This window comes from Dermacentor andersoni, chromosome 9 (assembly GCF_023375885.2).
Source record: "Dermacentor andersoni chromosome 9, qqDerAnde1_hic_scaffold, whole genome shotgun sequence".
In the NCBI taxonomy this organism is placed as follows: Eukaryota; Metazoa; Arthropoda; class Arachnida; order Ixodida; family Ixodidae; genus Dermacentor; species Dermacentor andersoni.
This window is the reverse complement of record NC_092822.1, coordinates 21425220-21488815: the sequence shown is the minus strand read 5'-3', so window position 1 is coordinate 21488815 and position 63596 is coordinate 21425220. Positions and strand designations below refer to the sequence as shown.

Genomic DNA, 63596 nt, shown 5'->3' with positions numbered 1-63596 from the left:
ATTCAAATACATGTAAAACAAAAAAAAAGAACGTTTTTCTGAGATAACCCCTGGACCGGTTTTAATGAAATTTGCTGCATTTGCGAGAGAAAGGTGAATTCTAGTGACTGTTGGAAGCGGAATTTCGATTTAGCGCTTGAATTTTGTTAAAAAGGTTTTCAAAACTACGAAAGTTTGAAAATATAGAAGCACGAAGTTTACAAATTGATAGCTCTGCATCAAAAACATATCGCGGTTCTGTAAACGGCATCTATTAGAACATTCAAAGCAGACAAATTAGATATGTGAATTTATATCTTACGTGAATTTGTTACGTTGTGTACAAGGGTTCTGCAAAAGTTGTATTTCCATATTACTAAATGTTGTGAGATTTGTGAGAATTTTGTCAGCTTTAGATGTACTATTAGATAGAATTCACGGAATTGTGATATCATTTTTCATTGCTGAGTTTGGGAGTTGTAAACTAGATACTTTAGTTTTCTGAAAATGTTCGGTTTTTGCCAATTTTAATAAAATTTTGACGACCTAAATCAAAAATTCGAAACCAACAGTTACTAGATTTTAAGTTTTTCTTTTTAATGTAACAAACCTCGCTAAGTTGGGTGCAGTGGCTGCCGAGAAAAACGAATTCTCCTTTTACATGTATTTAGATAGGAGCACCCGAGCTAAAGCTTCCTCTTAAGAGGAAGCTTTAGCTCGGGCCCAACTCCGACGCGGCCTATTCAAATACATGTAAAATGCAAAAACGGTTTTTTGAGATAACCCCTGGACCGATTTTAATGAAATTTGTTGCAATTGAGAGAGAAAGCTAAATTATAGTGCCTGTTGGAAGCGGAATTCCAATTAGGGCCTGCATTCTGTTAAAGGAATTTTAAAATATTGACACGTTCGAAAAAAATAGACACACGAAGTTTATAAATTAGTAGCTATGCATCGAGAAGAGATATCACGGTTCTGTAAACGGCATCCATTAGATAATTCAAAGCGGACAAATTCTATATGTGAATTTATATTTTACGTGAATTAGTTACGTTGTATACAAGGGTTCTGCAAAGTTGTATTTCCATATTACTACATTTTTTTAGATTTATGCGTAACATATCAATTTTGTCCGCTGTAGATGTACTATTAAATGCAAATAACATAATTGTGATATCGTCTTTTATTGCTGAGTTAGAGTTGTAAACTTGATAGTTTCGTTTCTCGAACATTTGGAATTTTTGCCAATTTTTAATACCCAATTGACGACCTAAATAAAAAATTTGAAACCAAGAGTCACTAGATTTTAAGTTTCTCTTTTAAATGCAACAAACCTCGTCGTATTTGGTGCAGTGGTTACCGAGAAAAACTAATTCTCCTTTTACATCTATTTAGATAGGAGCACCCGAGCTAAAGCTTCCTCTTTGGGAAGTTTCCTTGTTCCTATCAAGGCTGTTGTATTTGAGCACGTTTTTCTGAATAAACCTTCAGTTGACAGATGCTGCGGGCGCTGTGTTCCTTCCCGTCGACCGTAGGCGCGCTTAAAAAAAAAAAAAAAACTGGACTTTATTCCTTAGCTTTGCTTGTGTCAGTTATTGTGTCAGTTGCGCTGCTCAGCATACTTTGCACCCCCCCCCCCTCACAGTAGAAAATGTGGGGTCAAAGTATGCTCCCCCCCCCTAGCTTGAAAATCCAACAAAACTTCCGCCGAGGCGAAATATTCGTTCTCTATAAAGCAGTCGAATAAGTACTGTTTACTACGTATTCGCGTCTACGTATTCGTTACTACGTATTCGGCAGCGAGGCTTGTGTTTTGTGTCTCCTCGGCATATATGCGCTGTAGCGGACGCCCTGCGGGATTCGCGGTACATACTCGATCGTAATTGCGGAGAACGCGTGGGGCTGGGCAGTTTCCGCTTTAACGAATTTCAGCTTGCGCTACTTGCGTCGTGCCTAGTCCTTCGGGAACGCCTGACCATATTTAAGAGTGCGCAATCAGCTTGCTACATTTCTTAACCAGCTGGCGAGGTGTAAGGGTTCGGATAAAGCATTATAATCGGTCGCGCCCAACGATTGGTGTGCCGCACGAAATTGTTGGTTTCTCCAAATGCTGGAACTACTGAATCTCTGCCCAGAGATAGACTAGCCAGCGTTGCAGTCTCAGTCTCGTATCACTACGGAAAACCTAACCGAACCTTTTACAAGTCTAACTGTCGAGTTTATTGTGTAATCACAACTTATCGTAGATATTTTTGTGAAAATGACCTTGGTCAAACGTACGACTTGAATTTTTGGAAAAGCGTGTGTCACTTATGACTTCGACGATTTCATTTTCAGGCTGTTTCTTTATAAGAGTTACACTAGCACTAATTTCCTGGCAGAAGCAAGAACAGCAGATATATCATATTTTAAAGAAATGGGGGCCATTTTTTTGGTGAGATATACCGAAAACTTGAACCATGTAGGTTGCTTAAAGGGCCCCTCACCAGGCCCCTTAGCAAATTTTGGTTATACGCTGGAAGTCGTTACGTGTCCTCTAGGGAGCGTTCTGCCGCAAAAAATTTTTAAATTGGCTCATTAATAGCCGAGACAGAAATATTTCAGTGCCGCGAACCCATGATTTCAGCAGGCGGGCTCCACTGCCAGACAAGACGCTCTCTCCACCCGCCCCGTCTAGCTCAACGCATAGATACTTTAAACGTTGGTCCAGCCTTCGCAAGCGGAATTCCTTCCCTGTGTTCTCCCACACCGGACCTCGAGGATCGCGTGACGCATACGTCACAGGCCCCGCTTAATTTTTTTCTCTTCGTTTTTTTTTTTTTTTCGGAGCTCCGCATTTTCGTTGACGGCATCGCGCGTGAGCTGTTGTCGCGTTCGCGCCGCGCACTATTGGGGGCGAGCTCCACCACTGGAAAAGCTGGCGCCACCGTCGGCGTGACGTGGCATGAGGGATCACGTGGACACAGCGACCGCGTCGGCTGCTTCGGAAGCGCCGAAGCGAGCTGAAAACGAAAGTTTAAAGTCCCACCTGCGCGGTGGTTCTGATTAAGTGGTGAGGCTTTACCGCCTTGGGTGTCTGCTTGACAACATTTGAAAGTACTATAATAGGTGGTGGCTTCGCGGGATCGAATCCCGGCCACGGCGGCCGCATTTCGGTGGGGGCGTGTACACACCCGTGTACACCCGTGTACTTAGATTTAGGTGCACGTTAAAGAACCCCAGGTGGTCAAAATTTCCGGAGTCCTCCACTACGGCGTGCCTCATAATCAGAAAGTGATTTTGGCACGTAAAACCCCATAATTTTTTTTTTTTTATTTAGGTAGTGGCTGCCTTTGGAAGCGTGTAGCACGGTAGGCTACTGCTTGGTGCCGCAGTGCCGGACGTACGCAACGGAGCCCGGTGTCAGCCTTAACACGTAGCCGCAGGGAAAGGAGATGCGTGAAGCTTGGCTGGCGAAACTTAGAACCGGCAGACAGCCATCGGCTACAACTCGGGTATGCAGCAAGCACAGACGCGAGGAAGGTTTCTGCTACGGCGCCGGGACTGCGCGATGTTCGGTGAGTATAGGAGAAAACGCGCACTGAGACGCTCGCTCGCGCCCGCTGCCTGGCTAATGTCATGACGGTTTGGTCTGTGAACTTGATGCAAGGTACCGGAAAGTTCACTGGAACGGTAACGGAGCGGTAAGACGCACATTGAAAAAAAGGCATGGCATATGGTCATGTTTGTGTTTTGAATTAATGCACTGGATTACGAAAAAGGAGCAGAGGGAAATCGCACACTGAGAAGACCGATAAACATACAGTGCGACGCAACTTGACAAATAATATTGAAATGTCCAAGAATTTAGAAGACAAAAAAAAAAAGAAGATTGAATCGTCGCGACGGCACATCACAGTCGCCGTAGGCGTCGAAGTCTCTATGACGAAATTATTTTGGAACAGTTCTGATAGCGTCCACGCAACAATGGTTGCTAGTGTACTGTCATATGCTCATATGCTGCAGCGTAAAGCTCACGGCATGGCGCGAAAACACGCTCACAGCGAAAGCAAAACATTGTGCGCGGACATGCATGCAGACGCGCAGTCGGTCACTGCATGCGAACCCGTCCGATCGCTGCATTGAGGCTTCATTCTGTTATGCCCCATTTGGTTATACAGACAGCCCACTATAAGAACATATTTCACATAGCTTACTCTCAGCGTTTGCCTACCTTTCACGCAAGAAGCCGGTTCGCGAGACTGCATCGCAGCGACCGCGCGCAGTGGCGTTCACTGCACGTATTCGGCAAAGAGATTGCGTCTGTAAATGATTCTTTGCTTTCAGTTTACCCAAGATTATTACATCGACACTCAAAAACTTCCCTCGTTTTGAGAGTACCTACATAAAATGTCCAGGAGGGCTGCCGCGTGGTGTTTTTATCGAGTGCGGTAAGCGAAACCCATATGAGGAGCACGCCGCGTGATCCCTCATACTGCGCAAGGGAGGCGCTTCCGACAGATGGCGACTCCGTAACTCCTCGCCGCCATGTGCGCTCTGCACAAGGAAACATGACTAGCGGTATAATTCAATGACACTCGATTGCTGAGGCAGAACAAGCGGATTGCAGAGCGTGATCACGCGCTGCAACACGGTGGAAAACGGCATAGTTTCGGCACTTGCGCACGATTGTGCGAACAAGAATACGAAGCGGAAGTACATCTCTCTTGCTACGGTGCGAAGTAAAAGAAAGAAAAATACACGCAGTTTGTGTGCTTTATTATTTCTCTAAGTTTCAATTCGTCAATTCAAGCAACAGATCGCACAGACAACGGATGTTGTCTTGACTAATTTTCGAAGTCACGTGTCACCACGGGTGACGTCACACTGCGGACACGAACACGTAGGCGCAGGGACGTTAGGGAAAATCTTGGGAAAACTAGGGACGCGGCATGGGTAATGTATAGGCAATGTTTCAAATGGGTGGGCTAAATGCGTCTTTTCCAAGAGAAAATGCATGTAAGTGGTCCATAGTGTTATTAGTGTGTTGGCGCAAAACGTATACTGTTGCGCTGGCATGATTACAACTACAACTGTGGTCAAATTTTGCGAACATAGGTGGAACCATACGCCAAGCTTATGTGCGACGTTAAATGCGTGTTGATCAAATACAGCCTTAAAAAATTCGTAAGCACGCATTCGAAAATATAACGCTGCTACTTATTACCTAGATTTTTTTATATACTTCGAACGAATACGCAGCATTCTAAATTTATAGTGTGGCGAGGTTCTAACGTTTATGGCCTATTTAGAAGCGTTACGAATAATTATTGAATCCTTTTTTTTTTCACGTTTTCATGTGTGATATACCAGGTTCGCCTGGTGTCCTCACTGAACTAAAAGAGACGGCTCCTTTATCTTCGGAGACTGTAAGGACCAGGTTATGGGTGATGTGTAGGTAAAAGTTAAAATGGGTGGATGATTCGGCATTTGCAATAAATTACGTGTACGTATGCAAGCGCTCTAGAACGTTATGAGCTTGTCTAAGGAATGGAACAGGATTGAACCCACTGCCCTATAGGCAGAACTATAAAAGCCACCAAGACCGCATCTCGCGATAGTCGGTGGTACGTCATGGAAACTCCCTGTGCGAAGTTTGATGCGGTTGAACCCAAACACAGTCTTTATAAAAAAAATGTCTTACTCAAGGGCGATATGGCAGCTATCATGCATGCAGCTATCCTTTCCAGTGTCCCGACATAGCTGTAGGTTACAACAGGTTTATATTTCTTGGAAAGAGAGGTCAAGGCAAGCGCAATGTATGACAAACTTTTTGCGTTCCTGGTGCAGTTAGAAGCGTTGAAAATAATTGCTGAGCCATCTCTCCCCCCCCCCCCCCCCTCCAGTTTTCATGCCGTATAACACGCACTGTAGTTGGTTTCTTCTATATATGACTTCGGTGAAGTGAACAAGGCGCTTTGTTTATATTTGGCGAATATAAAGGGCGCGTTGTGGCAATGTGTAGGCACACTTCAAAGTCAGGGAACTAAATATGACATTTCCAGTAAATCATGCACGCAAGTGATCAGGAACTTTATGAATATTTTACGAACAAAGCAGAATTTAAAGGGACATTAAAGCAAAACAATAAATCAGTTTAGACTAATGAAGCATTGTTTCAAAACCCTGCAGGCAGTCATTTAAAAAATTAGTTTGATTATTAAATGAGAAAATGAAGGTCCAAGTATCAGTATTTGAATTTCACGCCGAAACCCCAGCACCGGTACGTCAGCGTGACGTCAGGGATCCCAAAGTGTGTTTTCGCAGTTGGGCAGGTTCACTCTAACAACAGTTTACACCCTTTAGCATGCCCCTTCTGCCACACAACGATAATCGTCATCTGCCTTGATGCGTTTCCTTTCTTTAACGCTGCGAGCCCGGAACTTTCCAGTAACGAACGGCACGCGCGTTATCAGAAGAGGCACTCCAAAGGGGGTAAACTGTTCTATGTTGATAACGCGCGTGCCCTTCGTTACTGGAAAGTTCCGGGCTCGCAGCGTTAAAGAAAGGAAACGCATCAAGGCAGATGACGATTATCGTTGTGTGGCAGAAGGGGCACGCCAAAGGGTATAAACTGTTGTTAGAGTGTTGGCTGAGTAAAGGTTCCGGAAACTGGCCATGTTTAATATTTGGTCCCTTTAGAACACAATGTAGTCAATCTGTACCGCTATATATAATTAGTAGGCCCTAGAAGATGCCATAAAAATCCATGACGTCACAGCCCCCAGGTGCGAGAGCTTAAGTAGGCGTCGCCACTCGTATTTCGTTCTTGCTCTTTTTCTGGCTTACCAAACGTCTTATCGTTGTAAGAGTGGTGTTTTTGGTGTTGTGGAAAGGTAATTTACGGATGCAGAAGAAATCATTTTTCACTTTAGTGTCCCTTTAAACCGCCACCCTGGGATAACTGAGAACTGAACCGATATTAAATCTAGCGAAAATTAGATGCGGGGTTGGGGGTGGGGGGAGTGGAGGGAGGGAGGACACCATGGTAGGTACTCTGGCGAAGTAACATGTGTGCTGATAAATTACTGACTTCTTAAAAATTCCCATGAAGAAATGCTTCAAAGCATTGCATGCGGGCAAGGTTTTAAATGGAACACTCGTATAGAGGCCACTTTCAAAAGCGTGCATTATAATTATATACAGGAAACAAACTTTTATTGCAACTGCTCGAAAGAAACAGCTTCGCTGGAAGTAGGGTTGTAATTCCCCAAGGTCTCACACATACCTGCTGTCATTCTTGTGAACATGGTAAGTCACTTGTGTTCATTGTACTTTGTTGTGTGTAACCTCGGCAATGCTATTGCGTTAACTAGCGATGCAGTTGTGCTGCAGACTTGAACACCAAGTAAAACTCTTTGTTTAATTATGAAAATTTATTCTATTAAATGAATTTTTTTTTGCGCACTGTATTGGCGCCACCGGGCGGGATCAGGGACCTATGTGAGGCACTCATTGCCTTTGTTACTGCGTCATCTTGAGATTTTATGTAGTTTCAAGAAATAAATGCAAATGAATATTTCGCGCCCCCATGGTTCTGTATTGGTGATTAATAAACAGGTTTGTCTGTTCAACATATAATTAACTCAGACGCAGCTCCCGGCTCTTTCACGGAATATATATATATATATATATATATATATATATATATATATATATATATATATATATATATATATAGAGAGAGAGAGAGAGAGAGAGAGAGAGAGAGAGATAACTTTTCTAAGTTCTGCACGAGAGTTTCTTCTCTCGTCAATCTATAGGGCTGGTAACTCGAGTGGACAAAGCCGAAGCAAAAAAAAAAAAGGGGGGGGGGGCGGGGCGGGATTTGGCGACGACTTTTCTTGTAAGTAGCAGGAGCCTCCGATTTGTACGTGCAAAAAAACTGGAAGAAGAAAATAAACTATATTTACAAAAAAAAAATAAAAGTCGGAGTAGGAAAAGAATTGCGTGCAGATTTTTTGAGACTTACTCAAAAAAGCTGGACGCGATTGTTTTTGGGCTCCGACTATATCGCGATTAAGGCCCTCCAGAAAAAAATATGTCAGATAGGTCAATATACGCACCGGCCTCTTAGCATTGTGATGTAGAAAGTTTCATTCGAGTAAATTTTGTTTGAAGTGAAAAAAAAAATTTTAAGTCGGCAATCCATGTCATTAGTAGCCACTGCTGAGCTCGGTCTTCACTGCACGATGCATATGAACCACCAGAGAGTTTTTGGGCTCACATATGCACTCAGGCTCTTCGCCGAAAAAACGTTGACTGTGTCGACTATGTCGCTTAAAGTCAGTCTAAACACATCGTAAATGGCCTGTTTTTGTCAGTTCACCTCTTGTCATTTTTGTGGCTCGGGGCTGTCAGGTTGGCGAACACGGCATCGATGTGGGTGTATTGCAATAACAGTTAATGGCTAACTTTGCCTCCTGCAGAGCGGGAGGCAACATGGCCTCTTCTTTTCTGCTGTTCCGCCCCAGAATGAAGACGGCTGTTGACCGGGCCACAGACGCTCACAGCTAGAGATTAGAGCCTGATTCAACTTGTCAGTTGCCTTCCGTTTTTTTTGTTCACTCATGTTCAACTCTTCAACACATGAACCTTTACATGCAAATGAAAGACTCCATAGTATTCATGCCCGCTCCTTTACTTCAACTTCTTCGGTATTTGAGTATGAGGTGATAGCAACCCGAAGAGATGAAACCGTCACTGGTTTGAAATGGTGGAATAATCGCGTTCCTTTAACACCAGCTGCTGTGCTGAATCTCAAACCAAGCTCTGTTCTTTTTCCTTGTATTTTGCAATTAGGCACCCACATTACTGTAATTCCCTTGATATTACTTTTGGCCCAGTCAAACAGATCCTCTGGAGATTGAATCTGGCTGTGATATGGCCGCTGCAAGCTTGCTCTTGCTGCCAGACGTTTGAGTGTGCCGCCGACACCATCGCATGCACTTTTGCCGGGTGAAGTGGCGAAGAAATTCCATTCTGCCGATAGACTAAAGTCCTGTTCATGGTAGCAAAGATTCAGAAAGTTCTTTTTGTTCTTGTATTGTGATGAAGCTCCATCAAAGAAATAATGAATTTTTTTTTACTTCAGGCAGATATTGTTTTACTACCTCGAGCACTGCACTCTGAAATGTGTGTACTGTGACTGTATCATGCTCCAGGCAGTCAGAAACAGCAGCAAAACACCATGCAGAAACCTCTCTAGGGTTGCTTTGCGCCTTCCGAAAATAGACAACTACGGGATGTATGGTAGCGTGGGTGTTAACCCAGTGATACGACTGTGGTGCGTCCTGAAGTATAAAACTGTAATTTTCGGCGAAATCCAACACCATGACGACCTCGTGTTGGCTTAGGTTAAACTTCAGTTCTCGAAAGTAGCGAGCTTGCTGCTTACTGATAAAATGGTGGATCTTAAGTTGATTTAACATGTCTGTGAACTTTTCGGAAAACTCTTCTGATCTCAAAACCATGGTTTCGAGTCTACAACGGACTCCACTTATCCATTGCCGGACAAGGATGTTGCCTCTGCTCTCTGCGACATGGGCAAGACTTTGTCGAAGCAGATTCTCACCGTGCTTTATGCCAGGACAGGATGCGCATTTGCCGAAAATGCAATCTTGTTGGTTATCAAGTCGACATACAAGTGTAGCCAGGGGCTCTTCAGTTGTCTCCTTGAGCCCGCTGGAATGAAGCATTAGTTTGAAGTTCTGATGGCTCATGCAGACACACACTGTGTGTGTGCCGCTTCCACCAGCCAAAACATAGTGGGGAGGACGCAAAGCGGCGAACGTTGAAAAGCCACACTTTAAATTGTAAGTCTTCTTCCATTTTTCATGCATTTCCTTCAGGTTCATCAACAATAGTCGCTTTTGATGGCCTTTCAGAGTGTCCCTTTTTCCTGGTAGGCAATAAGACACAGAGTCATCCTCGTAGAAAGCTCTGACCGATGACTTCACTTCCTCACTAACTGGACGACCACGTCTTGTTTGCGGCCTGCCTAGAATCCCACTGTTAGACTTGACTTTCATTGCCTCGCGAGCTTGTTGTTCCGATGCACCAAAGAACTCAATCATTTTTTCACGAGACCAAGATTGGGGGGCTAAAATGAGGTACTGTATTTTTTTTTCTCGGCTATGTTCTTGGGAAAACTTGTTTTTCAAGTCTTGCATCAAGCAGACATAATCATTCAGGAGGAGTTCAGTGCCCTCGCGTTTGTCAAGGGTCGATGGTTGGCACATTTCCGGGGACGTAGCCGTTATTCCCTTCGCGTTTTCTTGCATTGTTTCCACTTTCTTTTTAGCGTGCGTTTGTCTTCCGCGCTGATGTTTCCATTTTACGCTGCTGCCAACACCTCTTTCTAAGGCCTCCTTTTCTGTTCCTGTACCACTTGATTCAGGCTCACTTTCACTACCTCCGAACAGGACGTTGAGTTGTTCTTCTGGCAACACCAAATTTGCCATTCTTTGAGTACTATACAAGTGCCGCTTGCAAGCTTTACAGATTCGATTTCCTGGAACCAGTCCCAGAGAAGGGTGGGCATCAACAACAGCCAGTGTGATGACTGTCGACCCCCGGCAATGCTTCGCATGTCTAAAGAATGGGTCTGAGCACAACTTCAAAGCGACTTTAGAAGTGTATCGATGAAGGTAAAGTTGTTTGTGGTGCATACAAATGGTCGCATCGTCACCCAGGCTTCTTCTTGAGCGCAGCGCAAGAAGACGCCGATCTATGTCAGTCAAACTAACTACAGTTGTCAGCCGCTGCTCGCTACAGTAAGTTGTTTTGTGGCAGTTCTTTGGGCCGAAAGAGCATGGCGGAAGTTCGCTTCCTGAAAAATAGTGACAAGCGTACCAGTATAAGCCTCCAGAAATAAGCTTGTTTTAGCTGCACTGCATTCTGTTGGTCTCATTGTCTAAGATTTTGGCTTTTCTGACATACCTCAAAACATGCCGCACTGTAAATAGGCTGATTAGATAACCTCAGTCTGTCCATGAAAATATCGCGCAATTGATATAGCAAGCATCGTTTTAGATGATGCCTTGAAATATTAGTCTCGTGGAAAAATGTGATTCAGTTCAGGCGCTCTAGGTGAACTCCGTAAAGATTTCAAATCGCAAGTCAATGCTCGAGACATTTTCTTACCTTTAGAATTACAAGAAATTGATGCTGGAAGGCATGCTACTGAAGCTTGGATTTCGCATCCATTCTGAGCGTGTTGGACCGAGTTATGTGCCATATTCTTTCCGATGTTCCTTCGTTGCGACAACGTTTGTACGCATTCCCTTAAAATTCGCTCACAGGAAGCCTCGTCTGCTGCCTTGTGTGTCTTTTAGCTGATCACACTATTTTCATCGGAGAAACACATGAATACAGAGGTAAGGGTAAATAAACATCCCCAGAAGGATTTAGTAAAGCCATTTTCCTTGCGTTTTCTTAAGCACCGAAAGAGCAAAAACCAAAAGAACGTCAAAAATTTTAATCTGCAGTAGTTATATATACTAGCTGCCGTCCGCTAAGCGGCAGACAAGGAGGAGAAAGCAGACGACGATACGGAGACAAGGAGAGCGGCAGCACGTATGCAGTGCCTACTAATGACATGGGTTGCTGACTTAAAAAAAAAGATTTCTCGCTTCAAACAATACTTACTCGAATGAAACTTTCTATAGCACAAGCTAAGAGGCCGGTGCGTATATTGACCTATCTGACATATTTTTATCTGGAGGGCCTTAATGCTTAAATGTGGCCTGAATCTCGCCAAAAAGTCATTTTTTCCGACTTCGGAGGTATTTGTCTCAAAAAATATATTTCTTAATAATTGGGAATTATTTTTAACCTACAATATAGCAAAAGGCAAAAAGTCAGAAAAAATATTGCAGCTGAAAAGTCAACGCAGTTTATGCAAGAAATGTCTGAAAACGAAACTTTTTTTGCTTTTTTACTGCGCCAAATAAATTCGGAAAATTCTAAAATTCATTCAATTATAACGTAATATGAAAAAAGGATGCCAGTACAGTGTTCTAAACTAAAGTTTATTATTGTACCTACTTTCAGACTTGAATAAAAAAAATTACCTCCAACCAACTTTTGCTTCTTCCCGGAAATTTCAAAGAGCGATCACGTGATCACAAATTTTTTTTTTCAACGAAAATACTTTGGCGAAACCTTATTCACACAAAAGTCATCTAGCCCAAATTATTTCAGGAACTTGGGTGATGGTCACTTTTGGGGTCGGGACGTTTGGCATGGAATGACCTAGAAGCGTTGAGTGAAGGCACACGGCCCCCGCCAAGGCAATGACGGCAGCACGTTGCGAAGTTCAACGCTATCGCAGGCCACAGTACTCCACGGCTCGATTCCGATCCGGGCTTATCGGGCTTTATCGATTCTTGTAGGCAAAGCACTCAACTCCAGAAGAGCCTGTTTGAAGGGCTGTTTTTTGCGGCGGGTGGCAATCGACGAACTCCTCACCTTAATACGATGTACAAGTTGTGCAAGCGTTAAATTATCACACATGTGAGACCCTACAAAACTCTGCCGGACTTTCCTGACAATGGCTGCTGGCTGGGTCACGCTGCTGTCCTGTCGAATGGCTTACACATAAAAGAAAATCAATTACGTGCCCGACGCTGAGATATAACTTCGATAAGCGCTTGTTAAGCTTATCTAACCTGTGCCCTACAAGACAATGAGCAAAACGAGAACAATTTAAGGTGAAAGCAGGAGCCAACGTTTCGACAAGTGGACTTGTCTTGGCCTTGAAGAAGACAAGTCCACTTGTCGAAACGTTGGCTCCTGCTTTCACCTTGTTCTCGTTTTGCTCATCGTCTTGCATTTCCATCTCCCGCATTCCGCAAAAGAGTTCCCGGTAGCCATTCTAAATTTTTTCCAGTCAAAAAGCACCGTTTCTCTCCTCTCTCGGATCTTTTTGCGATTGAGCGTGATAATTATTGGTAAATGGTCGCTTCCCCATGTCGTCGATTCCACGTTCCATTGCCTTATGAGCCCTGGAGTGGCTAGTGTCAGATCGGGCGTTGTGTCCTGTTGTTGCGCGTGTAGCCCTATGCGGGTTGGTGTTTCTGGTGTGTTGCATATGTCCAGAGTTGACATTTCTATTGCATCGTGCAGTATGCGTCCTCTCGGGTCGGCTTTGGCGTAGCCCCATGTTTGGTGCTTGGCGTTAAAATCTCCCCCCACTAGAATGGGAAGGCCTCCGGCTTGTGCATGCACCTTACTGAGCCATTGGTAGGAGTCATTCCGGTGCTTGCCCGTTAGGGGTCTGTAGTACGTGGAGACTGCAACCATTGGCCGGTGGCCGCGTGGACATAGCTTTACTGCCACAATTTCTCTATAATCATTACACAAATCTGGTATCTGCAGTTGGGTTGCGGTGCAGTCATGTCTGACTAAAAGAGCAGCTTGGCCTTGCGCTTATTGGTTTCCTTTGCCCTGGTGTCGTATCGTAGCCTGCTGAAAGGTTCGGTAACCTCGAATAGTGCATTGTCCCCTTGTCTCCTGTAGAAGCATGACAAGGGGTTTGAATTTTTTAATTTGCTGTCTTAGTGTGGATCCATTCTGCGTCAAACTTCGACAGTTCCATTGGATGCATATAGGCCGTGCCGTCATCTTTCATCTGCTGGCTTGCGCCTTTTAGGTTCGTCATGTTGCTTCTGAATATTTCTCTGAATTTCCGTGAATATCGCCTGCATCTGAGTTTGTATTGCATTCGTTACTGTCTGAAATTCCTCCCGTAGGTTCTTTTCGAGGCGCTGGGTCTCAGTGTGTCTTTCCTGCCTTAGGATGCCCAGCATCTGTGCATACGCCGAGTCTTGGGCTGTTAGTGGTTTTGGCACTGACGGTGCCTGGTTCTGCTGGGTCTGTGCAGGTCCTGCGTGTTGCAGCTTTCTAGAGTTTGCCGTGGTTTTCCGACTAATTGATCGCCCGAACCGACTGTTAGAACGCGTGCGTTTTTCTCGGTCTGACGGCGTCTCTGATTCACGTTGCCGTGGCGTTGGCGATGGTTGAGTATCTCGTTGCTCTGGTGGTAGTCGTGCGAGTATTTGCTGCAGCATTGCTCTCAACTGCTGATTTTCTTTTCTTAGTTCTTTTATTTGTTGCTCATAGTGAGCGGATAGCGTGGGTTGTGTGGATGTTCCCGCCAGTACTTTTTCAGACCAGGTCACTGTCCTCTGACCTTCTTCTTCTTCTGATTCTGACCTTCTTCTGATTCTTCTGCTTCTTACGAAGCAGTGGCCGAATTAACGGGGCCTACGACAGATGATGCGGTGGCCAACGACACCAGAAAAAAGCTAAAGAGAATACAGGACAATGGGAAAAATGTTGAAATCCTATGGACACCGGGGCACACCGGCACGGATGGGGGAAACGCAGCCGCTCACGCAGCTGCCGCGCAATTGGGTGGGTTTGATTCCCCACACTCCATTTCCTCGCCAAACCCCGCGGACCAAAATCCATACCTAAATATATTGGCCGCAGGCTCTCCTAGCAGAGCACTGATGCATTACATTCGTACTAAAATAAAAGCAGACAGTAAACGGAGATTATTAGAAGCTACACCAGTACATGTGTTTGACGACAAGGGCGGGCTTACCCGCATGGAAGAGGTTTTCTTGAATAAGGTTATGGCCAACGCTGCATACACACCACACATACTTGAGAAATGTCACCAACCCAGACAAGCTACGATTGCGAAGACTTACACCCGATGTACACATTGCCAGGAGTCATGCAGAGCAGACTTGCAACACCTCATTTGGAGCTGTGCAGCTTTTTCACAAGGGAGATCCAACATTCAGCATCTACTACACGGAGACATTAGAACACTAGGAATTGCAATACAAACTAACCCTGAAACACAGAAAGCCATTGCGACATATGGCAGACAAAGTGGCCTGTTTCGAGTAGTGTAGAAGGGGTCGATCAGCCCATTTGAGAGCGGCGGACCTGAACATGCACCTGAGCCTGCATAAAGCGGAAGATCCCAGACTGAGATGAAGAAGTGTTTCAGCCAACAGTCTGGGTACCCACATTCCCTTCCCTCCTAATCTCCATCAGCGGCCTAGAGCCGTCCCCTTCCTTAAAATAAAGGCTTTATTCATTCATTCTCCCGCATTCCCCGTGTTTTCCCTGTGCCCTACAAGCAATTGAAAATCGAGCCTCAATGTTTATCACTTAATTCCACATGTAATAAGAATATGAGTATTAACAATGCCGAATCCTCCCAGTGGCCTTTCATTTTTGTCACTGAGGCGCAGGATCAATCGAGCGTCATTCTCTTTCGCAAACTACGCTCACAACAATATTCCGGACATTCATGGCCCGCCCCTGTTTCCTCCATCCAAGTCGTACTCCATTCCCGTAGTTTACAGCGACTTCACGGATCAACTGAATCATTTGGCCAATCCTTCCTAAGAAACACTTAATGAGGGAAATCGACTGCCTGTCTTTCGTGAAAAAGCAAAACTTCACGAAATTTAAAAACACGATCACAGCCTATTTCATTCCATAACTGTGGTGTCAAGCCTGATTCTTGCTTTGAGTGCAGTTTGTCTGCACCGATACTTATTTTCTTTAATCATGATGTATATCTATTCTCTTCTCTTTTTTTTCGGGTTTTCTTATGTCGATAAATGTTGCTGTCGTTTTGTCCTTGGCTACGTGTATATGTATGTCTATCAGTGCAGTGCTTTTCGCGCTATTGTCGTTACTATCATGACATTTTTTTTTTCATTTCCTTATTCGTCAGCGTGCTATACACTTGTTTCAGCACCGAAACATAAAATAAAAAAAATGATTGAAGCTTCTTTTAATGACACTGTACGCTGAAATATTGCAATTATAATTTTCAACACAGAGTAGCATAACGTACATTAGTTCTCAAATATAATTTCCATCTGGTACAGTTACGAAATAATTTTAAGGTTGTTCGCGAGCGACTTGCGCAACGTAAGTACTATATGCTACATATTCAATCACCATGCAAGCTTCTTAGAGCGGAGAGACTACCATCTGCAATGTTTATTGAAACCAAAGAGACAAGCAATAACTGTTGAGAATCAAACAGAGACCATTTATTCCTACAGAAAATAACACCTAGCTACGAATTGCATTTTCATTGCTTTAACCTTGTAAAGCCGCCAAATAATTGAATTACTTAAATATATGACGTGGTCTATGATGACTATGTTGCATCCGGCAGGATTACATTTTAAGTAAATCTGAAGTGGACCAGAATTGACGCTAATCAATGGACTCCTGCTACAGTGACACACCGGCTACGGGAGAGCGAAGCAAATCACACGCGCACACAAAGGCTAGCCGATAACACGCTTGGAGAAAGGCGTTTGGAAAGCATTAACAACAGCAAAAAAATGAAAAAGAAACAGCCGAGACCATCGCTACTAGATACGTTGGCCGAGACAGCGACAAACAAATATGGCTGCCGGCGCCTCTGCCGGTTGCGGCCCCTCTGCGCTTTCCTCCTCTCCTTCGGGGTCAGCTGCGAGCGCTAGTTGCGGCGGCTGCTCCAAACTTGAATCACGTTACCCTGCTGCGTGATTTTAGCGGCGTCTGTTGCAATCCCTGAGGCAGGACCCGCGGTCTCTCGTCAACATAGAGTTACTATACTGACTCTAGAGGACAAGCTACCCATAGGGCCCATGCCTTGAAATCGGGAACCGCAAGAGCGCCGCCATGTTGCTACGCGCCGAGGTTGCCAGCTCCTGAGACGCTTGCTAGACTTGGTGACAGTAGTCAGTTTTAATCCGGCAACAGTAGCAGCGTAGCAGCATGGCGTCTTGCTTGTAGTGTCGTGATGTGTGCGTGCAGCCGTGTGTTTGGGCTTTATAAGTTGGTTCTTTATTCTATGTTGCGGGACGGTGTGGGTGGGGTCCATGTTGGCCGTACAGGTGGCAGTTATGCAAACTAGGGATGATCCTGTTGAAGTTTCCGGCGGTATGCGGTTTTCAGCGGTCACGCCTGTTGCAGGAGTGTCACTCGACGAGGTTACGAGCTCGAAGCTGTGGTTAGATTCCTGGTTGGCGTTCCGTAATTCTCTTCGCACGGGCGCGGTATGTTGCAAAAGCCGCTTTCGCGATCTATCGTCGCGACGATAGATCCGGTTTTTTTATTATTATAAGTACTGATCCAGCTGTAGGGCACATGTAACCGACAAACGGAAGTCTCAGGAGTGCACCTGAGATTATAATAAAGCAGGCGGCGCAGGAACTCCAGGGCACCCAAGGGACAGTGGGGGGATCAAAGCTCGAAGCAGAACGGTACGTAGGTTGGGGCCGCCGAGGCAGGTGTGTGTGCCAGGGAGTGTTCGCACGGGCAGCTCCCCTGGCACGCGCAGCAGTGCCTCGCAAGGTCGAGATACTTTAAAGGCACATGCGCCCATGATCTTTCTTTTGCCTCGGTGCAGTGAGCACGATTAACGAGAATAATATGGAGGGCATCCGGTGCAGTCGCGAATGCGTCATGACAAATGTAGCTCGCGTCGCCTGGCGTGTGTAGTATCAGAGTTGGTTGTATGAACTTTATGCATAATACGCTTTGTTACGGTACCTTAACAGAATGGGTCTAGAGGACGGTGTTGGTACATTTTTTCGTACCGCCCTAATCCTATACCCCCCACTACAAACACACATACATGCCCCCCCCCCTTTTTTTATGTATACATACAATTCCTTGCCATGACGGATCATAGCCTCCTTTATTTTTGAAAAATAGAGGAGGCTATGGACGGATTGACCAGTTCAAGTTGTCAACTTGTCAGTAACTGTCATAGGAATCACTGTAATAAACAAAATTCCACGATCGGATTGTTTACTTTCATTTTTTGTTGTAACACTGAGGACTACATAGAACTTTATTTTGTATATGTGAGAGAAGTATGTGGATATCACGAGCTTAAGCCAATGTGCGATACACAGACAAAGCAGCTGCTACAACATGAACTGCACTGAGGGCCACACAACACATACGTAATTAAAGGTGCAAAATATAGGGGGAAGCTTAAGAATACGCTCTGTAGCACTGCAAAGTATAATATATTGTATGTGTACAGTAAATGTTCAAAAAAACAATGCATCAATGTCCCATTTGCCTCCAAGTTTATTATCAAGTTCAAGTTTACTGAAGTTTGTTATGAGCATATGTACAACAGGAATCTACTGACACACCCGCAGTCGAGGTGTGCTGGCTGCCTCAGTGGAAGAAAAAGAAATTGGGTGAATGTCGACACCAGTGCCACTGCTTATTGCCTCTGACCTGCACGTGCCTCCGCGGCATCTTTGTGCACAAGTGTGCTGTCGTGGCGAGGCGTAGGAGTCATCCGAGAGAAAGAGTATCGTTTACATGGAGAAGTGGCTGTTCACATTGCCTGTCGCTTTCCCTCAGATGTTTCCTTGGCGACTAGGGTGACACACCCGCAGTCAAGGTGGCTGTTGTTCGAGGTGTGCTGGCTGCCTAAATGAAAGACAAAGAAAGAAATTAGATGAATGTTGATACCAGTGCTATTGCTTCTTGCCTCTTACCTGCATTTGCCTCCACGGCCTCTTGGCTTGCGGAGTCTGTATGAGGGAGCTGCTGTGGCTAGGCGTAGGCATTGTCTAAGCAAAAAGAAAAGGCCATTCAAATGGGGAATTATGGAAATAAATGCAGTTATGTCTGCTTCTTGCACTCTTCTTGCCTAATGGTTTTCAAACATAGTGTTCAGTACACACCATCACTTTGACTGCTTCTTTTTACCTGCAGGTGTTGCTGCGAGATCCTTAGTATGGCTGCGTGCAGCATTGTAACACTTGGTGGAGGCATTTGAAGTGGTAGCCAAAAATATAAAGAATCATCCTTGTCTGCATGAATGCTTTAATTTCTAAATGCAGTGGTAACTATCACTATTAGTGCAAGGCCCCCCACATCTATGTGGCAAGTGCCATAGCTCAAAACTGAATTTTTCCTTTAGTGTTTCAGAAGGCGTCTGATATGTCTACATTAGATGTGATGTGTTTGTTTTTATTTTATTTATCCCAGTGTGGAGAGAGCATCATTAAATTGTTTTTTATTTTTGCGTGTCCCATTTTTTGGTTTATTTCTGAATTTACCAAGCAGCAGTCTCATGATGCTAAAGTGACTTATGTAATGGCAATCAGCTTTTGTTTTGCAGAAAAACAATGCATTTCCTGACCCATTGTTTGACATCCCCTCACTCGCATAATTTTGCAGAGTATTCTACGTATATTGACTTGCTTGAACTCCACTAAAGAGTCTTGAATTTTCAAATACGACTCTTTCCTTAAAATCATTCGACATTTCTCATAATTTCTGTACCTTGGGCTTCTGATACTCTGCATTCACCATTTTTGCTTGTTTCTGACTAGAAATGTCTTCTTTAATTTAGAGCTTAAATTATACCTTTGGAACACAAGGAAGGGCTTGCCATTGCATATCTGCATAAAAGGGAAACATGTTTCATTAAACATTTGCAAAATCCAATTGAAGATTGATGAATGAAGCTTGCAGTGTGATATGACTGAATGAGCCATAAAAGTAACTCATTTCACTTGGTAAATTAAAGCACATATTAGTGTGATGTACAAGATACGTTACACTAGCATGGTGGGTTCTCTTGCTTATACAGCAAAATAATCGGTGCGAGAGAAAAAAATTATTTTTGCATACCCCTTGTACACACTGATTTAAGAAAAATGAGCTGGAGCTGTCCACATGATCTACTTATTTTACCTGCGAGTATGGTCAACAAAAATGTGTCCCAGCTGCTTAGTGGTATTTGAGATTATGTCAGCATTGCATATGTGCCTGTTGTCTAAAATAATTTAATTTCGAAAATGCTCGCAGGGATCTGATGTGCATATCTGCAGTTTATGGATACACGTAAAAGACTCAGCATCAAGTGCAAATGAACGGTCCCACAGGCCCGGAGTCGATCATGCAAATAGATTCGCTGCACAAATTTGTGACAAGAAAAGATATTCCACATGAAATGGCATGCAAGGAAGTGTTGAAAATATTGCACAATATAATAAAACGCCTACGCTATTAATATATGGGTTGATTCACTCGTTATGCAAAACGGAGGTGAGGCGTGCAGACAGGACACAAGAGTAGAGTATTTACAAGCAAACAACACGAGCGCCGCCCACTTCTCTACTCTTGTGTCCTGTCTGCACGCCTCACCTCTATTTTGCATAATGAATCCTTACCAACAAGCTCAGCTTTCTGTCGTTCTAAGTCTCGATGCACTCGATTTCGTCCGCATTAGGCACTCGCCTCTTGATTACTTCGTGTCACAGAAATACTCGGCATCAGGCTGTTTTTCTGCTGTGGCCTTTGTAGAGGCATGATTGTTCAAAGTGCAACAATTAAACAGATTCTTTGAGTTGCTTGTGGCTTCGCCAGTACAATTCCGGTGCACTGGTCCGCCTGTCCAGCAATTTCCTACTGAAGGGAAACCTGCAAATAAAAACACCGCTCCGCATGTAGAAAAATGCTCTACTGTGACGCTTCTCAAACGATTGTGATGCACCACAAGAGCTGCCTACTAGCGTGATATTCTCAACAAGGAGATACATTCGTTTACTTACATGTGAAGGTATATGCCAGAGCACTTCGGGGCTTCGGTGGCACATAAGGCACTGTCGACGCGCGATCGCATGTCAAACCTAAACTGTACGAAACTGCTACGCATCCAAAAAACAGGTTCGAAACCGAAATTCGCGTCATCCTTTATTGCATGAATGCGTACATCGTGATTTACATAAGTCACGGACTTAGCGATTGCTTTCTGTAAACTTAATATTAACGTACCACCTTCATAAAGCCATTAGCTATGCGTGCGTTTTTAGATGACAAAGCATAAGGTGACCTGTACTTGTTTTCAGCTCTTTCAATAGTAATTGCGCTGGCCACATTGACCAGTAGCAACAGGGCGGCGCCCTAGAGGTTCCCACTTTTCCGGCCCAGCTTTTCCTCTAGAGTTGTTCTACTAACTCTATGCTCGTCAAGCCAGTGGTCGAGCACTCGCTAGCCTAGTAATCGTCACTTCCTCCGCAACAGGAAGTGGGGTTAGGGTGCCTCGATGTCCTCCTCGCCCGCCGCTCCGTTCAGGGTGGAGACAAGTACGTCGTCTGTTACGGCGTCCGCCATGTTCTTGCCCGCTGCGAGCGGCGCGTTGTTGGCGCGCGTGTGGATGAGCGGTTTGACAGAAGCAATGCGCTTTTTTAATTACTTCGATTACGAATTTCTCTACTATCAAGAAATATTTTTGTGCCGAATAAAATATGTGCGCACTCCCTATAAGGCCCGTCTTTTATGCCAGCTCAACTTCCTGTTTCTATTTAGTGTCGTTTTAATGCTGTCGTCTGGAAGTACCCTCGTAAAACGCGTTGCAACCCCTGATCAGCGGCCTGGCGTGTTTTGTTTACGAACTGTAAATACAGAAATTAGGTTCCGCGGCAATCATTTTGTTTCACAGTGGGAAATGATGCGTTTAACACAAGCGTTCATAGAGGAATGCAAAAAATTGCTACGCTGCCAGCACTTCTGTTCTTCGCGAAGAGTTGCACCGTGAACCTGTGTTGCTTGTGAGCGTGTTGGTATGCAGCCCTGGAAACTCCTACTGCATAAGAAGATGCCGGTGGTAAATAAAAGAGGTCAATAAGTGACAAGTAGACACCTGATTTCGGTCACGACGTTTGGGTCGCCATGCAGGTTTTTATTATGTCAGCTGTCAGGAGGTGTCAATTGCCGCAGGTCTTTCGTAGATCTCAGACCAACGACCAGAAACTACAAAGAAGCCTTGAATTAACTTGAACAAAATAAATTAGAATGTCAGCTTGCAGCTCAGCTCGATAAATTGGAAAAAAAGCGGGAAGCTTGTACAGACACAAGGTGAAAAATCAGCACGCACAGCAAAGTAAGAATAAACAGATGAATGAAAACTATATTAAAAGAGTAACACAAATGAAACGAAAGTTTTTGAATTCTGGTGATATGCATTAAAATTTAATTTCAGTGTTCACTGTAGGCTCACTCCTGCACACGTCTTGCTTGCATGCCCGTGAAGTCCCGTTGCCGCGGCTTGACGCAGGTGCACACGCAGCCTTAGTCTCGCGTGTGCTTTTCCACTGTTTCTTTGTGTTCCTGACAGGCGCCAGTTACGCCCCACCACAACATCTTTGTCAAGTATGCGATTACAGCTTTCAAAGGAGATTTCATGGTGAAAACGCTTTCCCTCCAGGTGGTGATACCATTAAAATGTTCCTCGCAAGATCGCTTGGGTAATGAAGGTTGCTGCCTTCAGAGACGTATTCCTTGAGGGACGTCAAGTACGCATGCTCACTGCTGCTTGAGGCTGACAATGCAGGCTTGCACTGCTCGCAGTGGCCAATAGATTTAAGGATCCCTTTTATAAGAAACCCACCGATATGAAACAAAATCTCGCACTCAGCTGATGTTAGCTCTTCGACAAACGGGATCTCCGATTCAATCTCGGCTGCCGCTTCTTCTTGCATACCTGCCGACAGCAGGTCGATCAGGTACTGTGCGTCATCGACATCGTAGCTAGTCGTTGACGGTGTGTGGAAGAATTGGCTGACACAAACAAGCTTCAACGCACACTTCATATTGTAGGCGCTTGGAACAGGCTTCCTGAGACGTATAACCGACAACAGGTTTTCCAAGCAGTCCTGGAGCAATCGGCTCGTGAGGAAGGACTTGTAGCCTTCATTTCTTAGGTCACGTCTGTGGCTATCAAGAAACCCACCTGAGAGGGCTTCCATTGGGATGTACTCCCCATGTTTGTTCCCCGAATGGTCTCAGACGCCAAGCACAACACGTCTATGGCTGCGTGATATTTGTCCATGTGTTCAAGACTCAAGGCAGTTGATGGGTGTCATGATGACATAAGAGCATACCACTTAAAGACAACCTCTAAAAACCACGCTGTAGTTTCGCCTCCGGATCCAAGATCTTCTGCTTTATCAAGTACCGAATCCCGGCAGGAGCTTCTCGAAAAAACTGAACGGCCACTCCCACCTTAATCTTCGTAAAATTCCCGTTCGACACGTGCATGTCCGACAGCTTTGGCGCGACTTTCAGCTCCCGTTTTACCTTCGTTTACCCGTTTTACCTTCGTTTTACCTTCGAGCGTCTTAACTTTCTTTCGGAGACCTTGGATTGTTGAGTTTGCCTGGGTATGCAATTCTTGAAGTTCGCAGTATTTCCGTGTCAGGTCTGCGAGCTGCTTACTTAATTCTGCGCAAGAGGTACAAGCAGCCTGCAGGTCTGAGACTCCAGCATTCATTCCACAGGCTGAGACTTACAGACCTGCTTCGTCTGCTATCAGTGCACTTGAGTTGGCGTCGTGTGGGCTGCAATTCTGTCCTTGAGTCAGCTCAAACCTGCCTGGTGACGACATTGGGTCCATCGCAGCTGCATGATCATCAGTGGCTACGTCGTGTTGATATTGAGGTAGGGCCGAGAGGACAGCGGGTCCGGTCCTATCCTTTGGTGCCTTTCTGTGACGAGGCAAAACTGCGAGAACAAAGGATATCATCAAAATGCATCCCATAGACAGCATAATGCAACAGCGGTACATGCCACGAACGGCTTTCTTAATGTCTTTTCACTTGTCTGTCCAAAGCACCGCTTGTTACATTCGTTACACATTTAGAACTCCTGTGGAGCGACAAAATGTCATCTCCGGTCAGGGTCACTAATTTTTCGTGCCCGGCGCCCTTGTTCCTATATATTTAAGTTACGTAGCAACAGCTTAAGAACGCCCCCTCTCCCACCTCCTACCGAGAGATGAAAATCGAACACGCTGAAAAATTGAACAACTAACGTCTGAAGGAAAACACTGTCGGCACCGCATTTGGCTTGCTTTTTCCATCCGTCTGCTCTGTTTTGTTCGAAGCTGTCCTCTTCGAAATGAGCCTGCGCGTTCATAGAAAGTCGTAAAATTTATTTCCTTCGCAAGATATGACCAGTGTTCGCACGCCAACAATTGCTGTGTTTCGTACGTTCCTAAACATTTTCCGAACTTTACTGCAACTGCGACATTTAAAACCGCACTATTATGTTATGCAAACAATTCCGCACGTGCGAGTAACGTCCAAGTAACGTTAATTAGCAATGGTTGTACTACAGGGTGTCAGAACACTGACGAACTTTGGGTGCAGCATTCAACACAGCTTTTTTCCTGGTTGTCCTGCACCGTCCGGAAGGGCGAGATAAACGACTCAAATTGATTCGCCTGCAGCACCGAAAAGCTGAAGAACATCAACGAACGCGCAACATACCACGCCATAAATAACACAGACGCGCACATAGGTTTTCAGAACATGACGGAGGCAGTCGAGATGTTACTTTTTTGTAAACACTTTGATGTTACTGCTGCTAATTTGCTTAACTGGTAATCTACTTGTCAGCCCACTGTTAACTACCAGGAAAAATTATACGCAATCTACTTCATCACTAACGCTTAAGAAAGTCCACGTCGGAAAAAGAATTCCCACGAAGCACCGCAGTACTCACACAGCATATGCACGAGGTGTTCGTGGGCTGCCATTTGTCCCGCTTGATCCTTGCAGTCCACAAAGTTCTTCTTTTTGGATCTCTTGGAAACTGAAACATTCGCCAACCATTCCTTGAGTGATTACTGCACAACGGCACGCAGCAGCCGGGAATTTTGTGACGACACCCAGCGAACTCGTCGCAGCAACGTCCTACCACCTGCACCGTGCAGCGCACGCAGCGGGCATGAACATGGCGGCGATGGCTAGAACGAACCGGTTCTGGCGGCACCGGATGTATAGTGTACTAGAATAATGTCCTAGTGACACGACCGGAAAGTGGCGAGCGTGCCTCTTTCCGTTGACGCCACCGGGTGTCGCCACTGCAACCTTTTCTAGCAGACCGGCTGCTCTCATATTCGCTACAAGTACGCAATTTTTATGTCAAGTATGCACCAACTCGCCCAGAAAGAAGTCTTAATGAAATACCGCTGAAGATTCAGTGAGATTCTTGTCTGCTGTTCGCAGATTGCGCTCTCCCATTTCTTCCCAAGTTCGTTTTCCGTTGGTGCGGCGAACAATGACGCTTCCGGAGCGCTCTGATAATCGCTGTGGCAGCCCGGAGCGTATAAATGGGTGTCCGTCTTTCTTTTTGACATCGAACCTCCTGTGCTGCAGTAGATGCAGGGATACGCCATCTTTTTTCAAGTCATCCACTGTTTTTCACAAGGATGGCCACGTTGAACGTCACAAGGCTCAGAAAACACACGGAGCAAACAGCCGCAGAGCGTGTCGAGCCGGCTCGACCGCGCGCCAGCAGCTAGAAAAAAAGCACAGCAGCGCCACCGACGGCGGCTACTGGCATTTGCTTCAGCCGGCGCATTGTCCCTCCCTCCTGCTCGCGCCACTAGGACATTATTCTAGTACACTATAACCGGATGTCTCCACCCTGAACGGAGCGGCGGGCGAGGAGGACATCGAGGCACCCTAAATGTAGGCACCCTGAACTACAGGAACCTCCGCTCCAATGGAAAAACTAGCGACGCGGCATGCATCTAGTAAAGGAGGCATTGCTACAACACACCCGTGCAAATGCGTGCTGCAGTGTACGAGAATATTCCAGAACAGTGCGCCCGGCTGGCCGTGGCCACTCCTTCCTTCCTCCATTTTCTCCACCCCGATAGGCGGCGCTGATGTCGAGACACGAAAGCTGCTGTACGGCACGCCAATCTTCAGTAGGCAGTGGGCATCGCGACGAGTGGGACGCAAACGACAGCGCCCGAAGAGACCGACCGCGGACAGGTGGATAAGGACGTACTACGTGCGTGCAGTGGTGTGTGCGGCTCTTGTACCGTTTTCCTTCGTCGGCGCACCTGCAGCGGCATGGTGAGTTCTTCGATACCTTGAACGGTTAGAAGAGTGATTAAACCAAGCGTAAGGTGGTGTTTTTAAATATTTTTTTTTGTAATGCGGACAAGGGATGCCTCAGAGTGGAGCCAAAGTTTCGACAAGACGATTTGGTTTTGTCAGGACGATGCTCTCTTTTCGTAAGGCTGTCTCTATCGCCTCATACATCGCCCGTTTTACGATTGGTGATCAGTGCGTCTCCATATTCCTGTCAACCTCGCTGTGTCAAGGGCAGGGCCGTACAGAGGATCTTTTTTACTTTTTGATGTGGGTGGTGGAGACACAGACGGCCATTTCGAAAATGTCATACTGACTTTTTGCGTGTGAATCAAGCGCAACGCTGACATATAACAAATAAGTTTTATTTGTTGTGAGGAGTACACTCTTAAAACGGTTGCACCCTTTGGGGTGTATATTTGTCCCACAACAATTAGGTGCCTAGCGCGCCACAGGCCAATCTCGGACTCGGCAGCGATCCGCGGAGATTTCTACGAAGGAGCGCGCAGGCCTAAACGCGATAAGATATGCTTGAACGTATACAGTTGGCCAACTCTTGCGCATTACAGTTCCGAATGAAGCTGGAAAAAAAGAAAATCCGAGCTGCACTCTCGTGAATGCGTGCAACATGCGACTGAGTAGCGCGACAGCCGTCGAAAGTCCAACCGATTTCATCGTATTTGAGTTTCTTTTTCTTTTTTTTTAACCTGCAACGCTGCAGTTTGCGTATATGTTGGCTGCGCGACAATTATCCTTTCAGGCTCTGCGCCGACTAAACAGCACTAAGATTTCTCTTCTTTCTTTTTTTTTTAAATTCGAAAGCTTGCCCTTAGGCATAATACAAAGCATTTTAGAAGTGCGCAAACAGATTTGATTCCTATGCACTAAGTGATAGTCCAATACGCACAAACGCCGATAAAGTTTGTCGACAAACCTTTGCCATGCTTGACCCTGGCTCGATCGAAGCGCGCGAATTTGGCAAATGTAGTATCACGTGATCATAACGACAGGCCCGCAGATATTCCGCACAGGCTTAGGTAAATACGCGGCTCGCGGTTGCTCTCTGCACGGCTTTAACTTTCCGAACTGTTAAGCAATATATAAAACATTGAGCTGGATTATTAAGAGAGGCGGACATTACTTGTACGAGAAAGCGAAACACATACCCACCTAATTAACAAAAATTTAATAATTATATTCTTAAAGAAGTACTTCACGGCGCATGTTGGGATTTACACATTGCAGCCGTTAAGTTTGCAAGGCTTTGCGTCGGGGATAAGACCGTGGTTATAGCACTGCATGCCGATGGGTGGGCGCGAATAAATTATCAGAACACTAATTTGCAGGAGGGCTAAATAAATTTTGGGTAATTCTGTGAAAAACCTACTTGCATTTAATTCGGAAAAATTTTGTTGATTCCTGGCAGAGAAAATGAAGGCAAAACTCACCATTTTTGAAATTCACGCCAAAACCTCACCGCCGGTACGTTAGCGGGGTGCCACATGTTTCACACTTTTTTTTTCTCTCTCCCTCTCTCACTTCTGTGTGCCGTTTTAGCAGCGTGAAAATTTCCTGAAGCTTGCTAATGTGAGCCATATTGGTTTCTTGGGTCGGCGTCTCCCCATAGTCTTTTCGTTGCGTTGGGACGTCAAACCAAATCAATCAATAAAATCTACCCGTCAAGTCAGAGAGAACAGCGGGTGAAAGTTGTCTCTCGCGTGGTTGCTTTCTTTTTTCTTTTTTTTTTCATTCATGAACGAAAGGACGAACCGAGACGTGCTCAACTGCTACGTGTTGCTTACTGAAAAATAACCTCCGTAGCAATAAGTGACATTTGCACTTCCAAAGGTTAGGGAAACTGCTACGGACGGTATCGGCACTACCCTGCGGCTCCTATACGTCGGCCAACGATAAGAGATGAAAGCGAAAACGCGTCCACGCAACCTCGGTGCGATAAGGAGGACAATAGGCGAGCATATTCTCTTATGAGTCGCATATCTTGCGACACAGTTGTGTTCCTTTCAAGGAGGTGAGACGATCGCTGCTCGTGACTGTTTGAAGCGGACCTCATTTCACCTCTTTGCTTTGAATGTTTGCGTCTGAGAATCTCCAGTTCCTGCGAGTTCACGGGCAGTTTCTCGCCAAAGACTCCTAATCGGTCACCGAATGTCCGCAAGTTGCAGCAACTTGCGTTCACAGGTATACTTACTGTAGGCTGTGTGTGTGTGTGCAGTACTGACCACGCCAACGCTAACTGCGGCAAATGTGGGTCGTTAGAGACCGCGAAACGCATTTTGTTGGAATAACCAGGTTGTAGAGATGAAAGGGCTCGCTATTACAGTAGAATGGGCTCTGGCTTCTCAAGAACTACTAGATCTGGGGAGCATACTAGGTCCCATGACTTCTCCTTCGAAGCAGCGTAAGGCTTCTTTCTTTTCTCATTCCAAGGTATATTTGCTTAATTGGCAAGCTCTTGCATATTTACACCAGCACAATCCCGTTTGCCATACCATGGTCATATATTATCACGTTGCAGTGAAGGTGAAGAAAAATGACAACGCCGGGCACCGGATTTTTCGCTTCATGGAGCGCCTTCGGTTCCCGCATTTCCCCAGCTTTTCTTGTATTTAATCGTCGCGAGCCAATGTTTATTTGTGCATATCTTTTCCGTAAAGTTGTAAGGACCACGTGGATACCCTTTTTGCCACAGTGAGTGACTTTTCACCATTTTACGGACATTCCTGTGCATCCGTTGGCGGCGTCAATCGAGCACTTCGGAGACAACGCCTCGGCCTCCGGGGCGGCTCAGTGCCACTCGTCCGCTACCATCATGGAATATCAAGTAGAGGGAGAAAATATTCTCCCGGAGGAAGTCACTCAAGAGCAGGGATGGCAAACAGCAGGTGTTAGAAGAGCTGGCGCCAAATCGCGGGAAGCTAACCCGAACGCCATGGCGGCGCCTTTGGCTCCCCACAGCTACAAGTCTAGCGGCGCAGCGCTGAAGACCAAGATTATTAGGGCAAGCCGAATGCCTGTTCTTCCCAAAGAAGATACGAAGATCGTTATTAGACCAAGAGGTGGGCTGACTATTTCCAAAATTGGAGCGGCCACGGTGGCTGACGCAATACTTGCAGCCTCCGGCATCAGCCAGCACGAGCTCACGCAAGACACTCTGTGCCCGAACTTACAGCAAAACATCATGGTGGCCAGCACTCCCAGACGAGAGAATGCCGATCGATATGCCCGCATCAAGCAAATCCGAATCACAGGCAAGATCCACGAACTCTGCGCGTACGAGACAGCCCCGCACTCCACGTGCAAGGGGGTCATTCGTGGCATACCGTTACAAGACGACCCAGCGACGGTGGATGGCAAGATTGTTAACCAGAACAATCCTCTTGCACTAGCAGCCAAGAGAATCGCTCAGACTGGGACCATCATCATCGCCTTTGACGGGCAGCGGGTACCGAATTTTGTCAGGTACGGAACGCTCCTGATGAAATGTTCCCTATATCGAAAGCAAGTGGACGTATGCCACGCCTGCGGAAGACTCGGGCATCGCGCCGATGTATGTCCAACACCGAGCGACGTCATCTGTCGGGGATGCAGCCTGCCAAATCCAGATCAGCAGCATCAATGCACACCAAAATGCAAGATATGCGGCGGTCCGCACCTTACAGCCGGCAAAGAGTGTGCGCATAGATTCAAGACGCCATACATTGTTCGCCGACGACGCTTCGAGCGTGCCAGGCAGCAAGAGCAGCTCCCCACGCCGTCGATCGTTCGATCCTCCGATCCGCAAGCCTCATCCAGCACCAACCTTAGGGGCAGAAGACGCTTGCGCTCGAGAAGCCGCTCTACAAGCCGACGGGGCTCCAGAAGTCGCTCTACCTCGAGATCGCGACTCACATCGCCTTCTCCAGCGCGCTCCAGCTCCAGAAGCTGCTCCAAGTCCCGTACTGAGAGCGACTCATCCAACAGCTCCCGTCCGAAGACCCCCAACGGCGGTAGAGGCAAGTCCTCTCTAACGTGGGCCGATAGGGCCCGTGGCAACCAAACGCAGGCGTTCAACTCTCAAGACTCGCACGACCTGCGTCTCACGAATGAGCTCGAAGAACTTAGGCGTGCCAATGATAGTCTCAGGAAGGAAAACGCTCTGTTCAAGCAGGAAATCAGTCGGCTAGCCGCCGAGATGGCGGAAATACGAAGATTGGCGCTCACACAGCCAGCTTCTCAACCTGCCGCACGCTCTTCGGCCATGGACACAGTGGAGGCCCCTCCCAAGACGGTTGCAGTGAAGCGGCGTGCCCTGGATGACTCAAGGGGAGACGAAATGGTAGAACTCCTGTCTGATCTCAAGAACGCAATCTCCAACATACAGACAGGTCTCTCTCACGTACAAGAAATGATCGCGCACCCTCAGCTGGGCCTGGTCGCCCTCAGCGCTAGAATACTTAGGCTGGAGGGGACCAGCCACGCATCTTTGCCAAGCACATCCACAGCACAAGTCCCAAAGTTGCACAGCGTCATTGCCTCACCCACGGAGGGTGCCATTATGAATGCGGCACTTTCACAATCCATTCCCAAGCCCAAACATGGATAACAGAACTAACGTCATAACAATGTGGCAGTGGAATTGCGCAGGGTTCGTCAGCAAACGGGCGACCCTGCGACAATACCTAAAAAGCGTAAAAGAGAAACCCCAAGTAATCGCCTTGCAAGAAACGATCACATCATCACCTATCAAGCTCCCCGGTTTCCTTACGGTGGGTTCCACTGAAGGAGGAAGGGGCGTCGCTATCCTGGTCTGTAAAAAGTTCACGTGCCTTCAGCGAGACCTTGGTCCCGCGGACAATGGGATCGAGTACGTCATGGCCGAACTCCTTGTCGACCCCCCTACGCAGCGCTTAAGAAGAAACAGTATCTTCATACTGAATGTTTACTGCAGACCCAGCGTTCACAGAGCCAGGCCTGGTGGTATTCTCAAGAAGGCCGTGCATTTGGCCGGCTGTCAGCCTCTAGTCGTCATGGGGGATTTTAATGCTCAGCATCAGGCGTGGGGCTATTGTACCAATACCAAGAAGGGTAGAGACATATGGGACGCGGCAACGGAGGAAGATCTTACGCTGATAACCAATAAAGACTTTCCAACCAGGAGAGGGAACTCGGTGTGCCGAGATACGACTCCGGATCTTACCTTTGTCAAGAACCTGGAAAACGTCAAGTGGACCAACACAGCCATGGACCTCGGTAGCGATCATTGCATCATCGAAGCGGTGATCAAGGCTGCCCGTAACAAAACGAGGACCTTTAGGTTCACTGACTGGGACTTGTTCCGAGCCAACCGCTCCGAGCGCGTCCTTAACGATGATATGGACTTAGACTCTTGGTGCGACGAGATAAAGAAGGATGCGGCTAGAGCCACCAAGGAGGTGACAACCGATCTGGAGGTGGACAGGATGGACAGTAGGCTGGCGCATCTATTGGAAGCCAAGCAGGCACTGCTCGCGAGATGGAAGACTCAGCGCCATAACAGAAGACTACGCAAGAAAATTTCCGATATAAACAAGATGATAGAGGCTCATTGCAAGGTGCTATGCAAGCAGCAATGGGACGAACTGTGCGACTCGGTGGAGGGCCAGCTCAAGAACGGTAAAAGCTGGGGTCTCCTTAGGCACCTACTGCACGATGGCAACACCAAGTCCAACCAGAAGAGAGCTTTGGCGAAAGCTGTCCATTTGGCGACCGACTCGACTCCAGATGAGGCAGTCACGGAGCACAAGTACCTGGAGGCCACGGACGATCCGGTGCCCCCCCAGTTTCCCGAGTACGAAGGGCGTGACGTACCATCTATGGACGAGGATTTTACCGTGGCTGAGGTCAAGCGAGTTCTCGCATCCCTCAACGGCAGATCTGCCCCTGGGCCCGACGGGATCACCAACAAAATGCTCAAGCATCTCGACGACGCCTCAATCGAGTTCCTTACGCACAAGATAAATGATATCTGGTGCAGCGGCCTCATTCCCAAGAGCTGGAAAGCAGCCCACACAGTACTCATACCGAAGCCAGGTAAGGCGCCGAGCATCGACAATCTAAGGCCCATCTCCCTGACGTCGTGTGTTGGAAAGATGGCCGAGCACGCCATGCTTAACCGCCTCACTGACCATCTCGAGTCTAACGAATGCTATACACACAACATGATTGGCTTTCGGTCGGGGCTTTCGACTCAGGACGCCATGAGACTGATCAAGCACCAGATCATTGACTCTACCTCCGCCGACACTAAGGCAATTCTCGGCTTGGATCTGGAAAAGGCTTTTGACAACATATCGCACGCCTTTATTCTCAAGAGCCTGACAGAGTGTAACGTTGGCAAACGGGCGTACAATTTCGTGCGCTCCTTCCTTTCCTCAAGGTCCACTAGACTCAAGATTGACGAGTTTTTGACCCACGAAATCCAGCTTGGGCCAAAGGGAACACCTCAGGGGGCAGTGATCTCTCCGACGCTGTTCAACATCTCCCTGATCAACCTGTCGAGGGCCTTGAACAAAATCCCGAACATTAACCACACGATCTACGCGGATGACATCACCATCTGGTGCTCCAATGGATGTGAAGGGCAGGTCGAGGGTGCTTTGCAAGAGGCCATCGATGTGACGGAGCGGTATCTTATCCCCACCGGGCTAAGGTGCTCGCCCGCTAAATCCGAGCTCTTGCTCTACAAGAAGAGGCCCAGAGGTGGTTCACACCGGTCCTGGAAGCCAGCAACAGAGAGCCGCATTACGTTACTCACCGGTAAGGGCTCCCCAGTACCGCGGGTTGACACTATCAGGGTTCTAGGAATGTTCATCGAGTAGAACGGGGCCAATGGAGCCGCCCTCAAACGCATTTGCTCCAAGACCGAAAGCGCCCTCGGCCTGATCCGAAGAATCGCCAACAGGTACCGCGGAATCAAGGAAGACAATCTGATCCGGATTATCCACGCCTTCGTGTTATGCCACCTCGCTTATTCAGGGGCTATGCACAACTGGCTCGTATCGGAGCGCAACAAGATCAATGTCCTAATCAGAAGAGTCTTCAAGTTTGCCCTCGGCCTTCCCATCCGAACGCACACAAAAGACCTCCTCAATTTGGGAATTCACAACACGTTCGAAGAAATCATTGAAGCCCAAGAATTTTCCCAGTTTGTCAGACTTTCCGGTACGCCAGCGGGCCGAGCCATACTTGGCAAGCTGGGACGTAACCCCACGGTCGTCAGTCTCGACGCTGTGAAGCTGCCTAGCGACGTAAGGTCCAAGATTTACATACACCGGTTGCCACGAAATATGCATCCCACCTACAACGAAGGACGAAGACGAGCCAGGGGTAAAGCTCTGCTCGCCAGTGCCCGCTTGAACAAGGACCGAACATGCTTCGTAGACGCTGCTTCGTATGTTCAAGAAGAGGCCTTCTCCTCAGTGGTCATCGACGGTGATTCTAAAATCCTTAGCTGCGCTACCGTCCGCACTTCTAATTCCAGCGTTGCAGAGCAGGTTGCTATTGCTCTTGCATTAACGGACAGTGTACACGACACGATTTATTCTGATTCCAAGGCCGCTGTCAGGGCCTCTCAGATGGGAATGGTGGCTCCCCAGGCCCTACGTATCATCCAAAGTGCCAAAGACATGAAACATCACTCTTTGGCCTGGTTCCCTGCGCACCTTGGAACCATTGAGGGTGCCTCGATCAACCCCAACGAGGAGGCGCACTCGGCTGCACGAGGTTTGACTGACCGTGCGCTGGGCAACGCGTCCTCTCCTGGGCGACCCGAGCCTCTCTACTCGTACAACGAAATCTGCAAATATAATTATATGTCAAGAAGACTCGTACCTTCGCCGCACTCCTCGCTGTGCAGGGCCCAGGCAGTCACTCTAAGGCTTCTGCAAACAACCACTTACCCGAGCCCCGCGGCGCTGCACACAATGTACCCCGAACGGTTCCCAAGCCCGGACTGCCCTCTGTGTGGTGATTATGCGGACTTCGAACATGTCCTGTGGGGCTGCGCCTCTGCCGGTCCCCCTTTCACTCAAGAGGAAATGATGAAGTTAATTAAGGCCCAGGATCAGACCTCTCAAATCCTGGCAGTCCAGAGGGCTCGCGAGAGGGCCGTCAGGTTTCACCTGATGGTCCCCGAGTGGGCCTAGTCAGGTGACGTGGAGCTTGCTTACGTCTATAGTGGACCGAATAAAGTCGTTTCTCTCTCTCTCTCTCTCTCTCTCTCTCTCTCTCATGGAGCGCATAAAAAGCTAAACCCCATGAGAGTGATTTTGTGCGCGACGGCGACGAGCGACGGCTTCGAGCGACGAAACAGGCCTTTGCTTGAACATGTCGCTAGGTCTTGTCGCTCGGTTGTGGAAATCTAGAATTCGTCGCTCGTCGCCTGGAAGTGCCACGAGCGACTAGCCAATAGGGCGAAGCCGGAACTGGATGTACATCACTGAAGTAATACCGGTTGTCGCACGGAACTAGCAAACGATTGAATTTTTATGCGTGCAAGGATAAGAACCTATACTGCAAGACTTTCATAAATATTTATGCTGTTTTTTGCAGTAAAACATACCAACTTAAATTAATAAAGCACGCGTCACGCCAGTTCCGGCACGTATAGTGCTGCCCTCATAGCGGCAACACCGGGGAGACGTCGCTCGAATTCGTCGCTCGCATGGGGTACAACTTGCAGGCGACGCGATGCGAATGCGACAGCCATCTCCATCGCGTCGTTTGTCGCTGTCGCGCGCAAGATCGTTTGCATGGGGTTTATACTTAAGGCTTTCACCTTAAAAAAAAAAAAAAGAAAGAAAACGCTATGCCAAACCTGCGGGTCACGAATTTAACTATTTGTTGGGCCCAAACTTGTGCCCATAATAATCGCGTGACACTCAATGCGCAACGATAGCGGCGAGGACAGTAGTCGATATCTGATCTACAGGTCAAGTGCGTCGACTATTCACATAGCCGTACATTCCAGCGTATAGCCTTTCAAGTATGTTCCGATACGAGACGCTTATTGTAGCCTGCGATAGCTTTGCAACAGCGGTTAGCGGGTGAAAGGCAGGTCATGCACCCGATGAACAATAACAATGTACACGCGTCAATATTATGTTGCCTCTCCTTTTCCAGTCCTCCTCCTCCTATATATATAGGGGCCCTATCTATATAGGAGGAGGAGGACTCACTCGTAGCGCTGTATATTCTAAAGCTTGCACCACTCAGCCCTCCACCTCGTCACAGAGCCTCCCTTTGACAAAAGTGGTCACTGCTCTTTAGCGAACGTCCAGGTCAATTCCTGAAGAAAAAAAAAAGGTAGTCTTTTTCAATCGAGGGGCGGTGCAGTGGTCAATTCGGTGCAGAGGAAGAACTTCGAGTCAATGATCGTTTGAGAATACGGGCGTTAATCTGGTTCCACGTAAGTTCCACTAAGTGCAACATTCTCGCAGATGTGTTCCACTTAGTTCATGGATACCTGTATGAAACGAAATCAAGAGTTTGGAACAGGTAACTGTATGCCACTATACGCTCTCGCACATCTTAACTGCGCGTTCGTTTTGCGCCGTGTACAGACTGGTGCGCATGTATTACGGAGGCCACGACAGGTAATACTGGTAGTGGACGTGGACGATGGACGTTGTGTGCAACGTTATACTAGGCTGTGTGCACCGTGAACTTGAGAATATGCCTGTGCATGTCGCGATCGAGAGCTTGCTGCAGCTGTTCGCAGTAAATGAGTTCGAAGCTTAGGGAGATTCTCTCAAACCCGCCTATGTGTCTTTTTCTTTCCGAAATACATGACTGTGACTTATAACGAAAAGAAAAGCCTTTTATTCTTTTGTTTGTTGTATTAAAATTACAGCGTGCTTTCTCGGTAAGCGCGGAGACGTTTTTTTTTTCCTCCTCCACCAATTGATGCCATTTACATTGTTTCCTCTGTTTCCGCTAGCCTGGAAAAGGAGCAATGCCCGAGGTGGCAATGATCAGCACTGCCGAAGATCCACGATGTGTGGAAGGTCCTTCGGAGGCCGAGAAACCCGCTGATGGAAGCTCGTGGATTCGACAGAAAAAGGTAATAAATTGTCCTCGCTGCGTCCGTTGGATTCGCCTATAAATGTTTTCTGTAACCGCAAAAGAAACCTGAAGCGCCACACTGCAGGGACGCAGTCGAATTCCGCCATATTGCCGAATTCGCCATCTTGTTAGCTCTGATTGGTCCAGGGGCCTGCTGCGGCCTCTGATTGGCTCAAAGCACCATTATTACAGAGTTTAACAACATGGCGGAATTCGACAGAGCAGTCCAGAGTAGCACCCCGGTTAAAGACTGATAAAGAGTCACCGGGTAACTCAGTGAGGCAGACAAACACATAGAGATAACCTGTCTCTCCGTGCCGTGCCGCGCCGCGCCCCCACACAATGAATGGGCGAGCGATAAAGTGCACGGTCGTGTCCTCACGCGTCAATTTACGTGCGTCGCGCAATACATGATGTTGACGCCGTACGTGTATCTCCGCTAACCCGGTATTTCCCAAACGCTTATACATCTGCGGAGAAGCTAAAATTCTGTAGTGTTTACCAGCGTTTTGCAAAAGTCCTGGTCACAAATCAGTGGTATAGTACAAAGCGATGTGCAATACATCGACTTTGTCCGCTTTAAATGTAGGTGCAGTTTACAGAAGTGTGGGCGCCGTTTTATTGCGATAGCAATTATATGGGCACTCAAGGCGCATTTCTGCCGTCGCCGTGAGGTTCCGTATGAGGGAAAGCGTGTGAGGGTGAGCCGGCGAAGGCGGTTCAATCTCGCATGCGCGAGCGAAGAACGCGGCCCGGATGCGTGCCCTCTCCTGTGCCGCGAGAGGCAGGGAGGTGAGGCGAGGAAGGAGGGGCGTTCTTTTCAGGCGGCTGCTATGCTGCCTCGATGTCCTCCTTGCCCGCCGATCCGTACAGAGTGGAGACAACCGCGGCGTTTACTACTGCGTTGGCCACGCGAATCGCCGACGCCGTAGGGACGTGTTGCCGACGCTCGTGTGTCTTGAAAGCGATCTGCGACGTGGCTGAAGTGCGCGCCCGCGCGGGCCGCATCTTCAAAACGATCTGCGATGTTCGCAGAGTGCGCGTAGTGCCGGTAGTTTCGTATACGCTATGCTTTCGACGTTTCGTTCGTGCTGAAGCGAGACATGCATGACGGTCAATTCGCCTTGCTGCTGCCGCGATTCCTCACTCCAGAATTTTGACAGCGAGTTGCCGCGACCATCGAGCGAGATGTGTTCATGTTTACCTGTGCGCGCTTGACGCTTAATTTAGTCAAAGCACGTTGAGGGGCTAGTTGGTTTGAATCCATGAATGTTTAAGCGTGACTCAGCAAGGACGTAGAAAGAGTGCCGGTAGTTTCGTATACGCTATGCTTTCGACGTTTCGTTCGTGCTGAAGCGAGACATGCATGACGGTCAATTCGCCTTGCTGCTGCCGCGATTCCTCACTCCAGAATTTTGACAGCGAGTTGCCGCGACCATCGAGCGAGATGTGTTCATGTTTACCTGTGCGCGCTTGACGCTTAATTTAGTCAAAGCACGTTGACGGGCTAGTTGGTTTGAATCCATGACAGAATGTTTAAGCGTGACTCAGCAAGGACGTAGAAAGAAGCAGGCACACCAAGACAGCGCTGCCTCTGTGTCTGTTTCTTTCTACGTCCTCGTTGGGTCACGTTTACATATTCCACCATTGTTAATTTAGTTAGTAAGAGAATGCTTACAAGTTTATACCACCGATAAAACTACTACCTTGCTTCGTACAGATATCTACAAATTTGCTATCGCAATCAGTGCTTCACCTGCCAGGCGGAACTGCCAAAATTTTTTTTATTGCTTAGCTGCAGAGTTGTGAATGTGATATTCAAGGGCTTCTTTTTTGTTCATTTCTTGCGACTGTAAAGATAAAAAAAATTGGTGGTCAATTAAAAATGTATTTTCCACTGCCGGTAAATTTGATCACGCTCGTATAAACGCGCCAAGCCTCATTAAATTCACTACAGTGGATGTCTAGCAAAACCTCTTCGTTCACATATTTTTACACACACACAGTTGTGCGTGTGTGTTATAGGTGCAATTTCAATGCATCGAGTGCAGGGTCAAGTTTAGGCTTGCCTGCTTTTGAGGCCCGGAGGCGGTTCCAACATATTTTTCATTGTGTATTACCTACAATGACATGTGTAAATTAAAGCGAATTATTTTTAAATCCATCTTATATATTCACATACGCAATGGGCAGTCTCTCAATTCCCAATTCTCCAATTTTCCAATTCCCATTTCTCAATTCCACTCCCTCCACGGGAGTGGAACAGGTTTTTTTCAGGGAAATTGCCTCAGTTATTGCTTGGAACTTATATATATATGCCAGTGCCTTTCTCGTTTTTGATTCTTCTTTTTCGCTTGGCTCTTTGGAATGTGCGTAACTGCTTTCTTAGTTATTTTGTGCAGCCTCAATTCATGTCTACTCCACGTTGTATTTTACGCCACGCTTCCTCGATTCTCTAGCCAACGTACACGCACAGCTGATTTGTTTATTCCGTCGTTTCAATACTTTCAATGCCACAAGGACAAGTATATATAATAGCGTTGAAGATCGCGGTTTCAAAAGATGGTGCAACCGTCCGGATCACTGGCTATGGATGCGGGGAGGCGGTTCCAGCTGGACGAACTGAAAGGAGTTCCAATGCAGATCTGTACGGCAGCTTGGGACGTTGACCTTGAATTTGTGGTCTATGCGATGGAGATTAGGTGTATGCTGTAATAGACGTACGCTGCTATGCCGCTGTTCGGCGCCGTGGGTATGTAATAAATAGTAAACAAATAACATAGTAAAATAGCGTTCTCGAAGTCTGTATGGTAGGTGCATCTACGTCCAACCTGTGTCCGACTCATGGATAAGAAGAATACTAAATATCTTCAAAATATTTCAGTTCTATTGGTAAAGTATCCTACAATACAAAATAAAAATCGCCGACGACTGTGATATTCCCCAATGAGAAATTTTAGCACAGCTCTGTACTTGTTTTTGTTTCGCAGTATATTGGCTGGCGCGGACAATCGGTCTCGAGCGGCACGCTGCAATCGGAGCGAGATGTGGCGCAAGAGGCAGCGCGTTGGTGACGCGTGGGCGCGATTCACAGCAGCCGCCGCAGACAGACCTCCGCTCACGCAGCGCTTCATTTCAATGCAGACGACGCGCGCTACCCGCCGTCTCGTAGCCATCGTCGTCGCAGAGCCTGTCTGCGCGCCGCTACGCTTTTCTTCTGACGCTTTCGTGATACGCTCCTCCTCCGCTTTCCGCCTCGTGCATGGTTCCTCTGCAACCCCCTCCTCCGCATTCCTCCTCGCGCTCTCATCGCTATCGCCGTCCTTCATCTCCCGCTGTGTTCCGCGTTCGCTCTTCATTTCCTTCTCTCTGCTCGTTCGCTTGGTTACGAGGGACGCCGACGTTTGCACCACAGGAACGGGCGCCTAAGTGCTGCGCTCTAAAATGCCGCTGTTATGTTGAGGAGAGACTTAATGGAGAGCTTTAGTTTAGGGGACGCAAGCGGCTTGGGTGCGCAAGCCGCTTGCGTCCCCTAAACTAAAATTCTCTAATAATTCATTATTTAAAAACTTTTTGTGCGCAAACAAACAGGGACAAAGAAGGGGTGCAACACAAGGACGAACGCTTTCGAACAATTGGTTTTCTTTTCCTTATTTATTTTCTTTATTTCTTTTATCTAAAAAAGTTTTTAGATAATGAATCTGTTCCAACTAGGCCGACTCGCAGTTATGCTCTCTAACAAGCCAGAAAAAACGCAAAGAATGAAACACGTGCGGCTACACCATCTTGAACTTTTCGCACCCGCTCGCTGTGACGTCATCAATTTCGATGGCGTCAGATGAGGCCTCGTTAATATTTTTAATCGTAAAGAATTGACTAAACTGCATTCTAAATGGGCAAGAAGATTGCACTGTGCAAGATGCTGGAGATTTTACTAAAAAAAAGAAGTACTTTCAAATTTGTGACATCACTCTGACATATACGTGCGCTGGGGTTTCGACACGAAATTTCGATGGAATTCTGGGGTTTGACGCGCCGAAATCCCAATTATGAGGCACGCCGTAGTGGGGGACTTCCGATTAGTTTTGACCCCGAGGGGATCTTTAACGTGTCCCCTCAATGCACGGGACAGCTAGGGGTGTTCTTGCATTTCTCCCCCAACGAAATTCGGCCGCTGGGGCCGAATTTCGAAATGGAACTTTGACCGCCATTTCTTTTTCTCCTAATAACCAAGCTATTACCATGAAATTAGCAAGAAATATGGCTTTGAACGCATGCTTTACTAGTGTAAATTGATTTAGCACTTCTCTTCAATGTCCTTGAGTTAATTACCTTTCTGCGCCACTGTATTTCCAGGCATGGCTCGTGGGTCTGACCATCTTCGGTCTGGCCACGGTGGTGATCGTCGTGGTCGCCGTCTGCGCTACAATTTTAGGCCCTAAAAACCCGCCCATAAAAGGTTGGTTGCTTTCACGTGCATGCAATGACATCAATACCGTGTGCTTTTCACAAATGGCCCCGTTTTATAGGGGATATATGGTTTGGAGAAGAACCAAAATGTAGTCAGGTGCATCAAACGCCTTTCACTGGTGTCGCTTTTCCTGTGTATGTGTGCAAAAAAAAAAAAAGACAATTAGTATACTATTACCGCTACTGTTACTACCACTACTACTCATACTACTAACTACTTTCGACGACCTTTTCATCGGGGAGAGGGAATGCACTGCGTCTCTCGACTGTTGAGCAGGGGTGCAAAGGCCCGCACAGCTATCTGGCTGTGCAATGCTAACTCGGCAACGCTTTTGCTGTGGGACCACGCGTAAGTGCAGCAGTCCAGAGGGCATTATACGGCCGCGCCTAAACAGGGGAGCTCTCGTTGAAAGGGTCTCTAACAGCCTAACAGAGTACGATCAATGGTGTCTGCACTATTTCGACACACTACACACGAGCCGTTCTCAACTGAATCTTTTTTTTTCTCCAATATTCACCTATAGGCGTCCTCAAACACCCTGATCTGAATTCGAAATGTAGGGCAGTGACCTCTGTTTCTTCATAAAAGCTTTCTCTTCTAATTTATTTCTCTCTCTCTTCTATTGTAATTTTCTTTTCTTTTATATCGTTATATGGAAGGCTTCCTCTCCAGAATTCTTTGTTATCCAGTGTATTGTTTCTGCATGTCTGACTTTACATTTATTACCCTTTCCTCTGCCGCTGTCCGCCCTGTTAGAGTAGAAAAATCCGCAGATTTAACGCAATGCTGCAATCTAAACGACGCGAAGCTTGCTTGATTTAGCGAGGTAGTAGCAGTAGATGATGACACAAGCACAACCTCTTATCGGATCGGATGATCTTTGTCACGTGTGTGTTTCGTTTGCTTCCTCGTGCAGTCGGGCCTCGCTACCCAGTTGCTATATATACGTTAACTAACGCCCGTACGTGAACGGGGCCTGGCGACAAACTCTTTCGAAGAAGTCGCTGCATAAGCGAACTATGGATGTATCCCTACCTAGTCGCTCCATTGGATAAATGTAAACAGTTGCGCCTTCTTTGCTCTGTCCTCTATGCTATCCTCTCTCCCTGTCCTTCTACTGTGCCCCTATCACAGCGCTATTGACCGCCGTCCAGGTGCGTGCAGTCAAACCTAGACAGTTACAGTGCGGTAAGCAGCGATTCCGTCTTCCTTCCTTTTCCTTCCTCGTTTATATTTGTTAAACGACCAGTCACCACCATCGTTTGCTCAATTACCGTTCTGAATTCCCCTGTACAGGTTACCTTGCCGAGTACCAGAAGCTCCCTGATCACGAGGTGTACAGGCCGGCACCATCGGCTGTCCTCAACGACACGGACCTAGAGCAGTGCGCCGCCAACTGTTCGACCAACCTCGAATGGGAATGCCAGCACGTGCAGTTTTGTTCTCGCGAAGGAACGCAACGGGGAACCTGTCATTTGTTCCACGCCAACACCAGGCTGCGCTCCTACCTGTCCCACAGCTGCGACGTCTACACTCGTGGTACGTCTACATTTACGAACAGGCTGCGTCACTGTGAATGTACATTGCTCGCTATGTCAAGTTATTCGGGGTGTGCAAGTAGTTGTTCTTGAAAGTGAATCGAGTACCAATCGAATTGCGCCAGCAGCGAATCGAATCGAGTGTTTCTTTCGAATAATTAATTGCGAACAACGTATACAGACTTCTTCCCATGAATGTCAAATAATTTTCCCATCCTGGTACTCCCAATGTTAGAAAGTTTCGGTCGTTATACTGCAAATTATGAAACACGCTTTGTGAAATGCACGAAGGAATTGCTTTAAGTTTAACTATATTATCAGTGGCGTAGCTAGGTCGTCTGGCATCCGGGGCCCATAGGTCTTCTGTCACCCCCCTCCCCGGGTGTAGCCGGCGGAAAGAGGGGTGTCTTCAGACGTATATGACACCCCCCCCCCCCCCCTCACTGGCCCCTTGCACCCGGGGCCCACGGCCCCCCGGCCCCCCCTGTTGCTACGCCACTGTATATTATAAGCAGTTTGTTCACTCACTCAGGGCTCTTCGGGGCATACGTGGTCATGCACCGATATAGTGCGACGTAATGTGCCAATGCGTTTCTCTCGCATTCGCCGCTAAGTCGCCGCTGATATTCAAAGAGGTATTTCAATGCAATAAATTTTTCTTAGACTAGAGACATAAGCATGCAGGAGAGACACAATAACTAATCTGCACGAAACACTTTAGACAATTGCGTAGGCAGCTCTGCATAAAATAGAACAGGAATAATATGCAATCGAGACAATGTTTGCGAAAGGCATAAGTCACGTTGCGCTGTGCAGGAGACCCTGCAGAGACTGGCATTCCACACGGAGGAGCATCATCGCTGACGACAGGTACGACTAGCACTGCTACGCTAATATCCTTGTCTTACTACTTCAGTCGACTCTGAAGATTGCGGAAGGCTTTTGCGGCATATCACAAGGTTTTTTAAAACACGCACGCACGCCCATTCGCGAAAGCGCAAAACTTTGTACGTGATCGCAGTACATGGTGTTCAAACCAAGGCGTATATGACGTCACTTCTCTTGAGCCTCCAGTACGCATAAGCATAGCCTTCGTTAGTGGTTTTTGTTACTATGAGGCTGCCGTCGCTGGGGCACGCGATGCGGACGCCACCTGCAATAAAGTAACTGCCGATGCCTTTATTCAAGCCGATAAGTGTCACGGAAGCCATCATCGCGACAATAGTTCTGCTCACTCCGGTTGACCGGAGAGTCACTAGATAACGCCACCAGCGCTGCTGCTCACGTCTACGTCAGTGGTGCCATGTGTAGGCGGCGTACAGCAGCTGAACGTTCTCGACGTCCTTCCGGCTACCGCAATCGCTGCCGCCGCATGCAGACAGCGATAGCACAGTCTTCGAGGTCTGTATTTCCTACCCAAAGGGGGCCGTCGCTGGGGCTGGAGCGCGGATTTGGACATCGCCGATATCCGTGAACTGTTTCAAGAGAAACCCAACTATCACCCTTGACGAAATGTACGTTTGAGACAGTAGCAGCGTTCGTATAGCGCCATCTTGCAGCCTCCTTCAACCACAGTGGCTTAGAAGCATTTTTGCTGTGCATCATTACAGAGCTTTAGTTTTTCCGTCATCGTATTACACTTTATGGAATGCCAGGTTACCGGAAAGCTCACATTACAGTCGGCTACGTATCCAGTAAACTATGGTGGTGAGACATAGGTAAACCATTATTCAATGAACTTTGAAGGGTAATACGTATACGGGGACAAGCTAGAAGTCTGTTAGACTAGTTGAACTCCAAACTTACGGTAGTTGTTACGTAAGGTTGACCTAGTAACAACCAAATATATTGTGGTTACGATATGGTACTCGTGTGCTGCAGTAGATACCAGCGCAACAAGATGGCGCTACCAAATATATGATGCAGAGCGACTGAGGAATACGCAAGAAAGTAAATGGGCTGAGAGAGTGTTGAGGTATTCGTATGGGAAAAAACATTGATTCACAGCGGAGGAAAAGAACTAGGAAGCTTATACGAGCAAGTATGCGGCCTGTAGGGTAAGCAATACAGCAACAAAGAACGTCAAGCGGAAAGTCAGAGAGGCTGAAATAATCTCATGGGTGGCGGCAATGGTAAAGAAGCCTGCCATGAGTAAGTACCTAAAAGGAAAAAACGAAATCAGGAAATGAAATTTATGATAACTTATATAGGGAAGCTCATTACTCTTGGAGGCAAGATCGGGATGCCTCAGAACACGCACCTATAAAGCGAGAGATAAGAAGGAAGAAGACTCATGTGCTTGCTCCGGTAAAGCTATAGGGAAACGATGGATCACGTTTTATTAGAACGTGAAGATATCTGCCCAGCCGTCGATTTAGGCACTACTGGCCTCCTCGAACCCCTTGGGTTCAGCGTGAGCAGGGGGAAAGTAAACATGTCCGCAGTAGATACTATAGTAAGAGGCGATTGGAAGATTGGTGGAAGTATAGAAACGACAAGAAACGGGAGACGTACAAAAGCAAAGTTCACAATAGCGGGTCAGAAAATTTCGTTATGGGTATTCATTGTAGACTTCTCTTTCTTTTTAACCTAGGTAGGACATTAGGCAGTATAATAGCAAGAGCTTGGTGGCGCAGTCCACCGCCCCGTTCCAAAGGGGACGCTCATAACATCCATACATCCATTTATCCACATATCATAGCTGGTATCTCCAGCATTCCGGTATTCCGTAAAGTGTTAAACATTTACCGGAAGGCCAATATTTCACACTTTCTCTTCGTGTGCGCAGGAGTTTGCGGAAGACTGTCCTGGATTCTCTTGAGCTTGGTTGTGGCCGTCATTGTCGCCTAACCATGGCATCGCCGCCCTCCGACAGTGGAGCCATATGCTGGAAGAGTGTCGATGTCCTCAACCTCAATCACCTTCAATCGGCACACGTCTGCTCGGAAAATACTCTGTGCCAGAAGATGACAAGTGATCTGGGACTGCATTGTGCACCAATCTCTACGCTTAGTGAGAACAGCAAAGATCCATGCGTTTGTTGTCTTTGTCCTCCCCAAAATGTTAATCTATAGAATGTTAATTTATAGTGCTTGGCCGAGTCGAGTTGGCAGTTAGTCATGCCACTAATGTCCCCGGTTCTCGCGCTGCATTTTTGTTCTCTTTCGTGAGCTCTTGGGCGGGGGAACCTTTCCCGACGGTGATATATGGCATAATACTCCTGTGATCACATCAAGACAGGTTATGTTTGATATATCGCATAATACTCTTGTGATCACATCAAGGCAGGATATGTTTGTACTGTTATAGCACTGGTCCTTGCAACAGAGATCTGCTAATAAACCACCCCTAGTTCATCGGCAATGTGGGCTGCCCCCCCCCCCCCCACCCCCCACCCTAAAGAAAAAACCCAGACTCGCGGAGCGGTGGGCAGTGCCCCTATTCAGTATTCTCATTCCACGTAAATTCCAGCTCTAACTGAAAAATGTTTGCCGATGTTTTCTACTGAACTAAATGGAACGGTGTTCCGCGTATAACTGCAAAGCACACTTTATTTTATGTTTTAGATACACATAGCAATAAACGTGTAGAACAGCCGCTATTATCCGGAAGAGTTTCATACACCTGCAAATAGCACTTATCCCCCCGAAACACTATTTCGCACCACTCTACCTGGAACATAGGCGTGCGAACACAGAGTGCGGGGCAGCCAGGGGGCATGCCCTCTGCCCTCGCACCCTTTCGCTTCCCTTGGGAAGGGGCGGGCGCAGCTTTAGTGCACAGTCGTCGGTTCCCTTTCCCGCAAGCCCCTTCGATAGTTGCTTTTGTGTTCTGTTGAGCAGGGCATTGCGCTGTCTGCCAGCTATATGCTTCCACCATTCATTCACCCATTGGTCAGAAAGAATGCAAGCTTTTGCAAACAAGCACAGGATGTGTAAGAGCTAGAACATTTAATTACTCAGTTTACCCGTGCTTGTTAGCATCCCAAATACTTCATGCCTTCTGCCTTGAAGAGCACAATGTAACATATCTTGTGTAGTAGCAGGAAACTTGATTTTGTCCGAGATGGGGTTTAGGGAGGGGGGAGTTGGGAGGGCCCGCCCTCTTCCCCAGGTGGCGACCAGACCTTGTGCTTTCGTGGCATCTTCGGTCGGCCATCTGGACGACCCAGAGTTTGAGATCCGGGTGCGTGTATACGTGTGTGTGTCTGTGTGTGTGTCTGTGTGTATTATATATTTTTGCGGGGACGGTATAAAAGTTCACAAGTTACTGCATTTGCTGTAATACATCAGCATTCGCGCAGAGATCTGTTGCAGAGTTCGCGAATCGTGTAGTTTTACGACTTTCTACGGGTATTCGTGCACGTGTGACACGTGAAATTGTACTTCGTTGCATACAGTAACGTTTCGATCAACTGTGTGAAGTGTTTGGACTCAATAAAATGTTACTGAAAAGAGAATCGAATGCCCTCTCGAGCTGTTTGTTTGCGTGTGTGTCACGATGCAAACTCGCGAACCCTCGAGTCGCGTTGTCTATATATCCTGTCCCAAAGCAACACTAAGGCACTTAACAGTGGTGCCTCCGTAATAATGTTGCTCACCTGGGGTTCTTTAAGCACACGAGCGTTCTTGCATTTAGCCCCCATCGAAATGATGCCGCCACAGGTGGGATCGCACCCGCGACCTCGTGCTCTTTAGCAGAACGCCACGGGATATATACTGCGCGATCACGGCGTGTCAGATCAGTTCTGCCAAGGCCCACCAAGAGATTACATATGTCTTGCTGCTGCTAATATTCAGGAAGTATGGCGTCATTTCTTTTTCTTTTTTTCGTAGCTGTCGCGTTCTTTTGAGGGCATTTAAACATGCGCTTACAGTAAAAGTGCATTCCTTGACAGTTCAGCGACTTGACCGTCCTGTCTTAACTTTATTTCACTTCATGTACCAACCACGCCCACCAATAATGGTTCCCTTGAAGCCCGCGATGTGGCGGAATGTTAACGGAGGGGGAAAAAATTGCCATCCACGCGACAGCAGCCACGACGCTATACAAAGGGAACCGACACGCATACGGTTTCGACAGAAAGAAAGCTTTGCAGTTGAACACAAAATTCGCCCTTGTTCGCGGATCGAACCGCCAAGTGAGCTAATCGGGAGGCCTGCAGAGCGAAGGCAAATCAATCGATAGCTCGAAGCACGCGGACACTGAATAGTTAAAAATTAAATTATGGGGCTTTTCGTGCCAAAACTACTTTCTGATTATGAGGCAAACCGTAGTTGAGGACTCCGGAAATTTCGACCACCTGGGGTTTCTTTAACGTACACCCAAATCTAAGCACACGGGTGTTTTCACATTTAGCCCCCACCGAAATGCGGCCGCCGTGGCCGGGATTCAATCCCGCGACCTCGTGCTCAGCAGCCTAACACCATAGCGACTGAGCAAACGGCGGGTACACACTGAATACGACAAACCTGTTCTGGGAAAGCCAATGAAAGGGAAAATTGAAGCGCTCAGTCGTCACGCTAAGCCAAGCAACACGAAATAACACGCTGCCCTGTTGCAAAAAGCCGTGCCCTCGCCCTCACTTCTTTACCTGCGGCGCTTGTCATCTTCTGTTCCTTTTGCCATCTCACTATTCGTATAAACTAAACGCTCCCAGTAACAAAACCATTGTTGGAAGTTTAGGCCGGCTATTACCTTATTCCGTCTGTGTCCGTACAACGGTTTCTGCTACCTAAATAAAGTTTGGTTATGGATTAACACCATCCGGCCGAATCTCCGCCCGATGGTACAGGTTTCCAGATAGGCGCCGTTTGACTTGTAATAATACGGTAGCTGCAGTTTCCCTCACTAACAAAACGCTGTTCCATGCATTGAAGCACAAAAAATAAATGGAACGATAATTTATTTGGTCGCACATTTTGGGAATGGACATCTCAATACTTCCAACACTGGTGTCATATCCTCACAATTAGTTGCTAATGGATATCATTTGCCTTGCGAATTGACCAGCTACGAGTCTGAAATTGCATTATATGCAGTAAATTAAGTAATTATTTAAACATTTTATTAGTAAGCTTTTCTTTTATTAATCTATTGTGCAAGTACCCCTCTTCGAGTATTACGGCTCAAGGACAATTGCGATATGAATTATGCATCGTCTAAAAACAAAGCGCGCACACAAACACGCACACAAACAATGCATGCAGTAAATATCAACCACCAAACCTGATTACGCCACGCATATTTAACCACAGTTTGTCTATAAGCGTACAAAAAGCGTTTCTAGGTTTGTACTTAAAACCTGTTCAACAAAAGAAAACTTGATTAAGGTCATTTCCTCGCAATTAACGCCTTGTTTATAATGTGAAAACGCATTAAACCCTAGTTACACTTCGCAAATAGCGTTAATCATTGCCACTTCAATGTCTTCATCATCAACAGCAAAGTTATTGCCGTGCATTCGTAGGGAAAATTCTTATTCCGCTGTCTAAATTTCGATGACACCTTATAGTTAGCATGGATTAGTTTTTTTTTTTTGCATTCCTGTCTTGAGCTTCCTTCTGTTATATAGCGCGCCGTCATATCGATCTAATCAAGTGTTGTATTTTGAGTTGTGTCATAGTTGAAATATCCTGTGGGTTATATAGTAAAACCTCGTTATCAAAAAGTTGTAGGCGGTAGCAAAATTACTTCGTTATATCAATTACTTTGCTATATCCATTATTGTGTATTATGCAATATCAATTTCTATGGGGATTTCAAGAGGAAGTTCACTTACTTCGTTATTTCCGTTATTCCGTTATGCCCAGTTTTAAATGCGTGATCAGTTCTATGCCTACCCAACGAGGAAACCCGTCCATCCGTCGCGTAACACGGTATAGGTTTCAAGATGGGACCTGCAGCAGCGAGCGAATGGACCTTCGTGATGCCTCTCGCTTCAACGCAAACTAAGCGGTGACAACACAGCGCACACGAAGCTATCAGCACTCGGCGAATTCTGTCCCCACCGCAGATCGCTTTCAAGATATGTAGGGCCCACTCGGTCGCGCCATACCCAGCCAGCTGCCGCCGGAGTACGGTCGATCACGGTTGATAATGGTTCGGCGCGGACGGATAATGCGCTAAAGAGCGATAACGGCTTATAGTGATCGGAACGTCGTCATCGCACCTGGCGCCCCACCTGCAGTAGTTTTTTTTGGGTCATATCAATTCACCTTGCGCCGCCGTCCGCAGCAGCAGTTCGTGTCGTCGCAGCGCTGTCGCCTCTGATCGATCGCTCAATCAATCAATCAATCAATCAATCAATCAATCAATCAATCAATCAATCAATCAATCAATCAATCAATCAATCAATCAATCAATCAATCGGCGCATATAAATTTTGGTTGCAAACATCTCACACTGAAGCCTTTGTCCGCAAAAGCGTTCTTTGAAGCGCCGCAGTGACTCATTGGTGTCTCCTGCTGTGCACGAGGTCGCGGGTTCGAATTCGTGCTACGGCGGTCGCATTCCCGATGGAGTGGAAATGCAGAGAGGCTCGCGTACAGTGTCTTGTATTTGCGCCAAAGTGCCACCAGCTGCGGTCAATATAATCAGAAGATCACCACTATATATATATACGGCGTTTCTCGTGGTACCCGAGATCTCTTCGACCAATGTCAGCGAATCGATCATATAGCACATGAATTTCTGGTGCAGATATACTTCCCTCAGAGACCATCCACCACAAAAAGCGCGTTCCTCGCGCAACCTCTTTTAGTGCGCCATCATCAGTATATAACGAAATGTAACCCGAAGGTCGGCGGTCCGGTCCAGTCTGCGCAGCCGTTTGACAGCTGCGGCGAGAGTCAGAAGCGGCGGTGTGCCGTGGGCGACTGCGTCGGCTCCGAGCTCGACATGGCCGCCAGGCCCAGCTCGATGGTTGACGCGGGAACGAGACACTGCTCCAGTTTCTACAGAAAGCGCAAGCGACAGCGGGCCTGTGAACACGTGGGTGTAGGCACGCATGTGCCGTATAAGGGTTCATAGAATATATGGGCTTCGGCTAGTTTTAAGATTCGCATCCACATCGAAAAAAGAAAAAAAAACCTTCAGTTACTTTAGACATCTAAACGGGTGTTAAGCTTTTTTCGCAGCTCACGCTGCGTTTGATTTCTAATTAAGTACTGGAGAATGCGCTTTCAAGGTCAGTGCCGAATAAGCAAGCTGCCGCGCAAACCGGGGGAGGATCACGTGGCTTGCCAAAGTAGAACTCCTGCATCGACCTCGGCGCATGCGCGTGACGTCAGCTCTTGGAAAAGTACGTGCTGCAGCGGCGGCGCTGGCGTCGCATGCGCTGCTAACGCAAGTGTGGTTCTATTCTGTCTATCTGTATTGGTACGTTGTACGAAGCGAGTAGGTGATATTCGCAGAACATCCTGGCGACACCTGATAAGTCATATTCAGGAGCTGAAGGTGTTTCCTGAAAAGTGCCCGCCTTTCGAGGGGTTCCGGGGCGATAGGTTTGTCGTGCTGGCAGCTAGGTTGGCTGGAAATCGGGTTGCGATTCGACTCGGTCGAGTTGTTCGTATATTTTGTTTCTTTGTTTAATGAAAACAAAAGAAGTATTTGGTTGCTCTAGCATATGTAATTTGAAAAAGAAGAGGTAACATTCGCGTGTCACAGTGTCAACCTCTATTCCTTTAGCTTTCTCTCGGGTTATGGCACATGCGTGATTGTCGCAGACATGCAACACGTTTTGCTCATTTCTCACAAGCAATTTACAGTATTAGCATCGTCTACTGACTGTTATGTACTCGTGCAGCTCGCTTCAAAGACTTATGACAAACTCGTAACACAAAATGGCTTTCGAATATTACGACGCAGAGAGCTATACATCGTATACACCAACACCGCAACTCGTGCAGATTCGCTTTTATAGCCACAAAAAGTTGTCCGCGGTTAAGAAAAAGAGGCAAGTGCCATGGTTAGCTTTAGCTTCGGGAGGAGTCATACATAACAGAACAATTTGACGCTCAGCACAATGCGTTGGCGGGCTAGTTGGTGCGAACCCATGAATACTTTGTTTAGCGCAAAACAACAGACACAAGAAAGACGACAGGACAAGGCGCTTTGTTCTGTCGTCTTTCTTGTGTCTGTTGTTTTGCGCCAAACAAAGTATTCATGAATTTGACGCTCGTTGGAGCACAATGTACAGCCGCGTCCACGTCTGCATGTGTAGAGCGCGCGAGCAGACGGCCTTGCTCTGTGGGGCGACACCGACCGTGCGGCAGTTGCGAGATCTGACTGGGCCCAGCAGCATGCGCTGCCTGTAAATATACATGCAGACCTGCATTGCATTAGTGGCAACGTTTGGAGGGCCGTTGTTTAACCGAATATGCGCGCTTCCTCATGCAGGACGCTCTCGGCATCTCCGTGCCAAAAGATTACGCGTTTCAGCTGATAACACGCGCCGGTCTCTCACAACAAAGTATGCGCGCTTTGTGGCCGTTCCGATTAGGCGGTGATACGAAAAAATTATAACGCCAACAACGGCGTGAAAAGAAAATCGAAGAGTTAATTTTTTGATGCCGTCTTCTGCCTGCCCTTGGCGCTTATAGATGATGCGTTATTTTGTATTTTGGCATTATTTATTGCAGGACGTGGCGTGTTCAGCCATTGCTGGAGAAGCTACGGCCTTCGGACAATGTTTCCACAAGGGGCCTTGTGGTTAAAACTTTGCCTCCTTCCCGAGGTTCCCCTTTGCTGAAGCTTCCCTTCTTCGCCAATGGCTGAACACGCCACGTCCTGTAATAAATAATCTTGAGCCAAAATACAATATAACGCACTATCTATAAGCGCCAAGGGCAGGCAGAAAACGGCATCAAAAAATTGACGCCTCGATTTTCCTTTCACGCCGTTGTTGGCGTTATAATTTTTTCGTACCGCCGCCTAATCGGAACGGCAAGAAAGCGCGCATAGTCTGTTGTGAGAGTCGGGCGCGTGTTATCAGCTGAAATGCGTAATCTTTTGGCAGGGAGATGCCGAGAGCGGCCTGAGGAAGCGCGCATATTCGATCGGTTAAACAACGGCCCTCCAAACGATGCCGCTAATGCAATGCAGGTCTGCATGTATATTTACAGGCCGCGCATGCTGCTGGGCCCAGTCAGATCTCGCAACTGCCGCACGGCCGGTGTCGCCCCGCAGAGCAAGGCTGTCTGCTCGCGCGCTCTACACAGACGTGGACGCGGCTGTACGTGCTTTGGGGAACAGTCGAAAACACCGCAGTGCTCATGCGAGTTCGCTAGCTCGCATGATGCGGCACTGAAAATGTCTCTGAATTACGGTGGCCATTACCGAGTAAAAAAAAAAAGTAATCGGTAAATTGCAGTTAGGTGGAATCGATTACAAGTAGTTAATTGCTTGTGATTTGCTACGTAAGCCAGTCGTTCGAAAACGCTCCGCTCTGCCAGTGCTACGATTTCATGCGTGAACGATAACTGACAACGAGGCTTCGTTACTTCATTGCTGGTGAAGCACGCTTATACCAGCACTTACATATAACCTCGTTAGCTGAACTGGAGCACTCTTGAACGACGACCGCTCCAATACGTCATTTTCTTTTACGAGCTGGCAGTCGATATCTCTATAGCACTGTCTCGATCGCCTTCTCTGCGCCCTGATATCCTATGAAGAACTGCGTCAGCCACCGCACATCTGATCGCGCACCGCCGGCCCGTTTGTGCTGATACCACTCACGGCCTGGTTCCGGATGGCCTCCAGCACCGCCCACAGCGGCACCTGCAGGGCGCCGACGATGACGAGGCTCCAGCCGACGTAGCACACGTGCACCGGGAACTGGATGGGACCCAGTCGCAGGGAGCTGCAGCCGGAGAGCAGGCTCGTCACCAGGCTCACCTGCGTACGCGAGCCAGTCCAGTGTACACTTGCGAGGTGCGACGCGTTGTTGTTGTTGGCGCGCCTGAAATGCTGCAGAGCCCACAAACCACCAGAGATTATATCGTCAAAGTCGGCGTCATGGCGCGTGACCTACCCGCCGCGGTAGGCCAGTCTGACAGCGACAACAGAAAGGCACATTTGACACACACACACACACACACACACACACACACACACACACACACACACACACAGCGCTAACTTTCCATGGCAGCCGCATTCCGATTGGTGCGGAACGCAAGAACGCTCGTGTGGTACCGTGCATTAAGATTTGTAGACCCCCCACCATATCCCTGCCTCATTACCAGATCGTGGTTGCGGCACGTAAAACAAATGAAAAAAAAAAGTTACTCAGTGTTGTTCAGCTGCTGTTGCTACTCTTGTCGGCGCCACCGCCAGGACTATTAGTAGTTGTAGTAGTAGTAGTGGTAGTAACAAGCCGTTGGTAGCAGTACAGTTGCACGACAGCGCAACCGAGTGGCACTCACGGCCAAAGCGGCGGGGACGACGACGCACCAGGCGCACTCCAGCTTGACCGCCGACAGCTCGCCGTGCATCAGCATCACGTCCAGCTTCAAGTGCTCCAGGCCTGCGCCGATCGGACAGTCGCGAATAAACGAAAACGTCGTTTGCACACGTCACGCGACGCAGGTTCGTCGCGCTTTCCGTGTGCACTGCCGATAACTTGTGCGATAGCCGGGCGAGCGTATACTCTTGCTGCAGTCAATCACAAAAGCAAACTGAAAGACGATAAAGGCACCTGCGAACAGCTTTTTCATTTTTTTAATTCACTCCGTTTCCTCGCTCCCTGATCAGGGAAGTGAAATTCTGCCATTTTAACATGAATCTCAGCAGAATTTTCTTTGTTTAACACTTAGCGCGCTCGCCAATTTCCTTTCAGAGACGCCATGTCACGCTTAGATACACGCGTGACAAGAAAGTATCGGGAGCGCAGCGTAAGGAAACTAAGTACGCGCAAGACAGATGGCTATTTTTGTTTGAGGACAGAACAAAGCTCCAAAGGGTGCAAATTTTTTCTCGGATTGTGCTACTGAAATGCACGGACTCTGGGACTTTCCGCGTGACGTCACGGTTCAAAGCGCCCCAGGCCTTGTTCTACGCGAAAGCGCAGCCCACGGGCGCACCGTATATCCACATGACTGCGAGCAGCTCGAAGAAGGCCACGTAGCTGAGCAGGAAGCCGACCACTTGGCTGTCCACCAGCTGCACCAGGTACAGGCCCGCCTGCATGCAGTGGTAGGGGGCACACTTGGTATGCACCCATATGCGTGACAAATAACTAGGTTTAACAATCGCACACCTTAAGACGAGACCAGAGAAGGCAGACACAGCACGAGCGCTAACTCGAACCTAAACTTATATTTGGAGCAGACAGCATATATAGAAGAAACAAGGAAGGTGTGCAGACGGCACCATGCATAAGTAGCGAGGGACACTGTGACGCCTTACAATTCATCAGAACGAGAACTTTGCGATAGGTATAGGTAGGTTCCTGTCTCGCTTTGTTTATGGCGTCTTTAATGAAAATTAAATAAGTGCAGTCAAAGGCCGGTTGTTGGCTCGAACCTCGTCCCACAAGCGCAACAGCCTGATGCCATAAAAATTACAGCACGATTTTTTTTTTTTACTTATTTGTTGCCGATCTTCGACACATAAGCAATCCTGAACACTCACCAAAGGTCAAACACAAAGGATAGTATTATGCACATTAAATGAGCCTTGGCGCCACGTTGTCATTCAGTATTGCTTTAGTACAGCTCATAAGGTGCAACCCCATAAGTTACAAGCACTACAAGCTCTGACCCCGGAGCCATGGGGGACAACGTGCGCGCGCGCAAAGCTGTCCTCGCTTTTATGGGCAAATTTCCTTGCTATAGGCAACGTGACGCACGCGTTAATTGTCTCACTGCACTAGCTGCCACGAGGGAAGGATGGGGAAAGGTCAGCAATTATTTACTCGTTCCACGTCTGCCTCTGGGGCATAACGGGTCTATAGCGTACTGCTATCGCGCTGGGGAACCCTGGTTCGAATCACATCCCCAGAGACATTTTTATTTTATAGAAGCCCCAAACGAGGCGAGACAAGAAACGATAGCTACCTTTTTTTTTACTGCGATAAAGACTTGCCCTTAAGGCATAATTCTTGGAGCGTATATGTGTATTATATGTGTGCTGTGAGGCCTGTAAACGATAGCTACCTGCCCACCGCAAGAATATTGACGAGAGGCAGATAATGCACCTCGGTAAGATAATAGGACTCTTGTGTGTGTGGGTGAAAGTGACGTCAAAGAGAATGGAAGATCTAAGTGCAGTGCCGTAACTGTCTCTCATAGGAGGACACCTCAACAGCACAAAGAGCCGCTTCTCCCTCGTTCACTGAGCCGTCCGGCTCTTTTAAAGAGCGGCTTCTCTCTCGTTCAGTGAGCCGTTCCGACCCGTTCACTCAGAGCCGGGTCTTCTGGCAAAGTGCGCATTGCTGGGCGAGCTGGTTGAGATACATTCCGAGCAAAAGAGCGCTCGCAGAGCGCTGTATGTGTTGTCCTCGCTTTGTGTTGTCCTGCGGTGCTGTGTCTTCCTTGTTGTCGTCCGTTGTCTGCGAGCGCTGTTTCGCTCAGAACGTGTCTTCTGGCAAATCATTAGCATAGGATGGCGCCGTTCGTTGACAGCTGTTGTTTGAGCGATGTCTCACGACTCCCACCGATCGTGCATCGTGGGGTGGTGCAACATTTCGAAGGTATTAGTAAAAATACCTATAACATGGTTATTCTACTAATGCACATATAGTTTTTTTTAAGCCAAATAACTTAAAGGAGTGGCTCAAAAGACCCGGTTCGCTCCTGAGCGACCCAATCACCGTTACAGATTTAAGTGAGCCGGTGAGCCGTTCAAATGAGCCGGCTCATATCAGTGAGCGGAGCCGTTCTGAGCCGCTGACTGAAGTGAACCGTTTTGCCCATATCTCTCTGGCGGCCGTCATTTAGCATCCGACACGCAGGCGAAGGAGGAACGAGCGGTCCTCGCGGGAGAGCCCGGCGCGGGGGAGGAGGCGAGGGGCGTATCTGCCGCAACGCGCGGGTCCGGGTGCTCCGCGCGGAAGGTGCGCAGTGCAAGGCCAAATCGCAGCCCCGCCCGATGAGATGGCGGTTTTGAACGGACCTGCTGCACAAGCGGAAGACTGACGTAGTCCTTCGCAACCATGCACAGTGCCGCAGAGCGAGTCAGATAAGTTCTCAGCGGAAACGATAGTGCTCTGCTGTAGAAGTAGGTCAGCCGCAATGTCGATCGCAGCGAGCTCGGCCACCGTCGAAGACGAAGTAAACCGAAGGCGGCACTGTCGCGTAACGGAAATGTCCGGCGCCGTGCACGTGGCAGCAGCGTGGCCATCACTCGACACAGAGCCGACGGCGTAAAAGAGCAGCCGGTCCCCTAGGCGCTCGCAGAGAATTGCAGCCGTCTCCTGCTGCGTGGCACATGCAGCTGTTCGGCGCTTTTACTTGACACCTGGCACAGTGGTGCAGGGGCGTAGCCAGGAGGGGGGGCTTATGAGGCTTCAGCGCCCCCCCCCCCCCCGAAATTTTTTCGTGCTGTCCGTGCACCGCCGACCAAAACAATCCTCGGCGCCAGAAATCATTCTAGATTTCCTCTAGATTGTATTTCTCACGCTCAAAAAGACATTTCAGCACGCACATTGCGAACTCGGGCTGGATTTCGAGGCCACGCCCATGCACCGGGAGTCACTTAACTCTAGGAGCCCCATCCGAGCACAAAGTTTCGAGGGCATTTTGATGGCGAGCGGGCTCGTCGCGGCATCTCGTTGAGGCCGCGGAATCTACGAAGCGCATGGATTTAAATTCCCAGACTTTATTGCTATAAAGTTCTCAAATTTTTGATGCGAAAGATGCACTGACATAATTGCAATCTTTGCGCATAATTGCAAATGTTGATGAGCTGATTAAACAAAGTCGTGCTTTAGATTTTCAATTACGGGACTCGGTGCGTTTAATGTCGTTATGAACATTTGACGCCAAAGGTGCATTGAGTTTTCTAAAGTACATCGGAACATACAATGAGACATGCGAAATCAACACACTATCAGACAAGTTGAGAAAGCACGCAGCGAGCTCCAATGAGACGAAGCGTTGAAGCATTTGTGCCGTCATGCCACAGAAAAGAATATCAACATTTTCATTCACCTCCGCCAAAGCATCAATGTCACGACACTAAAGCCAGCAAAGGTAACGAAGTTCCTATCTGTGTTTTCTAACTTTGCCTTTTATCTGCGACGGCACATTGAGCTTCTTCAATTATCTTGTTCTCGCTACCCGCGGGCTGCCGCGGCCAGCCAAAGTGCATGCATTTTCCTCGTGTTGCCCCGACCACCGCGCGGCACGTTCGATGCGCGTTCGTTTTTCTATAGCCAAGTGTATTTTAGCCTGGCAGAGTTTTGGACGCCTTCTGGCTAGCAGACGAGAAAAAGAAATAATAGTAGCTCGCCAACATCACTGTGGGGACTCGACGGATTGCAGCGCGTTCGCTTGAGCGCAACTTCTCCGGAATGTCTTGTCTCGCCAGTGTAGGATACCGAGCAACATGCATATGGTTCTCTGTGGACCAAGTGTCTCACGTTTTCTCCGATATTCCTTGGGTAGCCACATTAGGTTCCCAAAGTAGGCATTCGATTGTGGCCAACATGCCTTCCCTTGCGTTTCTTCATTTCGGTTCCCCCGCCGCACACACACACACACAAAAAGAAGACGTTGCCCCCAGCACAGCGCATTGTCGCATGGTGAAAGTTCGAATTTGTTGGTTCTTCATTCGCGGAAAGCAATGGGTTCCGGGACGCTTCATTTGCCGGATACTCGTATTATATTATTGCGATAGCAATTATATGGACACTCCAGGCGCATTCCTGCCGTCGCCCTCGTGTTCCGTATAAAGTCCAAGGGCCATAACCTTGTGACCGCGCGCCGCATGCTGTATGTGCGAATGAAAACATGGTGGGAGGGAAGGCATGGGTGAGCCGATGGTGGTGGTTCAGTATTGTGTGCGCAAGGGAGGAAATCGGGGAGGAAGCGCGCCGCCTTCCATCGCGCGTGATACGTCAGGGGGAGTGGAGGGAGGGGTGGCGGGCGTTAGGATTTTGTTATCTCTGAATCTGTGACTGCGCAACATGTTTATTTGCCTTGTTTGGCGCATTATATACAGTGACTTTTTCTTAGATACGTACATTTATTGGAGACTCATATTTAAATATCTTCTTGCGAAGTTTTGTGTATACGTGCAGCGAACTTTGTTTCCAGTGGCACTTTTTTGCCCTTTATCGAGCTCTATCTTCGCATTTGTATATCCCATTGTATCTTCGCATTTCTAATGTCCGAGCGCGACTCAAATGAAAGTGAGCCAACCAACGCCGCTCAATAATGGTTATCCGTGAGGCATACGGGTAGCACACAGGCATCTATCATTTACGAAAGTGACACACAGGTGTGAGAATAAATGTTCGTTAATGCTTTCATACACTGGGTTGAATATGGTTGCGTGACGTAACGGACGCTCCAAAAGTAGAACAGTGCGGTCTCGTGACAATTTGAGAGCTGAAGGCGTTTCCAAAAATGAAATTAGTCGCCGTATGGATGCCGTGTACGTTGAACATTGCATTCCATTGGCCACAGTGAAGCGTTGGAGGAAACGGCTCAAAGAAGGAAGTGATAGTTGCAAAGACGATCCAAGACCCGGTTAACCCTTTGAGGGTAGAATTATTTTGAAAAAAATCTTTTCCAGGTGGTAAAATTACTTTGTTGCGGATCTTGAATGTACAAAATGCATAAAGTCGGAAATAAATAGTAAAAAAATATTAGGAACAGCATTTTGGCGTCGGCATCACTCAGAACTGCAATATGTTCAAGAGTGTGGTTCTCCTTGAAACACGGTTCTACGCACAGCGCCTTATCGCAGTCTGCACACCTAAAATTCGTGTCTGTTCTCCTCTTGGAGCGACAAGTAGCGCACACATGACATCTCTGCGTGCGGTTGCCTTGGGCAGAGGTCTGAGGTGCACCCTCTCGTGTAAGCGCATTGCCGCTGAGAGCGACAATACCTCGCGAACGGCGGTGATAAACAAGCTAAGAGCAGCGCCAAGCAAGATAGCAATCAACTCCCACCGCCCCTGCAAGAGAGTGCCGACAAGGAGAAAAACATGCAGAAAAATACATGATTTTTCTCCATGTTTTTAACTTTGTCGGCACGACAAAGATAAAGAGTGCCCGTGTGTCAGGGGCACACGGGCACTCATGAGAGTAAAGTCCTCGTGTCCTTTACTCTCATGTGTGCGTGCAGCCGTGTGTTTGGGCTTTATAAGTTGGTTCTTTATTCTATGTTGCGGGACGGTGTGCACAGGTGTGGTCCATGTTGGCCGTACAGGTGGCAGTTATGCAACCGAGGGATGATCCTGTTGAAGTTTCCGGCGGTATGCGGTTTTCAGCGGTCACGCCTGTTGCAGGAGTGTCACTCGACGAGGTTACGAGCTCGAAGCTGTGGTCAGGTTCCTCGTTGGCGTTCCGTAATTCTCGTCGCACGGGCGCGGTATGTTGCAAAAGCCGCTTTCGCGATCTATCGTCGCGACGATAGATCGGTTTTTTTTTATTATTATAAGTACTGATCAAGCTGTAGGGCACATGTAACCGACAAACGGAAGTCTCAGGAGAGCACCTGAGATTATAGTAAAGCAGGCGGCGCAGGAACTCCAGGGCACCCAAGGGACAGTGGGGGGATCAAAGCTCGAAGCAGAACGGTACGTAGGTTGGGGCCGCCGAGGCAGGTGTGTGCCAGGAAGTGTTCGCACGGACAGCTCCCCTGGCACGCGCAGCAGTGCCTCGCAAGGTCGAGATACTTTAAAGGCACCTGCGCCCATGACCTTTCTGTTTCCTCGGTGCAGTGAGCACGATTAACGAGAATAATATGGAGGGCATCCGGTGCAGTCGCGAATGCGTCATGGCAAATGTAGCTCGCGTCGCCTGGCGTGTGTAGTAATATCAGAGTTGGTTGTATGTACTTTATGCATAATACGGCTTTGTTACGGTACCTTAACGGAATGGGTCTAGAGGACGGTGTTGGTACATTTTTTCGTACCGCCCTAATCCTATACCCCCCACTACAAACACACACACATATCCCCCCCCCCCTTTTTTTTATGTATACATACAATTCCTTGCCATGACGGATCATAGCCTCCTTTATTTTTGAAAAATAGAGGAGGCTGTGGACGGATTGACCAGTTCAAGTTGTCAACTTGTCAGTAACTGTCATAGGAATCACTGTAATAAACGCAATTCCACGATCGGATCGTTTACTTTCATTTTTTGTTGTAACACTGAGGACTACATAGAACCTTATTTTGTATATGTGAGAGAAGTATGTGCATATCACGAGCTTAAGCCAATGTGCGATACACAGACAAAACATCTGCTACAACATGAACTGAATTGAGGGCCACACAACACATACGTAATTAAAGGTGCAAAATATAGGGGGAAGCTTCAAAATTTGCTCTGTAGCACTGCAAAGTATAACATATATTGTACGTGTACAATAAATGTTCAAAAAAAAAAAAACGATGCATCAGTGTCCCATTTGTCTTCAAGTTTATTATCAAGTTCAAATTTACTGAGCATATGTACAACAGGAATCTACTGACACACCCGCAGTCAAGGTGGCTGTTCGAGGTGTGCTGGCTGCCTCAGTGTAAGAAAAAGAAATTGGGTGAATGTCGACCCCAGTACCACTGCTTCTTGCCTCTGACCTGCACGTGCCTCCGCAGCATCTTTGTGCACAAATGTGCTGGCGTAGCGAGGCGTAGGAGTCGTCCGAGAGAAAGAGTATTGTTTACATGGAGAAGTGGCTGTTCACATTGCCTGTCGCTTTCCCTCAAATGTTTCCTTGGCGACTATAGGGTGACACACCCGCAGTCAAGGTGGCTGTTCGAGGTGTGCTGGCTGCCTAAACGAAAGAAAAAGAAAGAAATTAGATGAATGTCGATGCCAGTGCTATTGCTTCTTCTACCGGCATTTGCCTCCACGGCCTCTTGGCTTGCGGAGTCTGTATGAGGGAGCTGCTGTGGCTAGGCGTAGGCATTGTCTAAGAAAAAAGAAAAGGCCATTCAAATGGGGAATTATGGAAATAAATGCAGTTGTTATGTCTGCTTCTTGCACTCTTCTTGCCTAAATGTTTTCAAACATAGTGTCCAGAACACACCAGCACTTTGACTGCTTCTGCTTTTTACCTGCAGGTGTTGCTGCGAGATCCTCAGTATGGCTGCGTGCAGCATTGTAACACTTGGTGGAGGCATTTGTAGTGGTAGCCAAAAATATAAAGAATCATCCTTGTCTGGATGAATGCTTTCAATTTCTAAATGCAGTGGTAACTATCACTATTAGTGTAAGGCCCCCCACATCTACGCGGCAAGTGCCATAGCTCGAAACTGAATTTTTCCTTTAGTGTTTCACAAGGTGTCACTGCGAGCACGTGATAGTGCCACGTGTCCGCACTAAGCCACTAACGCATGGGCAATGGCGGGAACGTGCGAGGATGAGGACGGCGGCGGCTACAGTTGAAAACACGGCCCTACCTTGAAACTTCGCATCTCACGCTGTCGTGTCGAGGGACACTGCCAACGGCGTTGTAAGTAGGAGACGTGCGTCGATGGTGCACGAAACGAATTCGACGGAAAACCCGTCCGCCCATTCGTATAGCTTCAAATTTACTCTCCCTTCAAGGCTACTACAAGCACCAGTGTGTGCTACGCAGATAGTTGCGAAGTAGGAGGCGCGTTCATGCGCAGAATGCTAATGCCCGCAGCGGAAGGGAGAGCGCCACCTCCGATTTCACAGCGGGACGCATAAGTGGTGTCCAAAACACGGCGCCTATGACGTGTTTCCTGCTCGCGAAATCGCTTCCGCCGCATTCAACCAGCAAAGGCATAGCCATTGAGATCCCAATCTTAAATCCAGAAGACGCCACACTATGGGGCGTGAATTTGGACACGACCTATTGCGCACCTCTCGCGTCTCTGAAGACCTTCTAACCCTCCATACGAGGGCCGCGCATCGACCGCGACAGCGCGACGGTGGCGGCGCCAACGGCGAATAAATTCGCCTCCAAGTGTCCGTACTATTGCTGCATGCCGCAATAGAAGAGCAAGCCTCTCGGCGCAATACCCACCGGCGTTCGCAGGCCCGACGCGAGGCAGACGTACAGCAGCGCCCACATGAGCCCCAGGCACACCAGGAGCTCCAGATGCAAGCTGCCCACGAGCCACACCTGCCGGTGCGACCGGAGGCCCACGGACGTGTGGCTGCATGCATCCGGAGCGCATGTATTGTAAACGCGTAACAGCTGAAACGACAAATCTCGATACGTGTGTCGTTTCGAGGAAGCACAGCCCTAGCAGCAGCACAGACAACAGGGTCAGAGAGCGTGTTGCAGAGGCATACGCGCATGTAAAGACAGATGCAAGAACACTGCAACGGACAAACACGAGCAAAGCATGTGAAACGCATCTCGCCGGCTGCCCGGTACTTTGTGGACATGTATTGCTGAAGTTCTTATAGTTGAATCTGATAGTTGAATCTTATAGTTGAATCTGAAGGCAGAAACCTCACGCCAGAAATTTAAAAAGACCTCGCTTATGAGTCGTAGATGACTTGGAATACGTATAGTTGCAAACATGTATTAGTAAATACAGAGTTCTGTTTCTTCGCATGCCTCTGAAAAAAAAAATGAAGCAAGAGAAAGGAAAGATCATTCACAAGGATGGTTCCTGAATGATGTGTAATTGTGTCAAGGGTCCGCGAAGACTAAACGTTAACCGTCTCAACGGTGCAGTACATCCAAAACAGACAAGCAAACACCGTCTGTGTTGTCCGTTTCTCCTTTCTTGTGTCCGTGTGTGCATGCCTAACTTTTTTCCTAACTAGTGTGTATCGTCTCAGCTGCTTGCTCTGTAGATGTTCTGTCAATAACCCAGGTTTGAACTGCAGTGGCACGCACAAAACGTTTGCTCGAGCTTATGCAAACAAGTGAAGTCCAGCGACTCCACAACTCACAAGAAGTGGTCGCTCATTGTCTCGGTGACGTTGACGCAGTCCATGATGACGCCGTCGTACTTTACGGTAGCAGGTACAAAGGCAGCGACGAGCGGTTCTGGTGGCCTTTCCGTGCAGAACGCTGCATGGAGGGGTGTTACCCGCACACCCGCTGCGCATTGCAGAGAAGCCCGTTGGCGAAAACTGCTGCCCACGCACTGTTAGGAATGGCCTGCCGAGGTGGCAACATGCACGTTTTCGCAGCCAGCTGCAGCTGCGAGCGTGGCGAGCTTCCCCGAAGATACCATGGAAGCCTTCCACATCCGCCGCGGTGACTCGTTTCGTAGGGGCCGCGAGGTGCCGCGTCAACAACCCCAGGGCGCCGCATGACTAAACGCGATCAGCTATTGTTAGTGAAATCGCCAACGCCTTCACGGTTAGACTGAAGCAGGGGGATTTCCTGGAAGGA

General features: G+C 47.7%; 2 protein-coding genes and 1 long non-coding RNA gene across 3 annotated transcripts; 1 reads left to right on the top strand and 2 right to left on the bottom strand.

Moving 5' to 3' along the window:
* Nucleotides 1-18135: 18135 nt before the first annotated feature.
* On the bottom strand, nucleotides 18136-24840 carry LOC129383784 (uncharacterized). The gene is made up of 3 exons (XR_008611661.2): nucleotides 24595-24840; nucleotides 18576-23592; nucleotides 18136-18507 (listed from the first exon to the last, which is right to left on the bottom strand). It is a non-coding gene; the product is annotated as an uncharacterized lncRNA (long non-coding RNA).
* Nucleotides 24841-25793: 953 nt separating this feature from the next.
* Nucleotides 25794-46545, top strand: LOC126527237 (uncharacterized). Its single transcript, XM_055068623.2, has 6 exons — nucleotides 25794-25958; nucleotides 35953-36075; nucleotides 40434-40536; nucleotides 41845-42087; nucleotides 42903-42956; nucleotides 44875-46545. Exons 1-6 carry the CDS (start codon nucleotides 25956-25958, stop codon nucleotides 44934-44936), a joined length of 588 nt encoding a protein of 195 aa, XP_054924598.1. The 5' UTR covers nucleotides 25794-25955; the 3' UTR covers nucleotides 44937-46545.
* Nucleotides 46546-49810: 3265 nt separating this feature from the next.
* Nucleotides 49811-53688, bottom strand: LOC129383842 (uncharacterized). Its single transcript, XM_055068768.2, has 3 exons — nucleotides 53516-53688; nucleotides 52827-52985; nucleotides 49811-50041 (listed from the first exon to the last, which is right to left on the bottom strand). Exons 1-3 carry the CDS (start codon nucleotides 53588-53590, stop codon nucleotides 49937-49939), a joined length of 339 nt encoding a protein of 112 aa, XP_054924743.2. The 5' UTR covers nucleotides 53591-53688; the 3' UTR covers nucleotides 49811-49936.
* Nucleotides 53689-63596: the final 9908 nt, after the last annotated feature.

What these genes read in the sequence shown, in the direction of transcription:
- LOC126527237 (XM_055068623.2), top strand. An exon ending in CTGCGACGTCTACACTCGTG is followed by an intron (nt 42,088 to 42,902) that starts GTACGTCTACAT and finishes TGCGCTGTGCAG; the next exon opens with GAGACCCTGCAGAGACTGGC. An exon ending in AGCATCATCGCTGACGACAG is followed by an intron (nt 42,957 to 44,874) that starts GTACGACTAGCA and finishes TCGTGTGCGCAG; the next exon opens with GAGTTTGCGGAAGACTGTCC.
- LOC129383842 (XM_055068768.2), bottom strand. Translation starts at nt 53,590, where the DNA reads ATGCTGATGCACGGCGAGCTGTCGGCGGTCAAGCTGGAGTGCGCCTGG. An exon ending in TCGTCCCCGCCGCTTTGGCC is followed by an intron (nt 52,986 to 53,515) that starts GTGAGTGCCACT and finishes TCGCGTACGCAG; the next exon opens with GTGAGCCTGGTGACGAGCCT. An exon ending in AGGCCATCCGGAACCAGGCC is followed by an intron (nt 50,042 to 52,826) that starts GTGAGTGGTATC and finishes CGCTTTCTGTAG; the next exon opens with AAACTGGAGCAGTGTCTCGT.